The following is a 72,089-nucleotide window of genomic DNA, read 5'->3' as shown; positions in this document are numbered from 1 at the left end:
TGTTTCAATCTAAGTATAATAAGGTGAGTGAGCTAAAAAAATAGTGAGGGTGCATGAATCATCTTAAGCGGTGTTGGCATTATAAGAAGAGATGGAATCTCAAATTTTCTCAATAAGAAAATGTCCCAGCTGTAGAAATTCACACGAATCATTCTTCTTTCGGATTTTTCAATATTTAGAAAGAAAAAAAAAATGAAATTTTTTTTCCGACTTAAAAAAATTATTCCAGTGGTTATATAACATTGGAATGTTATATAATGAAGTTATTATTTTTTTTATTTTTCGTTTATGAATGCTCCAATAGGGCACTTTTTATTTTTACTTTCTTGTAGGTGAAATATAAAGTTATTATAATCGTCAAACAATTCGAACTCGAGATGTTGACGAATACCCACTTTTCAGATCTTCCGTTCGAAAAACCCTTTTCTGAAAAATATCTGTCAGTTTGTGACAAAGATGACTCCAAAACACTTTGAGCTAGACGGATGAAATGTGGTGTACGGTCTTTACACAAAATTCTTTTAGAGAAAGCTTGACTGTCAGAATGTTCGAATATGAGTGAACACGGCAAGTACAAAAAGAAAAGAGCTAGAGGGATAGAATTCAGTACAAATATTTAACATCTTTGGCATCTGTCAAATGTTGAATCAAATCTAAAAGGGGATGCCTGTCTGTCTGTATTTACTTTCAGAATATAAAGCATATGAATATATAATATCAGTAAATATATAATATCAAAATAAAGCATATAAATATATAGTATCAGCATATAAATGCAAATACTTACATATATCAAATCTGATATGTAATTTTGTGATTGCCATTGTAACATACTAGAGAGTATGTAATTCTGTGTCAGATTTTTATTTCAATAGTTTGGAAAAAATGCGTCTAAAACATAAGTTCGATTTTCGGAACTATTCCTCTCATGCCAGGGATTAATTGCTCATACACACAATAGATGCAGTGAAAATGCTAAATGCGCACAAAAGGTTCGTAACTACTGAACTCCAAAGTAATGCAAGGCGTTCGCTAGGATAACACTTTTATTAGAGAATGTTTTGGTGAGACTGCAGCAGATGCTTCCAGTATAGAAATTGTATTGTAAATTGAATATTTGTATGTAAAATTTCACAATTAATAATGTCTTCGATGGAAAATGGAAAAACTTTTTTTATATTTCGAAATATTAGACAAGCAATGTTAAATTATCATCAATATTTTTAACTATCAAAATAAAATAATGATTGATAGTTCAGATCAAAAGTACCAAATGCATTACAACGGAAGAAAGAAATCTGATTTAATCTGGCATATATATAATTTAAAATCAGATATTTTATTCAAAATGAAATTTTATATGCATAATTATAAATTTACAAACCAAGAAAAATTCGAAAGTTGGTCATATGTCAAAAGAAATAATATATAAACTTGTTTAACTCCCCTACTGATTTGTGAATATCTATTTTAAATGAACGCTCTTTTTAAAAGGAAGTTATTTCCTATAAATAAAAATGACTGATTTGTTTCTCCTCTTAACATTACAAATATATGATAGGTAATATTTCAAAAATATGTTAAATGCGAAATTTTAACTAAAATGCTTCAACTGTCTTATTTATAAATGCATTGTACCTTCTTTAATTAGTTATTATAATAAAAAAAATAGATTTTCATCTTGAAATAAACACTTTTTTTTCTTTACCAAAATTTCTATAAGTGCATTTTCATTGACGGAAATACAACTTTTCCTTCAATACTACTCGGTCTGTTTGGATATTATACCATGCAAAGCTGTAGATAATTATTGAAAAAAATCATTTAAATATTTTCCTGATTGACATGCAATCAAAAAGAATTTGAAATAATCTTTGAAAGGTAAGCACTAAAAACTGCAGAAATATCAAATTTTAGAATAACAAATATCTATAATTGTGATAAATAATAATAATAATAATAAAAAAAAAAAACACCAAAATGTTCATCTCGATAGCTTTCAATGCGTCACTTTAGCAGAGTAAAATTGTCTTAATATTTATTTAAATAAGACAGGAGGAATGCAGAAGGAATTGTGTGTGTGTTTTTTTTAAAATACGTATAGCTGAATTTTTTCGAAAATTAGATTCCGCTGAACATTACTTTTAAATTATTAAAAATTAAATTTTTTCATTACTTTAGAAGAGAGAGAGAAATTGGTGAAGAGGTGGAGGGGCTCCTCAATTATTCAGGAAGTTAGACATTTTGATATTTAAATAAATAGCAGCAATAATAGTAAAAGGCAAAATAAACTCAATTATTGCTGGGTTTTTTTTTCAAAATATGATTCCTTAAGTATGAAGAATCATTATGATTGATATTATATCTATTTGTAGCAGCTAAATAATAGATTTTTAGAATTCTGCATTTTTTAAGTAATGTATTACTTGGACTTAAAAAACACCCACGTAATAAATAGTGCTAATACGCCAAAAAATGTCTTATTATTTCTGATACAAATTTATATTTCAAAAAAGAAAAATCGCAAAGAATTAAAGAAAAAATAGATCTAAAGAGGACATTTTCAAGTATGAAATTTGAATATGTGTTAAATAGAATACCGAACTTTTGAGCTATGATAGGACATACGTTCTGGCTTTAAATCATGGTTTCATTGAAAAAATCATATAATTAATGAAAAAAAATCTAACTAAATTGTCAGTAACTAGAATGATTAGCGCATTCCACATAATGATCGTTCGATAAAGAATCGTTCCCTTCATAATTTTGAATCTTAAGAGGGTTCTGGATACGTTCAAAAGAAAAATAATTTGTTGTTTGAGAAATGCATGATTTAAAAAGTTTATTTTTAAAACAGCAAAAATAAGCGAAGTTTTCCGTATTTAAATCACCCAGGCATTTTGCAATGAATAGAACCACAATGTGCAATGAAGTAGATTAATAATAATAACTTTAGTAACAAAGCAGCAGTATAATTTTTATTAGTTTATCTTTAAAAATTGAATAAACTTTTTGAGAAAGACACTTTTTAGAAGGAAAAACACAACTTATTGAAATTATGTAATCAGTTTAATAAAAAAAAGGGTCAAATTATATCGCCAATTTCTTTTAGCTCAATAAAGCAAGATATTCTTTGGTTTTCATATTCATATAAAGTTTGATATTTTAAGAGCGGCATCATTTTTTAAATGATTCGTTTGTTCCTCACATATGATACAAACAGTCTTAGTTTCTGTTCTGTTCGAACCAGTATTTTGATGCCTTTAACATCTCTTTATTGCTTCTCTTTTCTCTAATTGGCTTCATTTCCAATTTATAATGACTGCTAGTTTTTATAGCTCTTTTTGGACCACATAATAGTCCCCTTGATTTAGTTATGCAACGATTAAGTTCATGCAGTGATCTGAGGTCTGATTGAAGCAACTTATTCATCTAACTTTATTTTATTGAATAAAATTATTATGACGAAGTATAAAAAATGACCACTATCAGGATATAGCTACTTACTTTTGATTGAAAGGTAATTACTTGGAATGATAGTTTAAGGATTATTTTTCTACTTTAAAATGAAATAATGTATTTCAGTCATTTTTAATATTTTCTCATTCAAAAATATTTTTTAGAGAATTAAAATTTTTTTAATAGATAACTAATATGGGTTAATTATTAATACGTCTTATTTTAGTAAGAATGCTTATTATTTTGCGGAAAAATTGAATTTAATTCAATTTGTTTTAACAAAAAATGCCTTCATTAACATGCTTCTAGCATTGATGTTTGAAAAAAAACATTTAATTAACCATTCATCTAAAACTCTTTCAATAGCATGAATCATAGCATCTGTCAATAGCAACTGAATAATTTTTAAGAGCACAATAAAAAAATACTTTACAAGACATAACATAACGCCATCCTGTGCCCCCGGTGCCTATAACACTAAGTTATCTAACCTGTTGGATGAGCACAAGATGGAAGGGGGGGGGGGGAAAAAAAAAGAAAGAAAGAAGATAAAAAGAAAGAGACGACAGACCATCCAGGGTTCTCCAGAGAGAATCACATTGGTGTCAAATCCTACATGACTATATTCAATTTTTTGGTGATGTAATAACTAGATAGAGGGGAAAAGAATACTTAAACAAATGGTGACTTTGAGTTGAACTTACAGGGAAATGAGATTACTAACTGAAAAATTGATAATTTACATTGAGAATATCTGTATGACATATATTAGCATATAAGTAATCACTAAAGAGTCAGAAATCTGTGGCGTCCGTCTGAATCCTGTGGTTTTGATTTCCTTCTCGAAAACTGCACTTTTGAGGGACTTTTGAAGTTATAATTTCGGCTGATTTTGACATGTGGCATTTTGGTCTCAGCTAATGTGTAGTCTTGAATAGGTCTTGGTATTTGTGAATATGGTTTACTATGGAGTGGATCTTGCCACGTGAAAGGGTATTCGATGCAACTCTCCTGTACCATTCTTCTTCGAGACTTGTTTCTGGCTTTCTCATGTGCCATGACAGAGTCAGTAGGCATTCGGTGGCATAGTGAATTGGAGATCCTATCTCCCCACAGCTACAGTAAGGAGAGTTGGCCAGATGGAATCTGTGTAGGTATGTCGGGAATGGACCGTGTCCAGTGAAGAAAAGGACATCCGTTCTGTTCCAGTTGGCAGCGTATAGAGAAACTTTCGGTATTATGTTGAATGTGGAGCGGCCTGTTTCGCCTTCTTCCCATTCCTTTTGCCATATTGTCATCATATCGGTTTGGAGGATGTTCTTCAGGTGACATCTTGGGAGCTTCATTATATTCCGATCTTGATTAGCATTAGCCGCTGTTTTGGCTAGTTTGTCAGCCGCTTCATTCCCTTCATAGCCTACATGTGCCTTGATCCATGAGATTTTAATGTCAGGGTTTGCAAGAAGAAGGGTAAATGTATCTCTTGCTAATTGGCTATTGGATTTTGGAGAACTTGAGGCTTGTATACTTGCTTTATTGTCGACGTAAATAGTAACTGGATCTGATGTAGGAAGAGAGGTTGCGTATTTGACTGCTCTGTTGAGTGCTAGTAATTCAGCTTGGAAGACCGTGTTTTCTTTCAATAGGCTGGTTGACCATTGGTGTATAGTCACTGCATCCTGCATGACACAAAATGCAGCCCCAACTCCTGCTGAGGATTTTGATCCATCTGTATAGATCCCGAGTACTACATTCTGAGACCCACCGTCTTCCAACGAAATCTGATGTGCTTGGAGATGTTTGGAAGGATGTGACGTCCAGCCCGTAGCTCTGTATTCATACTCTTGTGGGCTGATATGTGGCATATCATGTACGATTCCACGGAGTCTGTACAGTTCAGTCATTCTTGCCATCATTTGAAGCTTCAGATGTAGTGGTGGCAAGCCAAGGATAACCTGAAGTGCTGCAGTAGGCGTGGTCTTGTATGCTCCCGTAATTGCTAACAGAAAGCTTCTTTGGATGGAAGAGAGCTTTCTTGCTAATCTAACCGTTGGGTGAAGGCACCAAACTCCAGCTCCGTGTGCAAGCATCCTTTCAATGACTGTCCTGTACAAAATTTTTCTGTGTCGAAGTGTTATCCCCCAAGATTTGCCAGCTATTTTGAGAAAATTGAATTGTTGTTGTTGCGCTTTCAATGCTAAATGCTTGAGGTGGGTATTCCAATTCAATTTATCATCAATATGGACACCTAGGTATTTAATGGCATGCGTCTGCTTTATTCTTTCTCCCTGCCAATAGATTCTGGGTCCTGCTACCCATTTACTAAACAGAATAAAGTTGGATTTCCCCGTGGACACTTCTAGATTGTTTATGTCAGCCCAGGATATAAATTGTGCTATTGATTCTTGGGTATTTTGTCTTAGATTTTCTTTTGTTTTGGCTTTAATGACCAGAACAAAATCATCGGCGAATGCTTGGATAGTTGTATGGGCAGGCCAGATTTTATTAAGCAGATCGTTCGCCACCAAGTTCCACAGAGCTGGACCACTGCACGATCCTTGGGGGCAGCCTTGCTTCTGTTCTCTTATGGCCCAGCCTTCTTGTGTGTTGAGGATTATTTTTCTGGCATGTAGCAAGTTTTCAAAGATGTTTCTTAAATTTTGGGGACATTGGAGTTTATCTAGATATTTAACTATTGAATGGTGTTGGATATTATCAAATGCCCCTTTGATGTCCACTGAAAGAACCAGAATATTGTCTTTTTCCCTTTTTCCATCATAAATTTTTTCTACAAGCTTTTTAAGAGCAGCATCTATGGATTTTCCTTCACGGAATCCAAACTGGTTATTGTTGATGAGTTTATTTGATTCTAGAAAATAAATAAGACGCTGTGTGAGTAATTTTTCTAGAACTTTTCCTATAGTAGGCAAGAGAGCTATTGGTCTGTATGACGTGGCTAGTTTAGGGTCTCTTCCAGTTTTTTGAAATAGGATGATATTGCTTATTTTAAATGGATCCGGGAATTTTTCTAGTGAATACTTTACAAGACAGATGTACATAGAGCATCATGAGCATACAAAACAATAAGTTGCATAACATATGCTTTTATAAAGTAATCAGAATTTTTGATTTTGGTTCATCAAGAAAAAAATATTTAAAATTGAAATTTAAGGGACCCCCTCGTTTGATTTTTGTTTCTTAACAGATTTTTTCCGATGTATTCAAAGGTACATGTATTATTAAAATTTCTGGTGCCAGAAATTTAAACGAAGAAATGTGAGGCACGCGGATTCTTAGCTTATCCGTTTTGATCTCACAAAATTGAAACAGACTTTGAATGATGATGACTATTATTTTACAAGAGCTGTATTGATTTGTCAATAGTTATAAAGAATCAGGCATTTCATTGAAGGGTTTCTCATTTTTTTAAATATTTATAACTGGAAAATGGATAGTTTTGTAGAAGTACAATTGTTTTGTTGTACAGTTTAAATAATGATATACAATAAAATAGTACTTTCATCTTTCAATTCATTCAAATGTTATGAAATCTATGATATTTATTTATATTTAAATGCAAATCTTCAAAATCATCTTGGGTACGAATCCATTGATGAATGTAAAATCCATCCGTTCTGTTTCATTTGTACATCGATATAGCGTTTTCTGGATGAAACGGGCATGAGACGGTCTTTCGTTCAAGCAACTGCTATGCATTTCATAGTTTGAGCACGCGACATGAACTAGAAACAGCTGCACTGTTGAAGAATTATTGAGAATGAAGGAAAGTACTAAATATTATGGATATCATTTGAATGCAAATCAATTTTTGTACATTTTGTTCATTTTATTAAATAAATAAAGCAATTATAAAAGTTAAATTTGCAAGATGTTGAGATTAAATTTAAAAATGATACTTCAATTTATTAGATTAAACTACTATTATGCATACCAAAAGTATAATTTTTTTTAAAAAGTGTTCGGTACGTTAAATTTATAGATATATTCCTTATTAATAAACTTTTAGAAGCACATTTTTTATCATTTTGTTCATTATTTTCAACAGTCTTCTATAACGTGGTATAATCCGTTTCAAAAGAGCAATCATTGTGGTCCGTGGCGTTTTGCCTCTTAAGCTCCATTTCGTTATCAGAAACAGGGAGTGTCATTCTTGCACTGACATGGATGAAGTGTCCTGCGTTATCAATGCGCCAAAACTTATATATAAAGAAAAATCTTTATAGCATGGCAACCATTTTAATGCTTGTACTCAAAGGACACTATTGAATGAGACAAAGCACAAGTGACACATCACTGAATTTTTAACCCTTTATTATTAAAATACCGCTTAAATCCGACTGATATCTTCACAATATGACTATTTTTTCGAACAGCATTTGAAAGAGCACGAAGAACGGACTTCCTTTGGAAATCGTCAGGAGTCGACTAAAAATAACATTAAAAATCTTTTATTAATTATTTAATTAATTAAATTATTAAGAAAGTTTTTTCTTCTTCTTCCTGGCTTTATTCTGTATCAAAACGTAATAAATGTTTCAAAAATATATTTTCAAAATGGATAGTAAAATAATTTATGAAAATAAAGAATGGATTGACATGCTGATATTCGAAAGAATAAAAATATCTCACTAAGTCAAACCAAATCAGGTCGCATAGTTCAGATGAAAACCATTAAAAGCCTTCCAGTAAGCCTCGAAATATATGCATAGAGGTACAGTGATGTAGCCTTTCCCAACAACCCTGTGATGTAACATTTGAAAACTGGTACCCTTTCTTAGTCTTTTTTTTTTTGAACATGTGCAACAAGACATATATGCCCTCTCTAACTGTACCTAAGAATTCGAGCAGTGAAACGGATGGGTGGACAGAATTTCCTATCGATTAAATCGTCTTATTCTGCTTCAAATTCTTTGAGGAGAACTAAGGTGTCTGTTGTGTTTTAACCTTTTCTAGGGCCGTGGGAAGTATGCTTCCCACCAAATTCATCAATCTTTGTATGAAATGATGTAGGTTGGCATAATTTCTGAAACATTTTTTTAGTAAGTCAGAAACTTAGATGCTTCAGTTCTTTATCTCAGACAAAATGATTTGTCTTGACTTGTTACTTAATTATTAATGAACCAAATGAATTAATTAATCAAATTAAATTTATCTAATAAGCTAAACGAATCCCTTTTCTTATTCTAATTTCAAGCCTAAAAATATTTTAACATAATATGACTAGAAAAAAATGGCCCTTTAAAGGGTTAAAGTAATTGTTTATTTTTAAGCTGAGCACATACATAAGCTTCATTCGAAAATTTGTAGCTTCACTTTGTATCTACTATAGGAAAGACGCTGTTGTTCTATGAAACCTATAACTCTTCGTTACAGCCGGTTTATTGATATATAAATTATAGCTATTTTTATACATTTAGATTTTGTGGTTTTATTTGAAGCCAATTGGTAATATTATTATTCTGTACATCTATATATTTTCTCCTGTTTTCTGTATACCTTTTAATTTTTTTTAATCATATAATTACATAGAAGTAAATATACACTTTGCAACAATCTAGCCTTACAAATGGAGGTAAAACGCATGTCAACAATATAATGCCTTTTTTTAGAAGGTTGTTGCGGAATGTAGATTCTATAATTTTCAAATATTTCCCCAAAAATTTCATTCACTTCTCCACTAATTATGCATTTGGCAGTGGAATTAATTAATGATCACCAGAGGGAAGTCAAGTGAGTTGATTAAATTTAGTTTTAGAATTTATTAAAGATCTTGAGGAGAGAAAATAGTATAACATCACAAAAATAAAAGATACGTGCAGTTAGATGAGATGGGCAATTGCGTTTCACATGTCATTTAAACTTCCTTATACGTATAATGCTGCAGCAATAACACTTTTCAGCTTTATTTGATATTCGAATCCATTAAATAGCTTGAGAAGAGGAAATGTCATAACGTCACACACACACACAAAAAAAATGTACTGTTAGATGACATGGACAGTTGTGCTTCACATGTCATTTAAACTTCCTTATACGTATAAGGAAGTTTAAATGACATCGATAACACTTTTCAGAGCTATTTACATGCGTTTTCGATGGCAGTTTTTCTTAAAGCCAAACCATCATAATTATTTGTGTTATAAAAATAACAAAACAATGTGTAAAAATTTCTGTATAGGAAATACCATTTTTTACTCAATGTAGTATGTTTTTCTGTGCATTTATGACGCTATTTCCTTTGATTGACTGGGAATTGATATGTGACTTACAGTTTATTGCTGCTCCCACAGCATTATCTTGTTTCGACGAATACACACATCCCAACTGGCGTCGTCCTCCATTAGGGTAAAAATCCATATGCCCAATTGGATCACTGATTCCCAACCCTAAAAAGAAATCATTGCAACTGCTTTTATTTAAGAAGTGAGAGAAAAAAGTGTTTACTAATTCCAAATTATTGAAGATAAGATCACTGGTTCCTTCGGGCAGCCTCTCATCTTATCTCATTACAATTCATGCAATGAAATCTATGTGATGATCAAAAATTCAACACATGACTGTTGAGACTCAGCATATGAGGAAGGAAATCCCAGTGGCAAAATAGACAGTGTATATTTAAGTTTGCAAGGAGATGTAAAAATTTACTGGCGCAGTGCATTGCTACTAGAGATGCATAATCCACGATTTTTTTGAATAACAAATAATATTGCTATTGTTATTTTTAAATATGCGTTCCAGATATTTGTTATTTCAATCATATTATTAATTAAAAATTATTACTTAATATTAAATATAAAATTTATTAGTTGTAATTAATACTTAATTTACTAATTTAAGTAACGTGTGATTGAATTAATTTATCTGTTTCAGCTTACTTCTTAAATTTTATTTTTTTCTCAAAACTATTTATTTAATTTATTTATTAGAGTGAACCATTTTCTGGAAAAGGTGAGTTAAAAATATATGTCATTTCTTTAAAACGTTTACTTTAGTCCTATATTCTACCAATAGATCTCGCCAGCAGTAAACAGAATACATATAATCAAAGTCAATCATGTCACGAGCAATTAAAAATGATCTGTATGGAATAGTGCATCATCAAATACGAATATCGGTCACTCCCGTAAAGTGGAGCGGTGACTTCGCACTCTCCAGTGAAGCCTCGCACTTTCACCGCTCCGATAAATTTCAGTGATATGCAATTCAATGATACGATACGATAATTCCAATAACCGGTCCGTTCACTTTTCAATCCAATCACAGATTTCTTTCGAGAGCTTCCATTGGACAGATCGTATCGATTGTAACTTTCCAGTGAAGTCGCCGCTCCGGCAAATTTCAGTGATATTGTATCGATTGTTACTTTCTATCGTGATCCAAAACCTGTAATCGAAATATCACCAGTAAGATGGTATCAAGAATTTGAATCACACCCCTCTTTGAAAAGTATTGATCACTTGTATTTGTGACTTTTTGATATTGGTTACATAATAACCGCTCTTAAAATATTAGTCATCCCTAATTGCTACTAGTACATTACCAATTTCACCGGCGTCCTGGCATAGGGGTAACGCATCTTCCCCGTAATCTGGGCGTTCCGTGTTTGAGCTCCGGTTTGGGCATGGTTGTTATTCCTGTTCAATTTGTGAAATGTGTGAACGTGCCCTCCTGTAAAAAGGGGTTGTGCAAGCGAATGACTGATGCTGAGTAGTTAAGTCTTACTCTTGGCCCAAGATGGCTCTATGATATATCCAAGAGGCGCTCTCCTTTAGGCTTAAATCGGCTGTTTTTGAACAGCGGGCTTGTCCATGGCGAGTGCCATAAGAAACAACAACAACGTTACCAATTTCAAATCTGCTGAAGGCTAGATCACTGGTTTCTTTAGGCAACCTCTCATCTTATCTCATTATTAACTAAGTTATTTAAAGCACATTGACGAATCTATATGGTGATCAGAAACGCAACAGATGAGTGCTGCGCATGGAAGGAAATCCTAATTTTGAAGTGGACAGCTAACTTTCTAGTCCATAGAGAGAAGTAAAAATCTACTAGTACAATAAATGTATTGTTCTTAAGGGATACACCTTAATTCTTCGTTACGAGAGATGATATAAGATTCTCTGGGAGTATTTTACGTTCTTCCTTGAAATCTACTGGCTTTCCGGCCCCTTGAACTTAGACCTTCAAGGAATGGAGCGCTGCATTTTCTTATTGGTTATGGTTTGGTCATGAATTGTTTAAATATGTTTCACTGTGTCCATTTTAATTTTCTCATGTTAATGTCTATTTCTATATAGTTTTTACATTATGATTCCTCGTAAGGGGAATGGGTTATATTTCCCATGGGTTCCAGCATGGGTTATATTTTATGAACTCAATGTATCTATTTTTAATTTGGTTATAAATTATCTGCACCTTATTCTCACCCATATCCTGAGGTTAATTGACATTTAAATTTTGAATTTTGTAAATTTGATAAATAGTGCAAATGAGCCGATTCCAGGTCTTGTGAAGAAGGCGACTCTTCCCGGCGCACTTTTATATCACCTATAGGCCCAGAGCCGGCCTTCTTTATGAAGGGGACCGGATGCAAGAAACCATTTGGGACCCTAAATTTTTTTAAAAGTAAATAAAAAAATTAGAAACAAGAACAAATATTACTATTGCATGATTGTTTAATGCATGATTTTGTTTTTGCTATTAATTACTTCAGGAAAATTACAATTTTTTGCAATTTCGTTTTGGGTGCATAATATAGGAAGTGCATTTAAGCGTTATGTACACATGTTTGACAGAGAGTAATTCTTTATTAATTTTAATTTGCTTATAAAAAAACTCATCATTTATTATTGTAACTGTCGATATAAAGAAAAGTTTTAACACAGTTAATACCATTAAAAATAACTCATTATAATTATTATTTAGTATGTATTGCAATATGTGTTGTACGTTATTTATATCCCTTTCATTCAAAATCGAATCTCGTAGCAAAACAGTTTCTTTGATTAGGTTTTCATCTGCATCTCTGTTGTAAAACGTTACAAAGTTTTTGAAAATTTTTCTAATTCATGTTTTTGTAAGATTTTTATGTCAATGATTATTTTGAAATACTTTTAAATCTCTCTTCTTTTTTTTACAACAGTATTCGTTACCGAGTTAAAAAAACAACATCTGAATTCCTCAACCGGGTTTCGCATAATTTCCTCTTCTGCTGCATCGGAAAATGCTCTGAAATATTCAAATCACGTACTATCACTTTTGCTTCGTCTAAAATTAGTTAAATTTTGGATTTCAGTTTTAATTTTATTGACTAAATCAAAAACATAAGCGAATTTGTTTTTGCTTGAAATAGTTTATTGATAGTACTAATGTTGGACAATATTACAAACCGTACTATTAAATATAAAATAACTGTCATTTCTTGTATTGAATCCAATAGACTTTTAGCCTTGGATACCGCTGTATTATTGTTATTTGCATCAATAAATTAATCTGGAGCATTACAAGTTTCTTCAAACTGTATATACACTGCTTTAACCAAATCTATTTTGGCTGCTCAACGATTGCCGCATAATGAGTTAAAAGTAATGTTTAAAACAATTTGTAAAATTTCTCAATTTTTTTTTGTAGATACAGAAAATAAGCAATATAAACAATGTAATGCCCCCCCCCCCAAATTACAATACACACTTCTGGAAGCGGAAAAAAAAATAATAAATTAAAAGAGTGTGATAGGCAAGGCACATAAATTGATGAGGGTTTAGAGAAAGTATTGTAGATTGCACTCTTTTATATTTCCCTTTCATGTAGCTGCCGTTGTCGTCCACTACAATCCATAACATCTAAATCAAGCTCACTTCATATTTTCTATAAAGCTTTTGATAGTCCTTCTCCAATCACATCCGTTATTTCAATAAGCCCTATAAATGATTCATTTACAGTTTATCTTTTGTCTTCAAAATTTACAAGCCTAATAAGGACTAAAGTTTGTTTTTTACGGGAATTATCAGAAGCAGAATCGATTTGGATATTGTAATACGTGGCTGCCTTTATATCGTCTTTAAATTTCTTCCTCTCTTCTTTCCACCCCGCTATTATCGTCCAGAACCGGTTCTTGCTCATGCCGGGGACTCTCAATCGCGTTGCCCCGGCGCATAACCCTCAGATGTCCGGCCTTGTGTCGTCATGGGTTCAGTCAAAATCAAATCTTTAAGAACAGGTATGAACTACACTTTGATCTTAACCAAAAGGCCGAGAAGAAGCTTTTCTGTATTTTACTAAATGAGCCCATGCAGGCGGACTGTCATTCTTTTAAAAAATATCCTGGCTTTACAGAATAACGAGTGGAAGCTGTGGAAAATCTTAAGAAAAAATAAATAAATGATTACTTGTAATACATTTTAGATGTAAATAAATAGCAACATTAAAAATTTGTTTCCATATAGTGTAATCTTCTGTTCATAATTTTCGCATATCAAAACTCATCAATAAAATTATTTAAACACAAAATAATAAAAATGGAAGATTACGTGGCCAGAGCGGACGTGGTCAGAGCGGACAGTGGCTACAGCGGACACGTGAGAGGAGCTGGGTGGGAAGAGCGGACATTTTTGCACCTATTGTGTTGTTTTCCTAATCAGTCATATGTCATCTATTGTGTAGTTTCGAGCTTTGCACCTGCTGTAGAGATAAGCCGATATTTTTGAGAGAGAAGGCCTTTCTCCAAATATGCCCATTAAAGTATGGAATGTATATGGACAGCGTCATAGGACAAATAATGCTGTTGAAGGGTGGAATTCCAAATTAAATGCAATCACTAGCAGAAACCAGCCTAATGTCCACTTATTAGTTAAAATACTAAAAGAAGAAACACAAGAAGTGTCTTTTAATTTGAAATCCAGAGAGTTAGGCAACCCTGGAATAAAAAGGAAAAACGCATATGTAAAATTGGATGAAAGAATTGAAAACATCCCAAAAGAATTCGAAACATCAAATAATTTAGAAAAATGTCTAAGATCTTTAAGTTTTGTAACTAGGTTGGACTAAATTCTATGGTAAATGATATTTATGCCTTTATAATAAAGGTTAGTTAATATTTATTTACTTGTGTTTCTTTTTCTTTTATTTACTTGTATCTGTTTTATATATTTTACTTTTAGTATTTATTTTTACTTACATTAATGAAACTAATTAATTTTATGGCAATTGCACCTGTTCTAATATTTATTTGACTCTAAAATACAGTTTTCCACAAAATCTCTGAAATTCGTTCATACTCTTCATTATACTGTTACTTACTATTAATTTTTAAATATTTCTCTGAAAGTTTTTATTTTTATTACATTTCGCTATTTTTAAAATGCATTCGCACTATAATATAATATAAATAATTAAATTTGATTGGCAAAAATGTATTTATCCTTGTAATTCGATAATCGAGTGCAAAAACAGAAAACTTCGGTTAAAAAACAAAAAAACGTTATCACACGGTAAAGAGATTTGCCACTTAAAGCACTGTTTTAAATTATATTTGTGATTTTTAAAAGTATTTATTTACTTATTTATCTGCACCCTTTATCTGTTCTAAGATGGGGGGAAATATGTCCGCTCTAACCACGATGAGTTTCGGAGTGTCCGCTCTGACCACGAAATCTTATGTGTCCGCTATAGCCACGTCCGCTGTAGCCACACCACCAAAATGGAAGACCTCCACTCATAACTTTTGAAGCAATCCAATATAAAAGAGATGCAAACAAAATGTGCTGTTTATGATCCAGTTACTCATTTTTATTCATGCAGATTTTATTCGCAGATCGATTCATCAGTCTATTGAATATCTATCTATATATTGATCACAGACATCATTTTTCCTTTTTTTTTTTTATAAATAAATTGGATAAGAAATATAGTTTTTCCCCCTTCTACCATTTTTTTATGCTTGCTATATTCCTCGACCCTGTTGAACATTATTATTAAAATGAACAAACAAAATCATTTTAAACATTTTTTTTTATTCACATGTATTATGACACGTTTTAAGAATTTCATTTAATCCTTTATTTATCTGTTTATACATTTATTTATTCATTGCGATTTTATTCATTTTATGTAAATCTTATTTTTATGCTCTTCATCATTTCGGTTTCTATTTTGTTTCTAAATTTATTGTTTATATCAACCGATTTATTTTTAAATTCTCGTTTGCTATGTCAAGCTTTACACCGTTGGGAGGGCTGAAACGTTGGGGGGAAAAACGCTCCGTTGGGAGGAAAAAGAACGCCATCCAAAGGCAAATAATAAAATAGCGGTCTTCCTGAGATCTTGGAAGACTCACAAAACTCCCGCTTCAATCACAAAGGGGAAAGAAATGCCCGATTTGGATGCTTTAGGCGCTTCTTCACTAACACACTTCACGTTGTGTGCAATCGTAAACATTTAATGCAGAACGGATTTTACAGAATGCACGAATTTCTCTTGAGAGCGGCGAGAGACAAATATTTTTTCCAGCACAGATTTATCCGTTTAAAATTAACGTTAAGAGAAAAAGAAATAGAGGAACGAAAGATTTTTTTCAATGTTTATAAAAGTAGAAAAAGGATAATAATAGTTTCGATAGTGCGCTCAATGTTAAAATGGGCCAATCGACAAGTACTCGAAGGTTGGACCATTGTTATGAGCTACTTCACTGAGCTAGAATGAAGGTGAATGAGTTCTTTCGTAGGAAGATATCCATTTTGAAGGATTTGGTGGTGAAGCTATCTTATTTTTTCATAAATTTATTTTTTGCTTCTTCGTATGATTTTTTTTCCCTCACATAAATTTAAAGAATAAAAATTCGTTATAAGAAAGTTATGCATTCAGAATGAAAATCATGAATGCATTTCAAATTCTCTTCACTACTGATAAGCAAAAAAAAAAAAAAAAAAAAAAAAAACAGACGTGAAACAAAGCTAGCACGAAAATAGATTTAACCTCTACTAGATGGGTAATCACATTCATTTACTTATGGAAATGGATGACTCTATTTACCATAACTACTATCTCACAAAAATGTGTTTCAAATTATCTTAAAATCAAAAAATGACCTTTTCAACAATATCGATTTCATTTCTGTTCATAGTTTTAATGAACATTTTAAATTCAATATACAATTTGAAAAAATAATGTTTTTATGTTATGAATTTAAATTCATCCGTGAAAATATTGAACTGCCATTCAGTTTCCATTGTTACGATAAAAAAAAAAAATGCTTTCTTTGAACATTCATTTCGAAATAGGAATTTTACTTCCGGTATTATTTTGCAGTATATATACTTTTAAAATGGCATGCGTTATAATTTGTTTTAACTTATTCAATTAAATTCGTGTCTTTTGTTTTTCGATCTTAATCAAATAGCAAGATTAATTTAAAAAAAGAATAAGCATTTTGCATTATTTTTAACAGCCTACAAAGTCGATAATTTTGGCGAAAAAGGGGTCACCAAAGGCGGCTAGTTTTTTTATATATTTGATGAAATTTAAACTATTGGCAGAGAGGAAACAACCCGTGACCGTAATATAAGATATGTAATTGCCACGAATAATGAAAGGTTGGAAGTCCAAGAAGATGCTGATTGACAAGTCATGTATAAATGGTTCTGCATATCCAAATTCTCGATCTTACCTCCCAAAAGGTTTTCTGCCCCGTCCGTATGTATGACATCTACTAAAAGAGCGTCTGTTTTGTCAAGTCGAACTTCAGGTTCAGCATCTTGGAAATATGGACCGGCTGGATCTAAACCTATTAGAGAAAAATTTATCATAACAAGATCCAGTTACAATGATAAAATTTGTGGTAATTGTGTAAATCTTGGATAAACTTATCTATTACTCATTTTCCCCTATCATATAATTTATCGATATATTATGCTTAGAAATATTAAGCAGCTCTGATTCATTTGAGAGAGCAGAAAGCACTCGAAATATTTATTTATTTCACATAAATTATACACCTTATTACAACTTTTGTGGATGACTTAGTTTTATTTTTTGCTTTTATGTTCAACTAGCATAATTCCATGAGTCATTGAATAAATAGTTAAAATTGCGATTTCAATCTTAGATATATTATTTTGAACACCAGGTAGATGGTGAAAATGACACGAGAGATAAAAACCATTCTCTGAGAGTAATACCATAAAATAAAACTCAATAATTGAACAATTGAACCAATATATTTAATACTATTATGAAAACCCAATAACCAGATTCTTAAACTGATACATTGCTCCGATTTCACAGACTTCTATCTCATATAACAGTTCTTGACACAGAGATATGACAACAACGGTCTGCCCTCCAGTTTCAAAAAGCACTGCAAAAAAAAAAAAAAAAAAAAAGATAGAATCTCAAGTGTCAAAAACTGGAACGATTCCGAAAATCAGTTTCATAACTACTACGCAAGCAAAACTCTAATCAGAATATTCCATGTTTATTACGCGAGTAAAGTTTAAATTGGTACCTAAGATGTAGCACATACAAAATTACATGACCTGACTAAATTAATACCATCAGTATATGACAGGCGGACATCTCTTCACCGAAGGCGGATGTTCTCTTTTAATAGTTTATATATGCGTTTTCAACATACGAGTGATGCACCATGTAAAAATACCTCATTCCTTTTCATACATTGCTTCCTCTCACGTTAATTTTATGATACATCACTTCAATATCAAGCAAACTTTTGAAAATGCAATCATATCATACCGGTTATTCTTCCTAAATTTGGTATCTCGGCACCAGTATATCCTGCAGTGTGAGCACCCAAGCTATGGCCAATGATGTGGACGCTCTGAGGAGTGATTCCGGTTTCATTCTGGAACACAATTGTAATAAATTTAGAAAATTATAAAAGTGCGAGAATTTTCATATCCTCTTTACTTCATTGAGGCCGAATATCGATAGAGAAGGGCAAAGATAGGCAGAATGTAAATTCAAGTTCATGCTTCATGAGTAACAATCTATGTATACGTAAAACACTAAAGTACTTGGCACAGAAATCGTTATTATGACTTATGGCCGAATGACACAGTCAAATGTAAACAAACCATCCTCATCTAACAAATTTCACACTGCTTCTTTGAACTTTTTTATAGTTCTACTGAATTGGGCGCTTCGCTTAACTAATTAATGGAGCTGTGAAGTGTTATTAGAAATGTTCTGATGAGGGCTCGCCGTGTCAACAAAGAGTGCATTCAGTCAAAAGGATGGAGATATGAAAGAAAGCAAGAAACGGACTATAAATAGAAAGTTTAAAAGCGCAAAAATAGAATTCACTGTCGTCTAATGAATAATCGTTATCACGTGACGATAGAAATTGCTTTTCATATCTTCTAAAGCAATTATCTCACAAAAATTATCTTTTTATTGCCTTTAGATTTAAAGCATTTTTTAAAAAATAATATCAGCTTCATTTCAGTATAATTTCTCTCTAAATATTAATATTATTTTTAATTCGATTTAAACAATGTCTTTAAATATTATGATGGAATTCAAATTTATTCATCAAAACATTCATCTGCGTGTTTTTAACTACATAGTAGGACTTTTGCATCTGTTCTTCTTTCGCAGTATATGTACTTTTTAATTTGCAGTAAATAGATTTATCTGAATTTATATTTCTCAGTCGTATCGCAAAACTAGGTGAAATTTAAAAAAAAATAAATATATGCATTCTATATTGATCCATTAATAGCCTAAAAAGTAAATAAATCTGACTAATCTGACCAAAGGCCATATAAATAAGGAAATAATTCTGATGTTTAGAGAAACTCTCACAGAATTTAAAATGATGATTCTGTTTCATTTAAGAGCATGGTATTCAACATCTGACGTTAAGGTGATTTCTTTTCGTTTATGTATATGTTTGCAAGTGTCATTTTAAATAGTCACATAATGAATTAGAAATGCACACATAAAGAAAACCTACCGTGAGTAAATGTATCAGCTTTGCCACCAATGCACCAACAACTCTTGTGTTGGCAACAGCCTGAGCGTATGGAAAACCGTTGTGTTCTGTCCAGTCCACTATAAATACGTTGAAACGGCCAATCCGTAAAAACGCATCTTTTATTTCCTAAGCGAATAGATATTGTCTATTAACATTCATTTACATGTAGATTAAATAAATAATATAAATTTTATACGTTTTTAGGTGTGCAAAGGATATTAAAGATGAGACTGACTCGCTGAAAATAATACAGACAATAACAAAAAAAAAAGAAAGAATATTTTTAGTTTAGAAAGATGTGTGATATACGCAATTAAAAGTACATTTTTCAAAAAAAAATAATCAAAATAAGGTTAAAAATTGCTATACATAAATTGCAAGCTATCGGACGCAAACTTGAAAAGGCAAATTTCAAAGCTATTTTGAAACCTAATATTAAGTGAATACAAATAAAAGGATCAAACCAACATAATAAAATTTCTCCCTACAGTTTAGCCACCCATACAGAGATGAATATTTCTTTCTAACTGATTGTTGCTTCAAAACAAAATGCCAGTCTCCCGATTCTTCTACATGACCAGCCGGAGTGCTCTCTCATAAATGCGTTATCCCTCAAAAACGTTTTGCAGGCCGCTGATGTGCAATAGTTACCTTTGGAGTGAATTGAGCATTTTTACTGAAGCTGTGGCGTGCTGATTATTCTCTTGCATGCGATTCATAGCATTCGAAAATCGAATATGTGTTTAAAACGCGTTTTCCCCAGCCGATTGAAACAAAAACGGGACACAGAACTAATTTTGTAGTTACAAAATCACACACCAGATTTGATGTGTTTAAGTGCTTGCATAATTTCCTCTACAATTTCATTCATTAAGTTCTTGCATAATTTCCCTTTTCCAGTTTTATCTAGGGTCATGAAGAGATGCCATTCTCATATTTCATCTAGTATCATCTGCAAAATCCTTTTTATATTAAACATTTCCTATATATATTAAACATCAGATTTGGGAATAAATATCATCCCATTGTTCTTATGAATGCTCCTGACCTCTTTTTCTCCGCATACAGCATGAAAAGGAGTGAAGACTCGCTACAGGTTCAATATTTCATATATCGCGCAAACGAAAAAAAAAAAAAAAAAAACAGTAAGCAAAAAATACAATGAGAAACATCAACACATTTATTGTTGTTTCCGTAAGATTTATTACTAACTTGTCATTGCCGTAGAAAAATTTCATGTTTATACAGGAAAACAATGGAATGTGGATTCCTTTATCAATATATCGACAAGACAAGTTTTACTTAAAAATATATCTTATTGTTCATTTTCTGAATAAGCGCGATAAAAGCACGTTTCATAAATTACGAAAACATCGATGTGTGTTTCACTTTGCAGATAGATAGATAACACTTTTATCTATCTATCTATACTTATATAAAGCTCAATGTGTGTGCGTGTGTGTTGGCGCTCTACAGGCCAGACCGTTTGACCTACAACTACCAAATTTGGTACATATATACCTTGGAGGTCGAGAATGTGCAACTGGGGTCCGTTTTTTAAAATTTTTAATTAGAATTTTAATTATTAATTAAAAACTAACTTTCCCGCCAAAAAAATCTTTATTTTCCCCCACCGCCAAATGAGTAAGGCTTCAGTTTTTTCCCCACGCCAATAAGGCTAGGTTTAAGATTTTTCGGCTGATTATTTCAATCGATTCTGTTTATTTTCTTAATGTTTGATGTATTTAAAGTCAAACATTGTTAATGAATTGATCTTTCAGATTCATTCTGAAGTACTTTTGGATTGAAATAAAACAGAATAAAGGAAATTAAAAATTTCTAATCTGCATAGCGTTATCCCAACTGGCGTAGAAAAATTCACGCATTTGCGTTACCGTAACTGGCGTTGAAAATTCACGCATGCGCACTGTGTTCTGATTATTGACAACCATTATCAACGGATGCGGACTTGATTTAAATTATTTTTTGGTTAGTTTCATGTTTTTGTAATAAAATTATATTTATGTTAGTTATATATTTTTTTGTATATGCTTATAGTTTACATCGTTTTTAAGTAGTTTTTTTAACCTGTTTTCAACCGATTATTTTAAACGATTTGTTTTATTTTCTTAGTGTTTGATGCATTTAAAATTAAACATTGTTAATTAATCGATCTGGTCATGATGAATCTGAGAAAATTTTGTTGACAAATTCTTGAAATATTGCATAAATTAAGAAAGATATTCTTTAGTGCCCATAAAGTTTAAACTCTCAGTGACTGTTTTCAGTAATCATATTACAAAAAAATACTTTGTTTCAGTAAAAAATATTATTATATTAATTGCAGATTAATCCTTTCCACTTTAATTTAAAGAATAAATTCTACGGGAGCTAACAGAAAATTACAGAGATACATATTACGTTATGACTGAAGGCCTTTATAATATTATGAGTAAATTATATGGCTATGAAAATTTGAAGTTTTAAAATATTTTGATGAAGAAGCTATTAAAGTAGAAATTGCATATTTAATTATTAAAATTTTAGCGAACATTAAGATTGGCGAACCGGTTGGTCGCCAAAGGCCGCTAGTTTAGAATAAAACAGCAGATGAACAGATTAAAAAAATTTAGATAGGAGAGATAGATTAAAAAAAGTTGTATAATTATTATGTAAGTACGTGTTGAAACTTTGAATCCAAATGTTCCTTAAATTATATATATATAATTCGATAAGAAATTTTATCCCATACTATTTAGTAAGTTCCGTAATCTTTGATAATAAAATATAAAACATTGTAAAATGGCAATTAATATTAAGATAAATTATGCTTCTATTAATTACTTATAGTATGTGATAATGCAATATCTGTGTTTTATATTTCGAGAATTTCAAACTCTTATAATTACCAACAAATCTTTGATTCTTATTTCTAATTACTTAAAACTCACGCATTGGAATGTTCCATTTTTGCTATAAGTGTTTTACGTTGATTCCGTTACTTTATGTCAAGTTCTTTACTTAAATCCTTTTCACTATTTTTTATTATAAACAATTTATTATTCTAAACAAATATATAGTAATATAATGTATCGCAATGAAAGTTTTTTATTTATAAGAAAGTTGTCTAAAGTGATTGTAAAGTTGTCTTTGGCTGCGATTCAAAACTTATCAAAATTGGGACGTGGCATTATCGCTAAATGAATTTGTAGCGAGCATAGTTACTACCTCAATAGGGTGACGCTTCTCAACGTACGATGCAATATTTTCCCAGGCTCCCTTATTTTACTGGAAGGTTGTTGTGTCTATTATTTCTTCCCCACCAAATATTCTCAATATTTCACTATGATACAAAACACAACTCCACAGGTTCATCGATGCCACTATGATCCACCTCTTGCCCTACAATCTTGGACATATCCACTTGCTCAAACACTTCGGAGTGATCCGCACAAAACTTTATTTCTATTCTAAATGGATAACACGCATGTAGTTGCAAAAAGAATTTATTTAAAAATCTCGGACAAAACTTCGCTCATTTAAATCTCTATTCGCAGCATTCGGAGGATATTTTATAACAAGATTCATCAGAAATAAAAAAGAATGGGTAAAAATAAAAATATGATTTACATTTCCATTTGTAAAATTTTTTGTTTACAACTTCATTCCATTTCTGTTAAATAGATCCAAAATTTATAACTTTGTTGTGTTAATTCAAGGAAGTTAAATTAATATTATAATTTATGACATTATTGCTGAAGTAAAATAAAAATCTTTCTAATTTAGATATTATTTGTCTTCAACAAAATAGAACCAGTCATCATTACTTAACTGATTGTTTTTTTGCCGGAAACCTTCATTTTCGACCCATTTATTTAATCAAAAATTTATACTATTGTTACAACGTTAAATGTGTTCAATCCGTAGATTGTGAGTAATTACACATGGCATCATTACCTTACGCATTTATTACCTTTTGTACCCGTAACACACACACACGTGGTTCTGTAAGGCATGTGTTTTTGCTTTCATAAATAGCAATTAAACTTAATAATGCACAAAATAAAATGAATAATACATACGAATCTAACATCATCAAAGTCGAGGTCTGACAGAAATCCATGGATCAAGAACTTGGTCTCAAGTCTGGGATCAAATGTGGAATTTTTCAGAGATTCTAGGTTGACCTCCTGTTCATATGGCTCGTCTGGATTCGAAGGTGTAAATAAATGAAATCTCACTTTGGGATTGCTGGTGGGCGGTAAACTGATGGGGCGGTTCACAATATGATGGAACGGAGGTCCAGTATAAAAACATCCCAGGTCTTCGACACATTTATTGACATACAACACTGGAAATTATTAAAATATTTCCTTACTGCAATGTACAGATAAAATATTTATCAATTTATAGACAACATTTTATTTTTGATGATAATTATAAATTTATTGAAAAGGATAATGGTTCATCTACTAGACATTGCAAATATAAGGTTGATTTTTATTGCATTCTTCTTAAAAGACAGAAATGAATATATAGACTATCTACAAACTTTGTTTTATTTAACATTTTATTTATTTAACTTTGTTTCATTTAACATTTTAGAGTTGCCAACATTAACATTTTTATTATAGAATTTTATCGAATAATTAACACTGCGATGTATCACATTTTAACTGCTTTTTAATGGTATATATGTAAATATCAGTATATAAATGTGCAAACTGAATGAACAATAAGCAGATGTTTATAATTTTCCAGCCATTCATCCGTTAAAAGTACACCGGCTGTCACACAAGGATTTATAGAAAATGTTGGTGATGATCAAATCCCACAAGTATTCCCTCATCCACAAAGTATTCCCTCTTTTAAAACTAAATAACTCAGTAATGGAAGTTGAGAAATCAATGAAAGCCCTGTTATTTTGAAAAACCTTAAAAAAATCTAATAAGGAAGTTTCAGATTTAGTTTCGAATATTATCAATAGGGAGTGTTGAACGCTATAGTTGCACACGAATCTTTTAAAGATGTATAATAATATTTAAATAATATACAAGGTGATCAAATTTAAAACACCCCAACTCTAAGCCCTCTATGCAGCGAACTACCATGTATAAAGGCTTCAAAATTGTTGAACATACTATTCAAGACATGGGGAAACGGATTACGCGAAAAAAAATAGTTCCAGGAACTCCGATAGACCTCCAAAAGACACAAATAATCACAAAAAACAAGCACATACAGTATGGAATTTTTCTTTTTAATTTCAATATTATCAATAGGGAGAAAAAGAAAGAAGATAAAAGAAAGATATAATGATGAAAGAAGACATAAAAAAAAAGATGACGACGAAGAAGAAGATAAAAAAAGTGAAAAACTGAAACTGTCATTGTAACTGCAATTTCGCACAGTAAACACAAAAATTTTAATAAATTCTTGGTTTGCTGCTATTATTCTAGGCATAAAAGGGGTAAAAATGGGAGAAAGTCCTTCTTATCAGCGAAGGCTTCGCGCTTTGCTTGTGATGTTATGAAACAAAGGGAATGCTGCAGCAGCACTTCGAGAGTTTTGTCGACTTGAAAATTTACTCAAAAAGTAGGAAGTACCAAAACATGCTCGAAAATTTTGTTGTACCCCAAATGCAACAACGCTAATATCTCGCTGCAATTACTTTTATTCAGGATGAATTTACCGCCACACATTTGTACAGCAGTTTCTTCTGCAACGTTTTATTAATGATAGCCGTGCGTTTCCATCTCGTTCTACCATTTTAATCCCTGTGTGGTTACTTAAAAAATTCTTGTTTATCGAGGACGTCTGTTAATCTTTCTAGATTTGAAAGACAGTATCACTCTGTATGGGAGAAGCATCTCAATCGGCCAATTACGATCCACAGTTGAACAAGCTGTCTACAGAATGCAGATTTTACATCTGGAAGAAGGGAACCATATTGAGCAATTTCCCTTGCACCGATAAGGTCTTCGTGATTGAATGTTTGATATGTTCGAATAAAATGTGTTACAAATGAGTATTTTGAGCCTTTTCAGCATATGTACAGCTCCATCTATCGGTGTTTCTGGAACTAATTGTTTTTCTCGTAATCTGTTCCCCATGTCTTGAAAAGCATGTTCAATAATTTTGGAGCCTTTACACTGAGTAGTTCGCTGTATAGAAAGATCAGAGTAGGGGTGTTTTAGTTTTGAATCACCTTGTATAATAACAAATATTAAGCAATATATGATAAAAGAGTGTCATAAGCAATCAGTTTCTTTCTGGACAATCCCGTTTTTAAAATACGAAGAGTTTAATATATTTAAAAGACCGATAAGGTATTTTTAGGTTTATTCAAAATAAAGTATGATCACGTCATATCCTAAATGGTTTGAAAAGAGAACAATTATTTTAACTATTCAAAATTTAGTGAAATGGCATATTCGGAATCTATTTCGCATCCTGCGACTACTTCTTGTGAAACGCAATGAAGAACATTGCTTTTCAGAATAGTCTTGGTATTGATCAATGGGGCGCTCGGATGGGAAGGGAAACTTCATTCTTCGTATGCGCCATTCTTGTGTGATTGCAACGAACAAAGCTTATAAAGAACAATTCATATCACTCGGATACCAGAGCACACAGCACTATTTATTTAAAAAAAAAATTACAATTAATTTTGAAATTTCTGAATAGATTTTTCAAAATAACCTGTTTCATTCTTTTGTTGATCTGAATTATTTTATTCTAAAATAAGGAAAACACCCTTCATCATCCTTTAATCAGAACTGATAAAAATTTTTTTTATGAAAAAAATTTAAATAATCTCTTTTACATAAAGATATTATAATATTTTGCAAATAATTGTGCTATTTTCCCTCATTAAATATTAATTTAATTTTCATTTTTAAAATGACTTTATTTATTTTGCAGTTTGAGGGCTAAATTTTTTTTAATGAAAGAAAAGCACTTACGTTCAATTGATTGCGAAATTTTCGTTCTTAGGGGAAAATATACAACTTTTTCAATGATTGTCAAGTTGTTGTTTTTATTCCATTTCTAAAAATAACACTCCTTTAGACAAGGACGATGACCCGCATCGCTTAATTACTTTCTTTTTTGAAATAACTTGTGAATGGTTTCTTGCCCATCCTTAGAAGGAGGCGAGCATTAACGAAAGTTTGTCTGTCACAGAGGTCGAAAACCAAAATTCTGATTTCTTAAATCAGTGCATTCAACGTAACAAGATCTCTCATCTTTATTCTTTTGTATTTTATTTGCGTTTGTGATAATTTAATTCAAAATGATTTCGACGTGATGAAAGAATTTCCTTGATGACTAAATCGGTGCAACTAATTTCAGTAACATTCTGAGAGAGACGATGAGTAAGATTTTTCAGATGAGTAAGAATAAGATCTGCTGATCGCTTTTTGCGTCGTTGCGGCTGTAAAATATCACATTTAAAAGCAAATGTATTTTATTTATTGAATTATAAAAATTGAAGATAAAGATATAGAAGATGTGTGGCATTTCAGTGAAGTGACATCATCTTCTGATGGCAATACTAATTTCTCGTTTAGCTATTCTTTTAACGACTTTTCGTACACTTTATAACCGCACTCCTCTAAATTGTAGATACTTCTAAAAATGTCCTTAAATATGCTGTAAATATAAGATTAATTTTAAAATTTAGCTGTATTATATTTATAGGATTTTACCAAACATACAATAGCTTCCAACATGTTCCAATAATAGCAAACTAATGGTTCAATTACTTGCTACTACTTCATTGTTACTTCCAACTACCTCAGCACTGACAATCGATGGAAGATGAATAAAATAAAACCTGTGATTTTTTGAGATCGCCACACCTACTATAAACAAACAAAAAGGCTGAATCGAAACGAATCAAGTCGTCACAAAATACGAAACGTGTTCGAAGAGACATACGCCAAGATCAATTCTCTGTCAGTCGTAACAGTTGTTAGAAATAATGTACCGTACAGTTTTGCTCAGAATTCGCCACCTGCTTAAATCCAACACCAAATAATTGTCGTCTTTAATAATGGGAGAGGGGGAGAAATTCTGCTTCATAAGCATTTAATATTCGTTTTATAAAGATGAGACTGAAATTTTTGAATTGCCATATTTAGTGAATTATTACTGTAGAAAATTGAACCGCACCATATCGGATATCTATTAGATGTTATAATGAATGAGAATTAATACTTCATTCAATTCTGCTATTGATTTGCTCTTTTTTTATAACATTTGAAGAATTCTCCCTCATCTAAACAAAAAATGCCTAATCCACAAAAATAGAAAATGAAAGAAATAAATAATCGACTAGAACTTCAATTGACTGCTCTTTTGGCATGCCAATAGTTCTAAAAATAAAATGTTAAATTTCTGTGTTATATTTTCTGTTTACCACGTATAAGCTGTAACATGCACGTTACGAAGCTTTTTTGTTTTTAATTTTAAATCAGAATTTCTGCTAAATATGATTCTTATAACAGGCTTTGTTACATTGCATAGTGCCCAGCCGAAAAGAATCGAAAGAGGTTGTGAGCACGTGTTCCGTTTTAACTTGCAGATGGAGACGCGCGTGTCTGTGTGTGTGGCGGGGGGGGGGGATAGACTTGATTCATATAGTTAGAGTTTCTGCTTTTAGTATTAATGTGCACCCTCAAAGGTCAGATTTTTTGCCGATGTTCATTCCCACTTCTAAAAAGTTTGACAAAGTCTCAATTAATGCAGTAAAATTCTAATTCACTCATCCGATATAGACACAACGGAAAAAAAGTGGTGACATAACTAATAAGAAATATAAACTAGAAAGAATGTGTAAAAGAAAGGGAAAAAGAAAAAGAGATGAAATAGGGCGAAGAAGAGCTAAAACACAGATTCAGAAAAACAGCGGGAGAAGTTTCCCTAAATTTTTCTCGCATACTCTCAAAGGCGTTATACCAGAGAACGCTTTGCATGGTATTGGTGCCCAATAGCTAAGAAATAATAATTTTTGGCTTGAATTTAGCAATTTTACTTAATCCATCGTGTAATATTCTGACGATTAATCTGTAGCATGCAATTAATAGCAACCGAAAATCGGATTTGCTGTTTCCCAATCGATTTAAACAAAACTTTGACACAGAACTGCATTTATAGATACAAATTCCTTTAAGGAATTTTGTTTATTTAAATCACTTCGTATTTGAATGAGCGAGTTTATATGCTTCTTAAAGTACAGACCTACAGATGTTCAACCCCTCTTTGGATTTGGCTCAAAATTTGATGTCTGTAATATAGACGTTAAATTTATGTACCGAATTATTTATAATTCTGCATATAATTAATTATTGACCGAATTTTTTCTATCTAGTTCGCATCATTTTGTAGTTATCCTGTAAGCTTATTTTCGAACAATCGGACTGACAGACTTCCTTTGAGGGAACTTTGCTCAAAATTTGATAGAAGTCTATGATGTAAAATAGAAAAACATCTTCAGAATAATAGAAGTCTATGATGTAAAAACCGTGCACCCAATTTTATCCATCTCACTCAAAGAGTCTTTGAAAAGGGCTGTGCGATTTTCGATTTATTGATAAAAATCGATATTTTTTTTCGATTTATCGGTATCTTGATCATAAATGAGGGTTCACGATGAATCGCGATACAGAAATTCACAATTCATTTGCGTTTTCGATTTCGTTTTGGTTATCAGTTAGTGTTTATTTTTGATGCTCTTTATTCTTTTTTATCTTACACCATACATAATATACTTTTTATCTTACACCATACATACTTTTTTACTTTACACCATACATAATTTTTGCTAATATTTCTATAAATAGTGTCATATTCTAACACATAACAATACTTATTTTAAGGTATATCATTTTGGAATGAACCATTTTCTGTTCCCTAACTGAATGACACCATTATGAAATAATTGCAGTGACGAGAAGATTGCTGATTGCCCTTTGTTTAATCACTAAATAGTCATCTTCAGAAATAAAAGCAAAAGAAAGATTAATTCAGATTAAATCCACAATTTCAGTCGCAGCTCACATTTTCACACTTAAGCGCACTCGTGTAAAAAGAGAAATTCCTTCTCTTGGCAGCTCACGATGAATCGCGATACAATAAACCAATATTCACAATTTATTTGCGTTTTCAATTTCGTTTTGATTATCGGTGAATGTTTATTTTTGTTCATTCTTTTTCACATTTATACATAAGTTTTGATAATATTTTATTAAACATTGTCAGGTTCTAATATATAAAAATACTTAAGTATGCCATTTGGGAATAAACAGTTTTCTGTTCCCTTACTGAATGATACCATTATGGAAAAATAAGTTATCAGAATGTTGTTGATTGTTCTTTATTTAAACGCTAAATATTCATCTTCAGAAATAAAAACAAGAAGGATTCATTCAGATTAAATCCACAAGTTTTTTCGCAGCTCGCATTTTTACATTCAAACGTATTCGCATAATATCGAATTTCCGGTACTTATCGAATTTGCCGTTACATATCGGATTCTTGATAATTATCGAATATTCGATACTTATATTCGATATATGTTGTATGATCGATACTTACCGGATTTTCGGCAATTTCGAGATTTCGGTAATGATAGAATTTGCATTACTATTGAGAATCAGTCCTGGCAATATTTTACAAATACAATGCTCAAAACAATGAAAGGATATGGAGGCTGTGGGTTGATCTTGCACCTGGATAATTAAATTATATGGACATTAAAAAATAGAAACATTTTTCGAAAATAAATCACGTCGAGCCCCACATTCAATAATTAAATCGATAGTTATTTCCAAACACGCACCATTATTATCATTTGTTATTTATAGTGTGGTCTGCTTAACTGAGAGCTGAAATCCCAATTCATAGTTCATTCATTCAATATTTAATTTAGGAATGCTTTTATTACTTTACTAAGTATAAACCTCGTTGGGAAAATTTCTTAAAACCATTAATACAAGGTGTCCATCATTTCATTATTTACCAGAAATTTCAAATAATTATCTACTGTAATTGTTGTAGTCTAGGCCTACAGAAACAAATCTTCTTTATAGAATATGGGGTCACAAACCCAAAGGGGGCCCGTTCAGGGAGGGGCGGGGATCTTTGTCAATGAATTAAGTGAAAGGAAAGGATACACCAAATAAATATTCGACATAGATTCAATGGAATACAAATTCGTAGTAGCATAGCAATTCAGTTGTTTGAATAAGAAGTCTTGCGAAGTATGACCAATGTTATAAAGGAATATTAAACTCAGTATCACTAGTGAATGTTTAGAATATTTCTAAAGAGCTTACAGTCCGAAGCTATACATATTACGCATGATGTTATTCGACCAACTGTATTGTGCTTCTATAAACTTTCATTCCGTTAAGTCTGTGATATATATTTTATGAAGTGTATCTTTTTCATTACGCTAAATTCGCTGACAAAGAGCCTTCAATAATAGGTTTTAATTTGCATTTTGGACCCCATGTCTTATTATAATAACTTGTTTTTGTATTAAGTTGAATTGTTTTGCACTTAATTTACCAACGAAGTTTGTAAACGACTTTCTGAAACACTTGTATTATATTTAAGCGAAATCCAAAAGCTATTGCGAATAAGGTCTTTAACAGAGAGACATCTATTCGATTCAGCTGAGGACTTGACTTGTAATCTTCTTGTACACTTTTGATGCTTTTCGTCATCTAGCATTAGTATAAAGCGATTGCATCACTGGCACGAGGAATCAACAGAATTAGAGGATAAAGGTATCAAGGGGATAATTAGAGTCACATCATATTAGCACCATAGTAACTGCCTTATTAACTCACAAAGGAAAGATTAAAAACCATTGAGAGTAAATCTATGAACTTGCAATAATTTTTTCGTATTATCCCATATATATATATATATATATATATATATATATATATATAAAGTACATAAATCGTTGTTATTACTTTTTGACGAATGGCAACAGTCAAACGTAAGTATTAATGGAGGTAAAAAATATTATAAAAATTTTCTGGAGATGGTTGCTGTGTCACATAAAAGTGCATTCAAACTCAGTAAAGCAGAGAGAAAAGGAATCAAGAAAATAGAAAGTTTAATCTATAAAAGCTTAACCGTCGCCAGATAGGTAATAGATTTGACTTGCCGACGGAAATTGATGTTCATATCTTCGAAAGCAATTATCTTACAAAAATAATCTTTTATATTATCTTAAAGCTTTAAAAATTTTTTTAATCATATGATTTTTATTTTTATAGAGTTTCCCTCTTAATTTCAATAATATTTTTAATGCACTTAGGTACATTGAATGCAGCAATGCAAAGATAGAATTTAAACTCGCAACATAAAACATTCGATTGCGTCCATTAACACTGGAATAAGATTTTCACTTCCGCTTTTATTTTGTAATACGCACACTTTTTAATTTGCGCATGCTGATACAGTTGAATGAATGCTCTTCAGTAGCCTCAAATAACACGACGAAATGCTTTTTTAATAGTATTTTATAAATCTTTTAACCACCTAAAAAGCCAATCTAGGCCAACAAACTGCTCACCTAAGATGGACAGTATAATACTAAAATTTCAGCTGATTTTTAAAAATTCGATTTTATAATTTGACTTACGTTCCAGAGGGTTCAAAGTATCGCCCACCTCCTTTGCACCGTCGGTCACCTTGTCCTTGGCCTCTTTAAAAGCGTCTCCAACCCCCTTTACGACGTCAGGGACCAGGTTTTTAGCCTCCTTCCAGAAGCAGTCGGCGATTGCTACCAAAAGGCAGAGCAGAAGAGCCGATCTTTTCATTCTCAGTACGGGACGATGAATGGAAAGATCTCGTATTTGATTAAGCAGCAAGCGTGACTTTCTCTTTATTCATTCCGAAAATATTAAAAACGAGGAAAAACAACAAGTTGCATTTTAAGAAATATGGTGCATTTTTTTATTGTTGATTTATTTCCATTGTTCATTCTACCGGTAAAAACACATGCGCTTTTGTTATGGCTGATTTCAGTTAATGGTCTTGACAGGCATTAACTGTTTTTTGAAATGAGAGATTATGTGACCTTTCTTATCATTTTTGTTTTGTTTTACCGTGAGTATTTTTTGATTGAAGCCCATTAAGCTCGGATTTGAGTGATGTGTCAAAAATGAATGTAATCATTTTGTCGCATGTTTCCATGATCGGTTCTGAACAATTTCAGCCTTCACGCTAAACGACATTTCTCTCCATTTCGGTATCGCACGATGCAAATTTCTTTCCGCAATTAAAAATGCGTCAGCTGTTGGCATCTGTTAATGTAATCGATTATGCGATATACAATCAGTAATAAATGATATGTGCGTCAGTTTGTTGCATTTCCAAGAAGATTTCATTTTACGAAATTAAAATGCAAGTAAGCGCATAAAAATGTTTTTGATTTAGTACATTTCCCTCCCACGCTAATATCGCGTGGCTGGTCAGCGTGAATTTCTAATTATGCGGCGGATATTTTAGTGAAACATTAATGACATGAAAACGTATTTTATTGTTGCCAAGAATTATTATCTTTGTAAAGTTGTGCAGGAGCGCAACTGCTTAAATTATACATTAAGATTTCATAATGTGATACTTCGATGTTTAAAAGTTTCGATAAAGTTTCATCCAATAATAAATCGATAAAGTTTTCATCCAATCACAGTTATAATCGTTTAAAATATAACTAATTTTCTTGAACAAGAATTTTCTTTTCTGCTATCTGTAACGCAAAACAATTCGTTTTTAAACGATTTTAATGTTTCAATAGTTCCACTTTTCGCTTTAAAAATTTCTCTGTATAAAAGTGGATATAATTTGAATCTCAATTTAAACGCAGCACTTTCAATTAAATTCAACACGAAGGCTGACGCTACGCAAATGCAATGCTATAACGAGGTTGCCCTCTGAACACTAGGGCGAAACGTTACTTCTAAATTACCGAAGTTAGGAGAAATTTAAACATGACTGGTGAAGGTTTTTAACAAGTTTAAAAATTTTGTATGAGCTTGGGAAATAGTTTGAAAATGAGCAAAAAACATTCATTCAAATATATTTTTCTTGTACTTCAATTTCTTTTTCTAAAATAAAATTTTATTCATTTGGAGAAATAGGCCTCTTTAATCTTTGTCTTTCTCAGTCATCTTTGATATCTTTTTACTTTATGAGTGAATTTGACATGCCATTTTCTAATACTTCTGTTTAATAAAATCAAGATTCATTCTTTTGTAAATGTACATGGTCTATTACTATGATAACTGAAATATCGAACCAAATCCGATCTGGAGAATCGAATATTTTGAAAACTAAATAAGAAGTCATTGCTTCTAAGAAACAGAATTTGCTTAAAACGTATTGATTTAATGCCTAAACCAATGTCAATTACTTTATACATATCTTCATATTCTTTTGAGATACCTTATCGCTGCTTGATGATGTGAATCAAAGTCAGTTATTCTCCGATTGCATGTTAGCACGAAGAGTTTGCTTCCGGACTTCATCCCCCTCACTCCCAAATCAATAGAGATAGGAGTGGAGTTGTGTCATTCGATAATTCTGAAAGCGATGGTTGGAAACTTTTGAAATTATCACGTTTTCTGATTCATTCTTCAATTTGTGTCCCCCCCCCCATCTTTAGATCGAAACCTTTAACAGAGTGTTCAGTTTCTAATACTGCTTTACTCAACAGACGGTCAGCAGAGACATATTCAACTTTTTCTTTAAGAGCCATTCCAACAGTTTCCCTCAACACGTGGACTTTTAATGCCCTGATCATTTAGTTCACTTCTTGCCTAAAGCATGCATGGTGATTCAATTTATTGCGAGTGAGCAATGAAACAAATTGATATCACAATTTTTATAATGATTTTCAAAAGTGGGAACTATTTTCCTGGTTCGTTGTCCCCATTTTAAGAGGGTAAGTGAGATTTTGGAGGACTGATGAGGAATACGGTTAATAAATGCCGCGTTTTCATTATTTTCAGATTTCTCAAATATTCATTTTTGCCCTTCAGAGACTTGGAAAAAAAAAGACTCCTCATCTAGGCAATGGGGAAAAAGAGATGGAAGTAAAACATCTTTTACAATAGAGATATTTAAAAAATTAATTTCTTCTGTCGCACTCATTTGCTAATAGCCATAAATTTCTAACAGATGATATGCTCTATATCTTATTGAAAAAAATCCGTGAAAAAAGAACGAAACAATCATTCGTATTTCTAGGAAAGGAAAAAAATCATGAAACACCTAAAATGATTTAATCTAAAGAATCATATAAATTTCGGTTTGACCCAGCTTGTAATCATTTTATTGGTCTGTGACATTTCTTCATATTATAATATGACATCATGGTTCCCTCCTCTCTTAGAAAAAACAAGTGGTGACCTCGTCAGCTGTTTATCCACAAAATTTCTAGCAAAGCATTCACTTTCTAATCATTCTCGAGTTTCTAAGAGAATACCATTTGCCAACATCTGGGTCAATTGTGTTTCATTGCACAAAACAGCATGCATGGATATATGACGAATGAGTGATTGTTCAAAACAAAAATGTTTTCAAAACATGCGCTTAAATGAAGAAAGTCATAATGTCAATTTTGAAAGAAAAACTATTTGCTATTCAATTAAATTATTATAAAATGCGTAATAGTATACATCATTTAAACATTAATATAATTAAATAATATATAATAGTCATTTTATGAATTTCTTTTGACTTCAAATCATAGATTCTCACACAAAGTGAAAGGTCTTAAAGAAATATTTTAACATTTCTTTCTCTTATGACAGAAATGCTAATCATTTAAAAAGGATTAATATCTTTAAATATTAGGATGAATATAAACAACAGGGAACATTCTTCCCTTGATTTCCTCCCTTTCACTTGCAACCACCTAAAATAGGATTGAAAAAGCATTTTGGAGCACTTCTTGACATATTTGGTTGAAATTGGCTTCATATTAAGACTATGCACTAAAATTCATTCATATAGCCAATCCATTTTGAGTAATTTTGTTCACGGACCGAGAGAGGGATATAATTCTGATTATTTTTTCGATTAGACTCTTGAAATCGAAAAGCCGGAGATTGATTGCAATCTCCAAGTCAAATATTTTGATGATCAAAAAATATTTTGTAATCGTCAAAGTAATGTAATATGAGAAAGTAAAAATAAATACAATTTGAAGGAGCAAGAGCCAGCATGAATTTTGAAGAAATTCATGAAGAAGTTTAGCTGTATATTCGTTCTAACAATTTTCAGAATGGTAGATGATTTCAAATTTCAAATCAAGCGAAAAATAAATTTATAAAAGAATGAAAACCTCTATCGAAATATTTCTAAAGACAAATCTGTCCCTGCAAGTCTCAACTCTCCGTGCTCTGCAACTGAAGCGTGAGTCGTGAAAGATGACATCGACTGCAATTGAATCGAGTAAATATACAATTATTTGAATGCCATATGCTTAAGATCGGAAATATTAACTTTTAAAATGAAGAATCAAACGTTTTTATGTATTGAATCAAATTTCTGAAATCTTAAACATATCTTATACTCGCTATTTTATGAAAATATAAATGTAGACATGAATTATGTACAGCTGTATCCAACAAGAGAAATGTAACCCCCCCCCACCACCATCACCAGTTCAGCTGATTAAAGCATAAAAAGAACATTAATAAATGTCTTATTATTAACTAATGGAATATTATGTTAATAATGTAAAGGAAAATGTAAAATGAAATCAATTAAAAATAATTTCCGATGTACCTATCTTGAAAATGTGGCGAATAAGTTTTTGTTGTCCATACGTTATAGATTCCGCTGGATTCTATCCGAAAAATATTACAAAAGGATACAATTCTGAAATGAAGGAGGAAAAAAATGAAAAAAAAATTAATGATTGGTTCTTCCTGCCATAGATTTGACTATTATATGATCATCACGAAATATACGAGCGTTTCTTTTCACGATTTCACAAACACGGCCTGATGAGCACGCAATGTGATTTGTAAAGAGCGCGCACTCATCAGTACAAGCGAAATTGAAATGCTTACATCAGTGTGTAAGCCTTTTTAAGCTTGTATTGATGATTGCTTGTGTAGTGCTTGTAAGTGTTAAGCTTGTATTGATGAGTGCGTAAATGCACGCGCATTGAGCGAAATAACAACATTTTTAGATGTAATAATGCAAGAAAGATAGATCTGATCTCGAATCCTTAAATTTCGGTGACAATAAAAATATTTAATCACAGTTAAATAACAATAAAAGAAAGTAAAAAAAAATACGAAACAATAAATAATAATAAATTAGGAATTATTTATATTTACTAAGAATAATGGCTGTAACTGGTTTTATGAAGCACGGCATAACCGGCTTGAATGTTTCAAATTTTTTTCAGGGGGGGGGGGATAAGAGAGGAAGCTCTCCTCTCTCAGAAATTGGAAGTTTTCTTTCTCTGTTCCTCAAGTTCAAGAAAATATTTACCCCAAAAAATGCGCCTAAATTTTTTTTCTTTTTTTCTGTCTAATTGCAAAGGACACGAGCTCTTAAATTTGCAGTTGCATCCATTAGACCTATTACATGAATGATTCGTTGCCAGAGCAATCAACAAATATTCCTGTCGGACGAGATATTTTCTCGCCCTATTGCTTTTATCCAAATAATTGATAATCTGAGGACAAAAAGTGATTCAAGGCAAGGTTGCTGAAAGCTGGCGTTTCTTTAATCCTTTGTCATTTGATTGTATCGAGATGGGTGAGATAAATTTCATTCAGCGGACCATGACGGTACAGATTTCTTAACTGAAGAAAGGAAAGGAACAAGAGATTTTCTAGTGAATAAAATGAGTTGCAAAAAGATGTTTTTAGAAGTCCTCGCTTCAATAATTCAGAAAATGGAAATATTATACGTTAAAAGATTATTTATTATCATTTTGAGGTCCGAAATTAAGTTGTGTCGGTTTATGTAACTAATCTAATATTAATTAGATTCCGTTTAAGAAGTCTCCCTATTGCATTGCTTGCCATGACACAATTTTCTGGTAAATTCTGCATATCTTTTCAGATCATTATGGCGAATAATTTTTGAAATAACATTTTTCTTAATACTTACTGTTCTTTAGAAACGCTTATAACCCTACTGTTAAAAACATTTCAATATATGTTAATCGATATAAAAAAGATCAAGATAGCTTAATTAGACGAGAAGTAAATTTGGAAGACATTGATTTTAATTATTAATTTAAACAAAAATTTTGAATTCTACTCTAGTGAGTTTTTATACAATATAAGTCCCCATCAATATCTGTATTATTTTTCGAAAAATTACTTCACCGGGAAAAACATAGGGGCGCCAAAAATGCCTATAAGTGTTTTCCTATCTCTTCGAATTCACGGATCTTTAAAAAAAATTTCATTCTGAAGATGTTTTCTACTATTTCAGATTGTTGCATAGTGAGTAAATTTAGAAAAAGTGAGGAAATTAAATTTGACAAAAAGTCTAGCCTGTGGCAACTTATTTCGATAAATTTGATAAAATGCCTACTCTGATAAATGCCTACTCTGATAAATGCCTACTAATTTCGATAAGTTTGATAAACAGCCTACTCTGTGGTGGCTAATTTCTATAAATTTGATAAATAGCCTACTCTGTGGTGACTAATTTCTAAAACCATTAAATAGGTTACGCGAGAGTAACTGTGTGATTTGGGCCATCGAAAAATAAGTTGGGACAAAATAATCGAGGAAAATATAAACGTAAAATAATTTTTTTTTTTTTCGATTTTTATTTGGAAATCGATTTTTTCAATACAATATGAAATTGCAAAACAACACCCTTGAAACAGGAGGATTCCAGCAGATAGAAAAGTACTTGTGTTTTTCGTAGATCCTGTTTCTTCCTGATAAATTTGAAAACTTCGAAAAATAATGTAAATATCGATTTGAAAATTTTACAACGGGTTTTCTTCTCTGTAATATGTACTGAAGTGAAAACAATTCTTTTAAATTAAATTCCATAAATAAAAATTCTTTTGAATTCAAAAAAGTATTGAAAATAATCTTCCATTTCTTTTTAAATTCTTTCTTGGCTTAATGACATTCCTTAACATTTTTCGGCTCATTTTATTAATCAATTTAAGTTCTGAATTTTCGTTTTTATTTCAGATTAATAGGTTTTTTTTTATTTTGATTCGAACAGGAGATATTAAAACTTTCCTATTATTGTGCGAGAAAATGTAGAGGCATGTTTGGAATGCCAACCCAACATCTTAAAGAAATAAAACTGATATTGTATATTTTTTCATATTAATATTTTTCATGAGAATAAGTTTTAGACTGGAATATATAGCCAATTTTCTTCTTCCGGGCCTTTCCCAGGCTTTGACACAGCTTTCAAATCTTCTACGAGTTATCTTTTTGACAGCAGGAAGAGGCGGGCTGTTTTGTATTCAAGACGACGCCGTTTTTCATTGCGTGTCACGCTACAAATAAAAATTTTCCTTCACCGCGTCTCCTATTGGGTAGAATAAAAAAATCAAATATATTAATCCGATATTTTTTAAAACCAGCTCCCCCCCCACACTCCTTTAGCAACCAGCTTGTACGCTCAAATTATTAACTTTTTTGACAATTAAATATTAATGCAGCCTGCATATTTCAAATAAGACTTCACCATGACAGAAATCATGAATTTAATTGAATAAATTAATTGCATATTATATTAAAAAATCTATTAAAAATAAAAAATAATATTAAACAGAAATATAATTAATATTTTGAAAAATTAAAAAGGTATTTTTAAAAATAATTTAAGATAACGCGAAAGATATTTATGTGAGCTGATTGTTTTGGACGATATAGTCATCTATTTCTATAATTTTGTTTGAAGCCTATATTCTTGATTTTTTTTTACATCTTCTTTTCTTTCAGCGAATCGATTTTTCGTGAGCCCAAACCGGGGCATTTCTAATAATATTTTTCATCTCCATTCATTAACGAAGCCTTTAATCAAGTGTAGCTGTGAAAAAAAGTTAAACGAAGGTTTTGTGCAGTGATTTCTTTACATTTCACTGCTGCCATTCGACAGCACGTAATGAGAAAGATTTCTCTGCCGCATGCTATCGTTGTGCATATTCTCTCTTTATTTTAACGTTACTTTGAGAAAAAAAATTACAACTTCCTAAGAAGAAAGAATTGGATATTTCGGGAATAATTTTAATTTATAAAAAATATTTTATAAACAACAGAGATCGTAAATTTTACCAAATTTGTATTTTACAATGACCACAAAAGTCATGAACTTAATTGGTCATAAGAGTTCGAAATCGGAAGTTTCGGCCAATTGATATTTGATAAGGTCTGCGGAAGTACAATCAGAACCGAGAAGATTATTTTCAGGAACATTTTCTTTATTAATTGGCGGACTTCTCTTAATGTTCTCATTTCAAAGGTAGGATTTTTTTGGAATATTCACTGATCTTTAATTTTTTATATAAATTCCATTCATTTATTATCTGTTTTAATTCGGAATCAGTAGCTTTAAGAAAATTCTTCCAAAAGTTTCATGTCCATTTTGACTCATTTCATTTCAATACTTTTGCAGATGTTTTTGGCAAGCATTCCAGCTATAACACCCCGCTTCTTTTACACCAAACTCATTTTATTATCAGGCATCTTCAAACTCTAATAAAATTTCTCCATTTTTGTGAACAGAATCCTAGCTAAAGGTATTATATAATGACGGTAATCAATATCATAATATTCAGAAAATAGTAAGTCATCAAAACCTTACCCCCCATTTCTTCCAACTTTAACATGATACTATGGGTTTGTTACATGCGATGACAAGGATGAGATGATTTGAGGCGTATTCATTTGTTTACATTTTTGCACTTCGATTTTACATCTCAATATCCAGCGAAAAATCTTCACCTGCCGGATCGTGAAATGACAACAATGTTGTCATCCAAATAATTGTTATAATGATAAATTTTCTAGAATTATATATGAACATAATTGTTCATTGCTAATGACAATCGCAGATCATCTGCATGACTCATGTGAGTTGATAGTTACAGTGAAAAAAGATCGCAAAATAGGCAGGTTCAGTGAATCACACCAGTTTAAAGGATTATTTACACGCATTTAAATGGCAGGTTTGGTTTAGTTCTGCGAACAGTTGCAGATCATCGAAGCTCAAATGCAAAACAAATTTCGGCTGCCGGAAAAGATATAACGATGCTGGTCTGACTACCGACACGGACCAAAGGTTGGAATTTTTACTTATTTTCTCGTCGGACGAAGTACAGAGGAAGTATTGTCATTGTCAAAGAATTCGAACTGATGAATCTCCGAGTTTTCAGGGCCCTAGAGTCCAAAAAACGCATTTTTGGCGTTATATCGTTCTGTCTGTGACAAAGCTAGATGGATGAATTTTGGTATACGGTGTTTACACTGAATTTATAGCTTCCTATTAAATTTTGAGCTTTTGTGATGGATGTGAAAATCCTCGATAAAAATATCCCAGTTCTTCGACGGAATGACTCTTCTGACTCGGAACTTCTCGGCTGCTCTTGAAATGTCCCGGACTTCATTGAGTCGAACTCACCGACGCGTTTTTGTCTGTCATAAGCGCGGCTGACATGAAGCATCTTCTCTCTGTTTCGGCGAGTCGTCGAACGCTGTGATGGGTGGACCTGTGTTTCGCAAAGAACACATTGTTTCATAACCTCAGCTTGAACCCAGTCGTGCCAAGGCTTTCAGAGTGATGAGACATCGTTCTAGTGGAAATTATCGTCGAATCCTATTGGCTATTAGTGGCCACAGCCGGAACTTCCCATAATTGGTATGGATGCAGCCAGTACTTCATAAAATAACCGAATTTTTTTTAAAAAAATGTTATATAACATCAGAAAAATGGGTATTTTTTAAAAAAATTTCCATAAATATAAAGGCATTTTTTGCAAGTATATTTATATTAAAATATGACAGTTGTTTATCTAAATGATAAGTTTTTGATTCGAGTTAATAATAATTGTTCTAATAAAAGGAATAATTCAAAATTATGTGTGGAAGCACAATAAGGACAATTAAGTGAGGTTATTGTGCGAAGCTTCTGTAATGGGCACATCCTTACCATTATAATTATCGTTAATCTTACACAGAGTGGAGGATGAATTTTTGTTTAATATAATTGAGATGTAAAGGGATTTTCAAGACAATTTGTGCGTCAAAACAGCTAATTATTTTTCAGCAGTCAAAAATTAACTTTCAAGACTTCTTTTTAAGGTAAAATATTTCTTGATCTATAATTTAAATACTTTTAGATGTCTCATAAAAAACATTATCTAAAAACTTCATTGCAGATATAATGGTACATTTAAAGACAATCACACTGTCAGATAACATGTAGAAAGAGTCCTATAGAAAATAGTTAAAACAAACAATGCTTCCCATATTTCACAAACGAATGCTGTCTTCCAGGCAATGTGGTTCTTCAGACTTAGTGCGGAGGTAGAATTTCAGAGGGGGCGATCCTCCAGGGGGTCTCTTCAGGTGGAATCCCATATCGACAACTGTTGAGTTCTCCGGCGGGCACAGGCCTCGTTCGTAATCGCCGTAGCTCGAGCACTGAACGGATAGGAAGCGGCAGGCCGTTCTGCCGATGGACTCCAGAAAGTACAGATTGGCTCGGCCATGATCACATCCGTTTTGGATCCATTTTGTCGTGACTGGAACAAAAACGAAGGACGAGAAAATTATTTTAACAATACAATTAGGAAACACTTTTTGTAAAGAAAATATGAACATTGAAACAAAATCGTTTAAATGTGATTTTCTTATAGAAATATTTTGAGCACTCGGATGGTGCCTCTCTATCTCTATTCAAAATGATGCATCATTTTGGTTTATTTATCTTTCAAATTTTGATTTTTTTTAAAATACCTAAAGAGTGGTAAGATGATGTAGATTAATTTTTCAGTAAAATCCAATTTAAAACTATAATAAATATTTTTTTCATAGAAATAACCTTTGTGTTAGCTTTGCATCAAATTACTTTTCCGAGGGCAAAGGGTTATTTGCATCCATACTAATAATATTTTGTGATGCTCCATAGACCAGACCGTTTGGCCTAAAGCTACCAGATTTGGCACATGTATAGTTTAAAAGCTGGAAATGTGCACCTCAGAGAGATTTTTTTTGAAATTTTTAATTAATTAAAAATTATCCTGGACTTTTGACTTTTTCTCATTATAATTCTGAAAATATTATTGCATAAGAAGGAATTTTAACCGCTTTAAAATATAAAATTTTTATAAATCTTGTCTTTTTATCTTTTATTAATCTTATTCTCTTTAATGATACCAATTTTATAGTAGTCAAACATTTAACATTTTGATTTTTTTTCCATTGTTGAAAGCTAAGGAAGAAGATTTCTGTTTTGCATCTGAGTCTGTGTAGTTTAAAAGACAAATAAAATAGCAATACTGCGAAATTTAGAAGATGGATATTTACGTTTTTTAAATGCTCTATAATTATATGGGACTGGTCTCAATTATATATTTCATGTACACAATAAATATAACTAAAGTAAGACAATTGAGATAACTTTAATGTCAAACAATTTGGCGGAATCATGGACATCTAAACTATTTATCTGGAAACAAATATAACCAAGAATCCTTCCAAACCAGCTGGTAGCCTGAGACGACTGGTTTATAATATACTAGACGTCTTTGAGTACCAGCTGGTTCCTCAATATTAATGCTCACTAAAATTTTCAATTAAATATTTTCTGCAGTTTAGTCTCTTAATAGTTTCTTCAGCTAAATATTTTTAGCTTCAAATTTTGATAGTCATAGAATTTATATATTGTCAAGTAGATGCTATAGTATAGAACTGAATGGCACGCACAAGAGGAAGAGCTAAACCAATTTATTAACTGAACTCTGAACTGAGAATACAGTGACTGACAAATCTTCTGCTTTTATATTAGCAGGGAAATTTCCAGAATACTTTTCTGGAGACAGTAAGAAAAGTCCAGAAAACTTGTCTGGTAAACTAAAGAAATGTCTAGTATCTTCTGGAACATGAAATAAAGGAAAACATAAAAGAAAGGAACTAAATATTTACATATACTATGAATCGCATTGTCTCTAGTGGGATTAGAAACCACGGTCTCTTGATTATGAGACCAGTGCCATGACCATTTGGCCATGGAGATTCGACTGTCTTTCTTCAATTCGGCAGTATTATTATGAAAGCCTTAAGCTATTCTGTTTATTGTACTATGCATCTCTCTCTTATTTTCTATCAGTTTCCGTAAAATGTCAGCTTTAAATTAAAGTGAAAATAATTAAATTACAATTAATATTAAAACATTTTATATTGAAATCCCGCATGTTTGAGAACAAAGTCGTTGGACATTGAATTCTATGCATTGCAAAATAATTTTCATAATTTATGTCATATTTCATGGAATTATTCAACAAAAATTTCTCTGATTCATCATAAAATTCAGTTTTACTTTCAAAAGGATTTAAATAGCGTCAATAACAATATTTTATTTGATTTCAGTCAATAAATATACTTCAAAGTATTAGGTATAAATTTTATACAATTTTTGGTCCCAAGAAATCATATTCTGAGAAATATTATTGACACTCCAACTTATAATTAAATCAATAAATGTTTCCATTTTCTGCGATCAAATCTGACCAATTAATAAATTTTTAAAAATTACAATTTTAGAATAATCAACATTTTTATAATCTTTGGCTTATTAATCTTAAAAAACCCTGAGCAATAAATATCATAGAAAATTGAAATAACTAAACATTGAACTGCGGAACATTTTCAAGAGAAATTGGGTTCAACATTTTGTAAATATAAAATTTTAAAACTTCAAAAATAAAAAAAAATAGTTAAAGATATAAAATTATTTTAACGCATTTAAATACTCAAATACAAAACAACCCAAGCTGTGAATCAGCCAGCCAATTGCAAAACACGGTGTTACGTTGATCTGAAAAGAGATTTTGAAAAAAAAAAAAAAAAGTCACACGAAAGATGCTCAGAAATTTGAACGTTACTTGGTTTCAATTTAAATATATTCGATTTAGATATAGGACCCTTCAGAACCAAAAGAAAGTGCAAAATTAGAAAAAAAAAAAATCTCTAAGTATCGAGATTCTATGCAGTTGCCGTTTTATTTATCCGAATCTCTGATAAGAATTGAAGACCGCAAAATTTTTCTTCATAAAAATCTGGATTAGAGTAAATTTTACAAAAGATGTATTATCTTTTTTCAAATTTCATTCTAATATACATTATAAATCCCCATATTCAACGTAACGAAAGCATTGCGAAATGTTCAAATTAACAGAAAAGGACATAATTGTCAGTTCAATCGTGTCTATATTTTTGCCGATTGCTTTAACAATGGAATTAAAAATGCAGTATTGCATTTTAAAACACTTCTAATTTATTTACACTAAAATACAAAATTAAAAACGAAATTGAAATTTGTAATAAATGAGATAAGAAAACGAAAGAATTAATATTGAAAATAAATTATTTTCCACTTACAATTTATCGCTGCCCCAACAGCCGTATCTCCCGTCGAGGAATAAACACATCCTAGCTGGCGACGCCCGCCATTGGGATAGAAATCGATGTGTCCAATTGGATCGCTGATTCCCAAACCTGCAAAGAGACAAACCAATCACATCAACGACACGAAATATCTAGAGTCCACTCGGAGTAAAAAAAATGAAAGTGAATAAAAAGGCGAATCAATGCCGCGCATTTTAAAGAAACGACGGGGGAACCGCAGGAATCCGTTTGCAACCGAAACTCAGTGGGAAGGAACTGGTGAAAAGCATTGCAAACGACGGGAAAGACTGCAACACAAAAATGGGATGATTTTTTGCCCTTCTCCGAGACTTTCAAAACTGCATGGCAAGAGTATGAAAAAATTTCTCTCTTCCGTCGGATTTCACTTAGGAGATGGCGCCATCTAAGTATAATGACGAATCGCAAAGGGGAATCAAAGAGGCATTCGATCTCTTTTCATATTTGTTCTCTAAATATATTGATATGGTGTAAAAAGGCCTTAACACGTTCATTGCTTTGAAGTCACCGATGACCGGCGCGCTCAGATTTCTAGAAATGCTTAACTTGAGCAATTGTCAATACTTATAAATATTTAATTATTACAATAGTTTCTGTAATAGTGTGAAGAAAGTAATCCAATATAAAACATTTTAAAATAGTTTTGTTTTTACATAGAATATAAACCTATTGTTCTTACACAACGCGATGTGTCGTATTAAAGCGCTCCAAACAAAGAAAGTGTGAGCCAACACAATCATTACAATATGTCAAGATTTCTTAATGCATTCTTTTTTTGCAGTCGTCCTTAGTAGCTTAGAACATTTCCAATAACACAGTTTTCAAAAATCTTCTTTTGATTCGTGACTTGTTTCCTTCGCAAGCTTTTACGCGGAGAAATAAAAATTTTAATTTCATTGCCATCACATTTTGTTAACACAATCAATGCTGTGAGGATCAATAGTGACAGGCACTCGACTTGCCTGTGGCGGCGTGGGGGGTCACCGGAAATCCCCATCAAATAAATTCATTAAAACAGGATTATATACCTTAACGTATCTGTTGCGGACAATATTTCACCACCATATGCATCGTATAACAAAAAAATAAATAAATAAACCACTTATCTTGGTGTCAAGAACAAAACCTATAAAACTCACAAGCTTCAATTCGAGGCGGCATTCAATATGTTAAAAAACAAAATCTAATATAAAAATACAAATTTATAATAATTTGCTGAAATTCCAGAATTTAATGGAATACAGTACCATTAAAAATATTATGCTAGGAAGAGTTCTAAATAGTTTGAAAATTGCAGAATCACATCATATTTCATTTTTGTTAAATTTTGCATAAACTGCAAGAACATGCCTGCGCGGAGGGGGCAATATCGTACCTAGATTAGAAAAAATCTACCAGGAGATCAAAATGTTTTTATATCTCTTGATTATTCCCCACTTCTAAATATTTAGGAAATTGCATTAAGAATAAAATGGTAAAATTTTCAGAAAAGAAAAAATAAACTAGATTGTTTTGATATTTATATTTAGCATGATTTATGCCTTTTCATAAAACGGATACTTTCAGATTTATTCGAATTTCAAAGGCAGGTTTGGAAAAACTGCTCTTGAAATTCGAGCAAAAAAATGAGCTTCAGCATATAAAGAATCCCTTTTAATTGAGTCACCGGATAGTGAAGTAGAAGTTGATTTGTAACTTTCATCGATGATTTATTTGTTCTTTAACATGCAATATTATCAAGCGTATGAGGAATGACATCTCCAGAAAGGATTCTTTTTCCTTATAACACGAGGATACTTTAGTTTTCAACCAAATGACACGACACTTATGCAATATATGGCGATTCGGTACAAAATAATTGTATTAAAATTCAAACAAAATATTTTGAATATTCCAGAAAATATGAACAACTAAAAAAAACTGCTATTTGTCATACCTAATTTATTAATACCTAATTTATTTGTCATACCTAATTTATAAATAATGAAAATCCATAAGCATGCATTGGTATTTGGAATATCAAAATTTTTAATACAATTCAATATAACTATTAAACGATTCAGATTTAAAAAAAAACATCCATTTGTGAAAATATTTTACTGTTTATCTCTATTAAAAAGAAACATAAATTTATCTAGGATATCTTTCTGAATCTTAACGGCACTCAAGACCTAATTAAAAAAAAAAAAAAAAAAACCAAGCTTCCACAGTTAAAAATAATTTATTATAAATTCTTCGATTCATTCGAATATCAAAGTGTTCACTCCGAAATTTATTTCAATGGATCGCGAGCCTATTGTCTCGTATCTTATGAATTTGGTTGAAACTCTTTATGTTGCAAATAAAAGGAGATTTTTTAAAAATAAAGTATTTTCACATCCTTAATATTCATGTTATTTTTGCACGTAAGTAGTGTGCATAGCAAATGAAACAATTAGGGATGGCGAATATTTTCGAGCGGTTATTACGTAACCAATATCAAGAAGCCACAAATATCAGTGATCAATACTTTTCAAAGAGAGGTGTGATTCAAATCCTTGATACGATCTTACTGGTGATATTTCGATTACAGGTTTTGGATCACGATAGAAAGTAATAATCGATACGATATCACTGAAATTTACCGGAGCGGTGACTTCACTGGAAAGTAACAATCTATACGATCTGTCCAATGGAAGCTCTCGAACAAAACAGAAAAGGAGATATCTGCGAATGGATTGAAAAGTGAACGGACCGGTTATTAGAATCATTGAATTGCATATCACTGAAATTTATCGGCGCGGTGACTTTACGGGAAAGTGTGAAGTCGCCGCTCCATTTCATGAGAGTAACCTTGACTTTCTGATATTCGCATTTGATGATGCTCTATTCTATACAAATCCTTTTTAATTGCTTGTGACTTGACTTTGTATATATTCCGTTTACTGCTGGCGCCATCTATTGGTAGAATATAGAATTAAAGTAAACAATTTAAAGAAATGACATATGTATATATTTAATTCAAATTTTCCAGGAAACGATTTACTCCAATAAAGAAATTAAATAAAAAGTTTTGAAAAAAAATCAAATTTAAGAAGTAAGCTGAAATAGATAAATTAATTCAATCACACTTCACTTAAATAAGTAAATTAAGTATTAATTACAATTAATAAATTTTATATTTAATATTAAGTAATAATTTTTAATTAATAATGTGATTGAAATAACAGATATTTGGAAAAAATATTTAAAAATAACAAGAGCAAAATTATTTGTTATTAAAAAAATCGTGGATTATGCATCTCTAGAAACAATTGATGAAAGTTCTAAATAATTGTCACTTTTTTGTAAAAGAGGGTTCCAGATCTTTTTTAATTCGTCGTTTGATAATTCATCTCATTAATGCTCTCCTGTTTGAATCTCCGGAGTAAAATGAGATTGCAAGCATATTCTTCGGATGCTCATCTGCCCACTTTTTCATCAGAAATTGAAGCGTCCATACATTTTTGATCTTATATTACATCTTAACAGTTGAAACCATAGAAAAAGCCTTGAGAACTGGAGATATTAGCTTGCCATTGCAGATTGTTCGTGTGCTCAAATGGAATGCGCATTAAACAAGTACGGGAGCAAGATTAGACAATATATTCTATAAATGTTCTATATCAAATTCTTTTGCAAAATATACATTTAAAGAAATACTCGAATTAAAATAGTATATTTTATACCTCCTAAAACATTTTCTGCTCCATCTGTATGTATGACATCTACAAAAAGAGCGTCCGTCCTATCCAATCGAACTTCACGATCAGCATCTTGGAAATATGGACCAGCTGGATCTAAGCCTAGAAGAAAAATATTTTTAAAAAAATTTCTTGTGCAAAAATTTCATTTTTTTTAATTATTATTTCAAAGTGTCAACTAAAAATATTCAACAAAATTAAACCAAGTAGAAACCGGATTTTGAAAAAAAGACACATTTTTAACCTGTTCCATAAAGACCAATATGGAAGAGATTTCAACGATCATAATAATCAATAGTATTTTGAAAAATTCACGAAGTAAATTTTAATATACTATGGCTTTCGGAAACTGAGAACAAATTAGAAAAGCAGCTGCAAGTCAGTGAAATAAATTTAAATAACATTCTAATAATAGTTTCTGAACAAATCTGTAATACGTATAATAATTTTGCTGTAAATATAATGATAAAACTGATAATAAATGCATGTTCAAATATACGAGTTAAAGTTTTGTTCCGATGGTGTTATAAAATGTTTAAAGATGCCAATTCTTTGCAGTATCTTTCAGCTATCAGTAACCTGAAGAATACAGTTGGAAACGCGCATGTAAATTAATATATAATTTTGAGTATTACACACATTCGCGAATCTCTCATGACCCATTCGAAGAAGTTACTTTAACCGCGAATCAACCGCAAGTCATTGGAAAGGGTCAACTCACTGCGAACAGTCAGATAGGAGAAAAAACGCCAAGCTTTATCCCATCCTTTATTACAAATCTAAATTATCCCAGAAAAACAAACTCGTAATCTAAATATCCATGTTCATCTCTTACACATCACCTATCTGGGCGATTGCACTAGAGAAATGACAAACTGCGGCAGTTCGACAAATTGGGAACATGCCGTTGTTTGTCAGAAATAAGGACATTCACAAAGATCTCAGCTTTTCTACATGAAAAGATTTCTGCTAAAAATTATTACCAAGATTTTTTAATAAATTGGAGAAAAGTGACTATTAAATAAATTGAACCATACGATCCCAAACTTGTGAAGAACCTCGTCACCTTATCCATGCATAAAGTCTAATTTTTGTTTTGTGACTCCGACATGACTCTAGACTGATTTTACTGAAAATATTTCATGTAAAATAATGAAATTTTCTTTTTTTTCTCTCTCTCTGTTTCTCAAAACATTATGAATATTTATTTCATTGTTCAAAGTAATTGCCAATCACCTTCATAATGCACACCCATTTACTAAGTAATTTCAATGCCTATATCACTTGTTATGTCCTAAGATTAAGAACTTCGAGTTCAAGAGCTCCGCGATCTTTCCCTGAAATCGGCGAAAAATAATCATAATTTGTCAATCAAAAATGCAATGACATTTATATGTAAGAAAAGTAATCATTTCTGCAAGAACATAACTGAAGCGGAATGATTGTTTGGACCAGCGATTCTCAACCTGTGTGTCGCGCCCTTTTAGGGGGGAGCGAGCACACTAGAGGGGGGCGTGAGAATATCCAAGAGAAAATATTATTAAAAAAAATAGATTAACTGACTGAAAGGAAAGCACACATACACATAGAAAACAAAACACATTTCGACATATTTAATAACTTATTAAAGTAAAAGAATCTACTAAATCAAAACATACTAAATTAAAACAAATTTAATAATTATTAGTGACTTCCTGGGGCCTGCCTTGCAGAGCAACGTTTTTCGAAGGAAGGATTAATATTAGAAATAGCCACTCTCAGTTATGCCGAGATCTATATTTTGTCTTCAAAGTACCCACAGCAGAAAATCCAGTTTCACAAAGGTAGGATGTTGAAAATGGTAATAGAATGCGAAATGCCCTTGTTTTTAGTGCAATTAAAATCATCCTCTACTCCTGCCCAAAATTCAAATAGTGATTTATTACTAAATTGTCTTTTAGTTTTGCCACTTGAAGTCTATGAATTTTTCTTCCTCATCAATTGAGAGTCCTTCAGGAGTCCTATGAAACGGATCCCTAACTCACTCGTAACTTCCTATCAGTTTGTCGTCAGCAAGACAATACTTTTTAAAATTCTTTGCCAGCATGGCTAAATGATTTTCAATGGTTAGAAAAACAACTTTTACATGTTCTTCTTCAACCTTATAAGTTTTAGTACAATCATCCACATTTACAAACATTGTTGGGTTTTTTTGCTTTAAATTTCTGCTCCGCAATTCCAATTTTCTACAAAAAGCATTAACTTTATCACTCGCATCCAATATATGTGTATTTGGTCCTTGGAGTTGAAGATTCAAGTTATTTAATTTCTCGAATATGTTGAACAACTAGCTCAATTTCATCAGAAATAAACCATTACGAAAATTCTCGGTCTCCGGTCTGTTTTCTTCTCTTAATTCATAAACACGTTGCAAAAATGTCCCATGTGATAACCATTTTGCCTCGCAATAAAATAGTGCTGAATGTACTGAATCCATGTCTTTAGAAAGTGCGGAAAAGATTCTCGATTTCAGGGGGTCTCATTTTTATATAATTTACTACGTTTACAACCGTATTTAACACAATATTCAGACCAAGACTCATTTCTCTCGAAGCCAAAGCTTCTCTGTGGATCATGCAATGTGTCCAGACGCACTGAGGCGATTTTTGTTTTACAAGTGCTTGTATATCTTGAAATCTTCCGGACATTGAACGAGCATCATTGGTGCATATTTCGACGCAATTTTTCCATTCTATGTTTGCCACGTTCATAAAATCATTTAAAATAGAAATAATGCGAGGGCTGTTGTTTTGAGTTCTATTGGTTTGCAGAAAAGTAGTTCTACTACTAACATATTATCACAAAATCGAACACAGGCAATTAAAGGAGCATCTTTATTACTATCTGTTGCTTCATCAAGCTGTATTGACAACCATTTGTCCCGCAACTTCGAGAAAAGCTACACTGTACATCTTCATCAATATCACCAATTCGACGCTCACTATGAAGCGTTTCCGATTCTCGTTTAAGTTTATTGTGTTTCATGCTGTCTGCGGCCAACATTTTTGAGCAAATGATACACAGGGGCCTTTCTTCTTCATTTACTGCAGTACTGGTAAACCCAAAATTTAAGTATTCTTGAGAATATTTTCTTGATTTTATTTTCGGAACCACGCTCGTTTCTGTACTTGTTGATACTTCACTGTCATCTAATGCTCGTTTACTTCTGCTTAAAAATTTATTCATGAGACTGCATAAATTTGCTGCCGTAAATATTTAATATGGTGAATTGCAATTAACACGAAAACATGTATAACATACACATTCACGATATATTCGATAGCGATAGAAGGATCGACTCGAATGAGACTGGCTGGAATTGAAACTTGCGTTATCGATTATTTTCCTTCTTTCTATGAGAAAACATTTGCTCCACGCATGCTCGAGACGGCATCGGTCGTGTGGATTCTCTTCCACAAACATTACTTATTTTTTTCTCTTTTGTTTAGTCATGCTTCTGTTTTATTTCTTTTATTTTTCGAAAAATGAATTCCCTGTTTCTAAATTTTGCTCACCCCATCTAGGTTAACTTTCATGAACGAATTTTCTACTTTCATATTCTTTTAACATTATCTCCCTGTTTGGCTTTCATTTCAAATATATTTAAATTTTTCCCGCTTTCATTCGCTTCATCTGTTTACTGCCCGCTTTGCAAAAGGCCAGATGTGGTTTCTCGCGAACGTTGGCTCGCTTTTACTCTTTTTTTGGCGGTTAGTTAAAAATAATTTAAAAATAGAATACAAAATACTCATTATACATGCTTGCTGTATACTTTTTATTGTAAGCAGGGGGGGGGGGAGATGAAAATTATGATTGAAAATTGGGCCGCAAATACTGAAAGGTTGAGAAACGCTGGTTTGGACTATTAAAATGATCATGTTGCCAGTTTGGAAAATATTTTCCTAGACCAGGGGGCAGTAATTGAATAGAATTCTGATGAAACTTGGCTCATCGCACTAGTAAAGAAGATATTTTTGTTGTACATGATTTTTTAAATATTACACACGAACATATCGAAATTTGAATCTCGAATCTCATCGTGCTCATAAAAATCCTCGGCTAGAATTGACTAAAAAATACCAGTCAGCACTTGCAAACTTCTGCTCGCGATCAATTTCGAAATGGTTTAGGTCTCAAGTGAGTAAGCGCCATTAATAGCAATTCAAAATCGGTGAAAGTTTATGATACCAGTATGCACGTCGAATATCTTCATGAAGCTTGCCTTTAGATGTGAATCGTATAAGAATTGGCGGAGCTGCTTTTAATGATCAAACAGCAAAAGAAACTGAAAGGAAAATTTTGCATAGTGCCTTAGAAACAGTTTCCTATCGCAAAATCAATATCCAGAAGATTTAGCTAAGAATCTCCAAACGGTATGTCGAGTATTAATGAATGGTTTTGTATTTTTTTGCCAGAAAAGATAAAATCTGAATTAAAATGCGGCTGTTTTTGGATGCAGCAGTGGAAGGATGACATTAAAGTCTTCTGTCCGAAGAAAGAGTCATAAAAGTTGTTCGTAAGAAATTTGGTCTGCGCCCATCATAGGAAGGATTGTTGAAACTGTTCATTTTATTACAAGGTGGTCCAGAATTCCACAAACGTACTTTTTACGAAAAACAATATTGCAACAAAATGTGAGGTTGCAAATATAGTGAGCGGCTACAAAGGAGTCCGATTACCGGTAAATTAAGTAAAATGAATGGGATGAATTCATGTGCAATGGGAGACGACAGCACTTTTATGAATAACTGAATGAGAAATGCGTATGCCATCGAATAGCGATTCCTTTAAATAATTATCTTAAAGTATTCCATAGGTTAGCAGTTGATACAGTGTTCTACTTGCCGTTATTTCGTCACTTAGCATTCGACTTTCAATGCTGTCTTTCATGCAGCTATGATGCTGTACTTGTCCAAAATTTATATTACATTAAATCTGTTTTGTAAGGGAGATTGGGGCAAGTTGATACATTAGAGTTTTAAATTAACAGCCAGTTTGAACTCACTTTTCTTCCCCAGAATGGTAGTTCTCATTCATGTAGACTTGTTTTTTGGAATGTCTGAAGTTAGTAGCAAAAAAAAAAAAAAAAAAAAAAAAAAAAACTTTCGAAAACAAGAATTATGTGAAGTTATTATTAATTTTTCTTCCTAACGTGAATTTTTTATTTGCGTCGGACTCTTAGACATATTTGTGCAAGATCAGTACAATGAGAAAATCTGTGTTTCAGAGAAAAATTCTGTTCAACTATTTTATACCACTCACTCTTACTAAGATGCAAAATGGCGCAACAAGGGGCAATGTATTGCCCCGAATAAATTTTAATTTTAAGGTATATGTTTTCTTTTTATAGTTAGTATGAGAAATTATAAAAGGAAAGTGGATACAGTTGTAAAAGAAATATTTCTGAAGACACAGGAAAAGGTTTAGTTGTAAAAGCGGACTGGCTGATGTCGGTTTAATTTAATGACATTCCAGGGACTGCGCTGTAAAATGAGCAATGGCAGTAATGCTAAATTGTAATTCAAATCAATATCATTGTCTGATTTAACTACTTTAAGGGTAATTGAATTGACTGGATTAAAAATGTATAGATGAATTGTATTAATGTTTAAAGATATTGCTCTGAAATGCTGATTATATGAATGAAACAGTTTTATTTCCGGATTTTCATTGATAAAAGGAGTATCAGTGGCACACATCATTACACTCCGAAAACACACGATTGTCACAGAGCAAAGCATTTCCGTACACAGTCAAACAAAAGGGGAAATGTCAGCTCTCCATATCGAACAAAATATCCATTGTGAACAAAAGTTGTGAAAGAGCTTGACGATCTTTGAGGATTTTGATGACAGTTCATTACTGCCCTGCAATTAATACACAAGTGCCAGAAAACCGATGATGTATGTTGGACGCCGTTTTTCCCACCAATCCCAAAAACACTTAACACAGTTAAACTATTATTTCAGCTCAAATGATGTTAAAGTCACAGTTAAACTATTACTAAAGTCACCAGATCGCATATCCAATATTATATATTTACGTCATTCCTTTGCATGCTTTTACATGCTTATGAAAGTAGAAATCAATATATGGTCCATCTTTTAACAGATATGATCCAAAAAATGTTATTTATACTTTAAATGTTAAAGCAGTGAGTGAAATTTCATTTACCTAAGTTGTTTTATGTTTTTGAAGGAACTCATTTACATGCGTACAAAAGAATAGATCGACAGACGGTCAACTTTTTGATAGATTTGATTCCAAATTTGATACATATCTACACTTTAGATGTATAACTGAATATCAATTTTATCTATCTAGCTCTCTTTGCTTTGTACTTACCGTGTTAACATATATTCGGACTTATTTGTACTTCTATTCGGATAGAAAGAAAGACGGACTTTCTCTTATTGGGTTTCGTTCAAACTTTTCTAGAAAGCTACAAACAGGGTGTAAAAAATCTCCTCCTTCCAGCTCAATACATTTTTGAGTTCTCATGCAGACAAACAGAATTCCAAAAAGCTTTCTTTCTTCGGGATCTGAAACTTTTGGAAATTGTCAAAGAAAGCTACAAACAGGGTGTAAAAAATCTCCTCCTTCCAGCTCAATACATTTTTGAGTTCTCATGCAGACAAACAGAATTCCAAAAAGCTTTCTTTCTTCGGGATCTGAAACTTTTGGAAATTGTCAAAGAAAGCTACAAACAGGGTGTAAAAAATCTCCTCCTTCCAGCTCAATACATTTTTGAGTTCTCATGCAGACAAACAGAATTCCAAAAAGCTTTCTTTCTTCGGGATTGTCAAAGCGTTGAGTTACGAGCGATTCATCCTTGTACATTTCTTATACAAAAAAGTAAAAAAAAAAAAAAAAACAAGAATAGGGGCCATGTTAAATGATTTCTTCATGGTGCAGGGCACATCTTCTCTACCATTATCTTTCCAGCTAATAAATAATTTTTAAAAAGGATCAGGGTCAGTGTTGGTGATTCCGGATCCGACCAGTGACTTGTTTCCTTCCATAAGCGAAAGTAATTGCACGCTTCTAAATGGCTCCGTTGCATTTCCAGGCAAAGTGGCGTTCCGCAGCAGCAGAAAAATACAAATGACCAGATAAACAACTTTTTTCCGAAAATATTTGCTGCTATCGGTGGGTGAGTCAATGTAACAGACATAAATGAATCGTCCTAAAATAATATGGTTCATTAGTTACGATAATGTACAACGAGGAATCTTAGAAATGTAGCCCCGATTTTTTTAATTAAATATTTTGATTGTCTTATTATGTTTCTTAAACCGCAAACTCGTATTTGTTGCAGGATACGAGTTTGAACTCTTGCCTATCCTTTTGGGCTGAAACATGTAGTGGAAGGACCCTTCCCACGACGATACTGCCTTCTTTACCGCTGGGCCTATGATCCGTTCATCTTACTCACAAGATGTTTACCGAATGAGTTTCAAAATCTTATAATGATTTTGATCAGGAAAATTTAGGTGTATTTATTAGTATAAAGCATTTTTTTTACATCGTATTTTATAGTATCAGTCATCAGTGACTGTCGCAATCGGTAGGGAAAATTTAACGCCAGTGGCACACGCGGCCCGAACGGAAAATTCAGTGTTAGTGACCGACATGATAGTGACATAGTGCTTAACGTTTTAAAGCCAATTCTCTTCTCTTATCACAATATACAAATAATAATGCAGAATCAAGCTGAAATGGCTCAAGTCTGTTCTGTTCACGAGAGAGCCGTTATTTATCTCCATGAATGATGTTTAGATTAAAGTCGTAGTAAAGTTAATACCTGTTATTCTTCCCAGACCTGGAACTCTTTTCCCTGCATATCCAGAGGTGTGCGCCCCGAGACTGTGCCCGATGAGGTGGACGCTCTGCGGAGTTATGCCGGTCTCATTCTGCCGCAGAAAGAAAAGTGTGTTAACTTTAATTCATTGGATTTTTTAAAATTATTATTACCTTTTCGTCTCATCATCTACAGTTTTATTGTTGTTGTCGGTGAATTGAAAAATGATATTTTAATTAAATGAATTTAGTTAAAAATTCATAAACTTAGTAAAAATTGCTTTTAAGCTCTTTCTAGAAACTTTTATTAGTGTACTAACAATAATGAAATGTAGTAATGTACTAATAGATTTTTAGTACACATTTATCAGCACACTAATAAAGTAGAATTTAAAAAAGCAGAAATTTCATAATTCAATGCTTTTATACTTTTTTTTTATCTTTATTTCCTGTAATTCATTATTAAAAATATAATTAAGTTTTTAAATCAATTTTTTCTGAAATTCGCTATTGAGTATTGTCTCATGGTAAAACTTACATCTAATTAAAATAATAGATTGACTGGAAATTAACTGCCAAAAATGTTTCAAAAGAGCATATGCATACTGTTTGTTTTACAATTAGTTAACTGAATGGAGCCTTTATAATAACTATAACCGAGCATTTTATGCAATATTCATTTGCACATTATTTTTCTGTAGTATGCCGCATATATTTTAAGTTATTTTTCATTGGATTAAGTAAGTGATGCGATTAGTCCATTCAAAGCCTGTTTGTGTCATACTAAATTTTTAAGGATTATTGTCCTCTTTGCGCGTGAAGCGTGTGAGATGCCTCTCTACAAAATAATGCGTAAAGCTCACCGTAAGGAAGTGGATCATTCTAGCCACCAAAGCTCCCACGACTCTCGTGTTGGCGACTGCCTGGGCGTACGGGAGTCCGTTGTGCTCCGTCCAGTCCACAATGAAGACGTTGTAATTTCCAACACGCAGCAAAGCATCCTTGATTTCCTGCCGTTGGAGGTGATTTGTATTGATTGGGGCAGAATTAGATAATGTAGCATGAATTCTGTAATGAATTCATTTAACTAAAGCCAATTTATTTTGAAATTACAACTATACGAGTTTTATCTGGTAAACAGCGAACATTCTTCTAATAAAGAAAGCGCCACTAGAGGCCGCTAGGAGGGAGCGCTTGCCAATGGCATTATCAAAATGGCGTCAACGATGTAGATTCAAAATGGAGTCAACGATTTTGTTTGTTTTTCTGTGTGCATTCTGTGTTTGGGAATATGCGAAAACGTTCATTGCCGTTCAGAGAGGATTTCGCACGACTTTTGGTACAGAACCATTGTTTCATTGGAATACTAAGCGGCGACAGTTTGAGGATACGAGCTGCTTAGGCAAGAAAAATAGCCAAGAACGAACACCCGCTCAAACCATTGAAAAAATTCGTGAAACATTTTCCCGAAAAATCAACGCGATGTGCGAGTGCAAAACTGGATGTACTTCAAACAACGGTGTAGAGTGTGTTGGACTTATTAACAGGTGATATTCTATCACAAATGTGGTAGAAACTGGAGTACCGCATAGATATTTGTGGAGGGGCACATATAGACTAACTATAGAAACTTGGATAATTGTAATTTCATAGAAAAATGGATCCATCAAAATAAATGAATTGCAGTGTTTATAGGAATGCCTTATTTTTCACCCATTCAGTATTAATCCCCCTGTATTGATTGCACAGCTTTAAATAAATACAAAGCAGAATCTTTCATGAAAGTAATGGTAAAATAGTAACAGTTCAATATTTCTGCTGATGCATTAATATAATTGAATTAAATAAAAAAGCTGAAAGAACGAATTCGTCATATTTGTGGAGGTCTTTTCGTCTTTTAATTTAAAAATAGATCTTTATTACATTTTGCTATTTTGTGTTAATTTTTTTAGTAGAAAAGTATTTTAACATCATTTCCATGGCGTTCTTCCCCTGGTGTGGATTGGAAGGCTGCAGAAGAATTGACTCACTCAAGTGTCAACCATTCTTCAAAATTAAGGTCCCAAAATAGTCCTCATATTTTTCAAAAACGGTGTATTAACAAAATACAAAGTGAATTCCAAACTAAAAGCCAGAAAAATTTGATCTAGTTATTTGGAATCTTAAGGCGAAGTTTAGAAAGATTAAAATATTAATCACGAGAAATATACATACCTCAAGACAGGATTATGTACAATAAGTAGTACAGCTATAGTTTTATTAATAGCCACGAAGGCTATACAGAATTAGAGAAATGAAATTAATGTTTGTTTCAGTATTCTGAGACGACCACACTTCACCGATTTTATCTCTCTAAGGGGCGAGACGCGGAAAGATCTGCACATTCCCGGAATTAACTTTATTGCTAAATGTGATTATCTCCTCCTTTTATTTTTTCTCTCATCCCTATTTTATCGAATTAAACCCATTCTAACGCATGCTCGAAAGATTTAGAATCCGTTGGCAAACAATACATGGTTTGTCTTGCTTGTATTTGCATTGCCCTATTGGTAATTATCTTTATGATCTTCTCACAAATAATCACTCACCTTAAAAGTATTTCACTTTTAAAGTTGTGCTATCCGCGTAGTAGCAATTTGTTTGTTATGAAATACAGAGTGGTCACAGTCTTTCCTTGATTAAAAATTTAATCATAAACACTATTATAATTTGGCGTAATGTTGTTTCTATATGTTGTAAAGACGTTTCTAAAGTTTTTCTTAAAACCGCTTACGCCATTAAATTTATATTTTCTAGTACTCTTGGTAGTTCTAAGAAAGTCAAGGTCATATTTCAAATATTAGTAAGTACTGACCAATATTTCGGTTGTCGCATTAGACACAACACTTTCAGATTTAAAATTTCCAGTCACTATCTATGGCTAGATTGCGAAGATACAGTGTTCTCACCCTTCCCCAACCAGAAATAGGGAATGCTACAGAAGAATATCGGCAACTTCAGAGATATCATTTAAAATGTCACAAATAAGGTTTCTGTGAACAAAATCCGTGTTTCCGAAGAAAAACGATAAAGTTAGTGGATTATCATTTTTCAAGTATTAATATGTATTTATTAGCTATTACTATAAGTATTAAGTAAGTAAGTAAGCATTTTTAAGAATCAAATATCAGTAAGCTTTTCCAATTCAAATGTTCTGAAAAATTCATACATATTTTAACGGACATTTTTTCCGAATCTCTCAGAAATGATACCCTTATGGCGGGAAAACTCGTTGATTCGAAGAGGAAAGCAACTGCGAAAGTGGACAGTTGCCTTCTGTCACGAAACTACTCATGTACTCTCTAAACGGAATGTAATGGAATTAAAAGAAAACGTATTTCAGATCTGAAACATCTGTTTCTAGTCCCTCGGCATTCAGGTTAGGGATGTACTGGAGAGGGTATCAGCATTTACGAAGCTGGATTTCGAAACTGTATCATATTGCCTGAAGATTTTTTTTCCGAATCTCTCAGAAATGATGCCCTTATGGCGCGAAAACTCGTTGATTCCAAGAGGAAAGCAACTGCAAAAGTGGACAGTTGCCTTCTGTCATGAAACTACTCATGTACTCTCTAAACGGATTCAGATCTGAAACATTTGTTTCTAGTCCCTCAGCATTCAGGTGAGGGATGTACTGGAGAGGGTATCAGCATTTACGATGCTGGATTTCGAAATTGTATCATTTTACGGGAAGATTTTTTTTTTGGAATACTTCGTGGTCCAGATTACAAGATTTGACAGGTGGGCACAGAGCATAGTTAAACTACTTTTCATGTCGGTAGATGGGAGACTTGAGGGGAACGAATAGAGGGGCTACAGAGTGACCTAAGAGAGAAGATAGAGGTTGAATGCAATAAAAAAAGAAATGTTTTTTTTTGTGTGCTCATTGCGGTACTTGTGAAACATTCGATCTTCACGAAGAAAAATCGAACTATTGGCATTTAGTTTAATGAAGGGATCAGTCATTGGAGACTTTCTTGCCAAATAAAGGAAATCTACTTAAAATTCATAATTTTCTTTCTGTAAGTGGACCCTTAAACCTTACTGTTTTCATGCAGCAAGCTATTTAAACTGCAAGTTCCTTAAAATTCAAAAGCTGTTCCAAAAGCTGTTTAAGTAATGATGGGAGTGTTCTATAGAATTTAGAATGGCTATTAATAACTCCTATGTTACACACTAATTTATTTCATGTTTACCCAAGTTCTTGCTGAAGTAAATTGTGACTTGTTCCTCTTTTACAATTTTCAGGAAAGTCGTGTCTCTTATTCTTCAATTACATGCATTTGTTTAGATTGTTATTCTTTCTTTTTAGAAATACCTCAAAAATAACAAATAAACAGTTTCACAGATTCATAACTGTATAAAGACATAATTTTGTAATATTAAATGACGAATTAAGATCTTCATCTGTAACTTAGTCAAACCAATTCCACGACGAGTCTCAGCCACCAAACGTTCATAAGACGAAGCAAAACCTTACCTAATGGAAATATATTAGGGCACATTGAAGGAGAAGCACTTGTTATATTTCCTTTTAAATTTGATTCAAAAATATAGACTTGAGACAAAACATATTCGCGCTGTGCTTTATTATATAAAGTAACAAGAGAATAACATTTCAGATGTAAATTGAAACACCTCTTTCATTCCTTTTCACCTGGCTTATTTTATATTTCAGAAAAGAATATCGTGATCGATTTTGCTTTTATTTCGTGATATAACTAGATTCAGAAATTTTACATAGTTTTGTGTTCCCGAAGACAGTACATTGTATAAGTACTTTCAAAGCATAATTACGAGTTGATTCATATAAATTAAGTTATATGTGAGTGGTGACGCAAGACAGTTTGAGAAAACATCTTTTTTTGTGATTCCATCATACTTATAATAGTGAAGCATGAAACACTAGCACAAATATATATATGTACAAAGTCAACCATCTAACTCTCCGACCCGCCCTAAGGCACACGGATTTAAACCATAGAACTGAATGACCGGACCGCCGCAACAGCAATTGGCGGGAACTGTGGTTGAGTCCTAAGGGCCGTCACCGGCCACGGTACAACCCTCCCCGAAGGAAGTACGTCCCGTCATCGATGGGAGGAGCCAGATCCCCCACCTATTAGTGTACCTTCCAGGGTGGCGAGATCCAACCACCATGCCGGAAGCATCTCATCCTCATTTCGAGGTGCCCCCCCCCGAGGGCCATATATATGTACAAAGGAAAATAATAAAAATAAAATAAAAATGTTTCAAAAACATGCTTTTATCAATGTATTAAAAATACCAGCGGGAAAAAACTTTTTCGCAATGAAGATGTTATCCCGAGAATGCTTTGCATGGCATTAGCGTACAATAGTTACGAAATGTTAGCCTTTAGCCTAGCCATGATAGATTTTTGCTAAATCTTGGTGAGCTATTTGGCGATCATTCCCTGTTTGAAAGTCGAATTTGTGTTCAGACGTTCATTTGTATTTTCCTACCCATTTCAAACAAAACTACGTCACAAAATCCCACGCAATGCATTTAAATAATCCCCTTTTAGAATCATCGCATTGACATGTTTCGAAAAGTACAGACAATCAACCGCCCGTTGCATTGGACAAACTACAAATATTAATCCTGCATGCTGGATTTTATCTATCCAGATCTCTTCGTTCTACAGTTAACTTACATTCGAAGGGCCGGATAAACAGACTTCCTCCGAATGGAATTCGCTCAAAATTTGATAGAAATCGATACATTCGGTATAAAGACCACATAGCAAATTTCATTTACCGAGAGACAGATGGACAGTTTCAAAAATGTATTTTTCGAACTCAGGAAGATTTGAAACGCGGAGATTCGTCCAATTCTGAATTCGAATTATTTGACGATTACTATACTTTTTTTCATATCACGTATACTAGAAAGTAATGATTCCTCCATCAAACGCACGGGGACAGGAAGAATCTGAGAAGTGTGGCGGATGAAAAGAACACAAGAGGAAAATGACGCCATCACGAAAAAGAAAATCCTTCAACACCCTTCAGCCTCTTAGGAATTCGAGGTTTTAGTTTGATTTCCGTATAATGGATGATTTTTTTTTTTTTGCTTTTGAATAGATTAATGAAATAGCATTTTAAAAATACTCTTTGTTTTTAGAAGGTAAGTTCTTTTAAAGCAATTGGCCGATATTTCACGCAATCGATTGATAGAGAAAGGATGTTGAAAGCTAATCAAAGACTGTTTTGGATTCGAAAATTAGAATCTTATAGATTTGTCAAACACTTTTCATACTTAGAGTTTCCTGCTGAAGATGCATAAAAAAATTTTTGAATCTGAAAAATTAATTTAAAATGTTAGAATTCATAAACAAAAAATAAAAATGCTGTCGAGTTCATAAGATCAACCTAGAGAAATCGTAAGTTGTTCTAAAACTGACTTTCATATATCTCGAATTTTGTTTCCAAGATATATTGGCTAAAAATTTTGAAAAATCTGAAACCAAACATTTTTTCATTTACCTGCATACTTTCGAGCTATAGTCAAGAGAAACGGTTATATCATAGCAAGAAACCTCAGAAAAACTGCTGGCGTTTTCTCATATGAAAATAATTCTACTGATCGCTCTCAGAACTGAGCGGTAGCTGAGATAAAAGAAGAGATTATTTCACACTTACGAATCTGTCGTCGTCGTAATCAAGATCTGACATGAACCCATGGACTAGAAATGTGGTTCCAAATTTTGAATCAAACGTGGAATTGCTAAGAGATTCTTGGGTGATCTCCAGTTCGTAAGCCTCGTCGGGATTAGAAGGAGTGAAAAGGTAGAATTTCACTTTGGGGCTGCTCGTGGGAGGTAGACTGATGGGGCGGTTGATGGCATGGTAGAAAGGTGGACCCGTATAGAAATAACCTAGGTCTTCAATGCTTTTATTGACATAAAATACTGAAAAAAAAAGTAGATTCAATTTCATTAAAGGAACATTCATAAAACTAGCAGCCATTGGCAACTAGCTTGTTTACCAAGATTATTAACTTTTTGGCCTATTAAATATCAATGTGAAATATATATTTTTAAAATTTCACCTTATTTATCAAGACAGAAAAACATGAATTGAACCGAGTAAATCAGAACGTATTATAAACATGCAAATTAAAAAGTGTATATTAAAAAAACGTGTATATAAAAGTGCAAATCAAAAGTGTATACGAAAGGAAATGGAAATCCTACTTTGGAATGAATATGCAAAGAAAGCTTTTCTTTAGCCCGTTTTAACGCTGAGATTGAATGTTATGATGGATGAATTTAATTTGCACAACATTAAATGTTTGTACTAATTATGCATTACATTAAAATAGTTAATATAATTGAAGAAACCATTGTATAAAAATGAAATGGGTATCATTAAAAAAGTAATGTTTTGAATTTTAAGATGATGCAAAAACTATTTTTATGAAATAACATTTTTGATTCATTGATTTCCATTGCTAAAACACAGCGATTACCCATTTAGAAATAGTTAAGAGTGTTTTCAAGCTCAGTGATACTTGATTTGATTCTTATTTCTTGATTTCTTTTACATCTCAGTGAATAGAGATTTTGGTGAGTCTCATACAGAGTATTTCTAGAAGGATATTTCAGCTTCATTAATTAGTACACACACACACACACACACACACACACACACACACACACACACACACACACACACACACACACACACACACACACACACACACACACACACACACACACACAAAGAGAGAGAGAGATGATCATTATGAACTCCTTAGTTGTTCGAACAAATATTATTTTATTAGTGCAACCCTTTTTCGAACATAATATTAGACACGTTTGTAAAACAATAGAGACAGATTTTGCAATAAAAAAATTACTTTTATTAACATAAAAAACAAAAAATTCTAAGTTAAAATGCAGAATATAATTTTTTTTAAATAATTATTAGCGAATTTCTAGAAGCATTTATAAGCTAACCTCACGTTCTGCATGAAGTGAACGATAACGCTTCCCCTCCACTATTTAAAAACATAGGCATATCCCTGGTCCAAGGCAATTTAAGCCATTTTCTTAAATTCCAAAGGAGTGGAAATAATTTTCTGGTTAGCAACCGGTGACAAATGCTAAGTAAAGAAGTCAAGGGTAGTTAGAAAATTTAAAAAATAAGACTATCTACACGTTGCAATTATTATCGCAATGAATTCTCCCCAGGAAGCACCTCAGGCACGGGAAAATTCTGGAATGACGGTTGGTTCTTTTGGTACCTTGAAAGCATTGATTGCTTGTTAATGACAATAAAAAATCTTTTTAAAAAATTGCCTATTCATTACAAAACAATTCCCACAAAAATATGCCATGAAACTGAACTTAGTTCTTAACCAAGAAATGAGAACAACTGGCTACGTGAAAATGACATACATTAAAAAAAAACACCCACTAATACGAATAAGAGTTGCAAAATTATACGCATCACTTTTTTGCCTACAGAAATTTAAAATATTAATATCTTGAAATAGACTTACTTTACAACTTATCAAGCAAGAAAATTATTTTCTTTGAAATTAAAAATAATTTTTTTTCTTAATTTGTCAGGGGCATTCAGTTAATATTTTATCTCCAGATACTCCGTTAGAAACAATGTTGCAGTTCATTGATATATTATCTTCCCTTTTTAAGAAGACCCGAGGGTGTTCAGTTATTAATAGTCTTTGAAAAATGACTTTCACTTTTCGAACGTCTCTATTAAAAATCTCGGTTCATTATTTTGTTTTAAGAAAAGCCAGTTTGAATTCGTTCTCAGGTTGTAAAAAAATATTAAAAAAAGAAACACCTCTATTCTACACATTCTCTCACACTTCCAATGAATTTTTACGAGTCCGAAGGATCAATGCCATTTTCTCCTCACTGGTTCCTTATTTTACACTCCTAATACTATGGCTCTCATAGAATCGGACTCATCGCAGATAGAAAGGTTTTACATTAGAAACTGTTCTGCACCCTATTTCAAAAAAGAGTTATTTAAAATATTTAAAACACTGCTTTTTGTGTACATTCTAAAACAATCACAGAGACATTGTATCGAAATAGAGTCGAAATGATGCAGCGAATTCATTAAAAATGTTATTTTACAAATAGAGGTGTAAGATTCAAATCGAACAATGTCAGATTATTTGGGAGATGAAGGGCAGATTGCAATGGAGGGTGAGTAGAGGAAAATTCTACATCCATTCAAAGGTGTCGAAAAATTATTTTTTAACGATACAGAAAGCATAATAAAGTGCCAACAATATATGTTATAAAGTCCTTATTTGATATTGTATCAAATATTTAAAAAAAATGCGTACAAAATGTATATATTTTAAAACTGAATGTTAAAATTTACTGAAATGAAGTGATTTAAAAGTAAAATCAGGAAATGGGTTTTGAAACTCCACTCGCGGTCTCTCTTTATGTTTATTACCTTCTTTCGTCTTATTAATTTGAAATCTATATAATACTAGATTGAAGTAGAGGGTTTGAATGAAGATCGCACTGTTTTAAGCACGGATCATCCAATTCCTTTCATTTGATTCAAAATAGAAAAGAGAGTGCCAGAGACACTACATTTCATCTCGACACCACTACTATTTGCGTGCGTCATTGTTACTAAAAGTTTACAATAGATGGCAGCATATGTTAGCGACAAAAATGAACAGGCACACAACCATCTGAAGTAACAATTGCTCCGTTCATTTAACCCTTTGCACTCACGATTCAAGACGGTGCATCAGTTTTCCCAATTTTAATTGTTAAAAGCTCCTACAAAATGGTAAAAAGCGGTAAAAATTCGACTCATTTCCGAGCAATAAACAAATCTTTGTATTAGAATGCATCGAATTACTTTTCCGCGTGCAAAGGGTTCATTCTACGACCACGTTGCTTGAATGCGAATTCTCAGCACTTTTTATTATAATTTTTTTCCTTCAAGTTTATTGAAATTATTTTTTATGATGACAGAATGTTTTTTAGTTGCTGTATATCTGTATATCTAATGGGCAATATAAAACTGATTTTAGTTTTTAACTTCCCTAAACTGATTTTCGCTTCTGTCCATTCAACGAATCCAGTAAAATAGGCAAACTATTTTATCATTTTTATACATATTTTCATTGATTGTCAAATACTCGCTTTATGATTTATATATTTAGTAAGAATAAGGTTACCATGTTTTTATTTTTCTCAGAAGTGAGAAACAAGATTTCTAAATAGGTCTTGTGTTTTACAGAATCATGTGCAAGTAAGTCGAATCATTTATGGATATTTTGCTATTTGTTTGTTGACATTTTGAAATAATTTTTTGTTGTATATGCTTTTTACTATATACATTTTTATTCTACATATTTTCACCATTACCAAATTTGAAATGTTAATATGAAATTAAGTATATATTTGCGCTGACAAATAATATGTTCGAGTGCACTATTGTTCATAAGTCTCCTTTTTTTTTTTTATCGGAACAGTAATAGCAAAAGTAAACTTCAATTATTATTTTGAATATGCAGATGTTGTAATAGGTCTCTGTGTTATTACAGTTTAAAGATAAAAATTTGATCAATAATTATGAAAATCATCTTTATTTTATTAGGCCACCTGCTAAAATTCGAAGGATCGCTCCATATAAGATATTTCACTTAAGCCCTGTTAAAGTTTGCATTTAGTGCAATTATGAAATCAGTGATAATTAGAATGAAAATTACTTTAATATTGCAGGTATGTGAGCTGCATTTTGCAGAAAAGAATTTTATGAAAGAAGCTGTGGATCAGTGCAAAAGTTAGCATTCAAGAGTTAGAAGGATGGATTCCCAGACTGTTATCAAATTTTTGAGATTCAAGAGATTGTACCAAACAGAAAAGAAGAAAGAAAGAAATGTTCTCTATCTCATGATATTAAGGGCAGCATTAAAGAAAAATAAATTTATGAAAATTTTATTTTATTCTATGAAAAAAGCCGAGTTGAAGAGTGTTTTTACTGGCTTTGCTACAAGATAAAACAAGATTTGCCAGTGATCTTTTGAATGGAAGAGCTTAATTTCAGTGCAAGCAAGTTACCTGGTTTGTGGATAATTATTTGAAAGGATTCTTATTTGCACTTTGCAAAATTGATTCTTTCTTTTCCGAAATGAAATATTCTATACAAATAAATGAAACATTAGAAGTAAATGTGTTTTTCATGAATATCAAATGATTAAAAATTCTTTCCTGTGGAATCGCAGGGAATTTATTTACTTTGTAATATACTTTCAATTTATAAAATCAGTTTATCATTATTATATTAAAATTATTATAAAATCAATTTATATTATTATAAAATCAAATAATATTATTATAAATTAAATTATTATATTATTATTATTATTATAAATATTATTATAAATTAAAATAAAATCAATCATATTATTATAAAATCAATTTATAAATTCAGTTCTTTTTAAAGAACTGAAAGATGACAGGTAAAACAGGAGAATAAGGTACAAGTTCTTAATATGGTAGAAAAAATTCTAGCCAAACCTACAAAAATTCGTTAAACTAATACAGTAAGAAGTTTTAAAAAATGATTAATATATTTGGGGACTTATTATTTAAAAAAAGATATTACCTGGACCATGTACCCAGATCTCGTGCTTGACTAAATGATGTTCTGTTTAAAATATTCTTCAAAACATAATGCAGGGTGCTATTTTTTTTTCTTTTTTTTGGATTCATGTGAGAGCTTTTATCTTTAAAAGCAATGTAAAGGATATATTCTGCAATGATATGGTATTTTGCACAGTTTTATACAGTTTGGTTCCTATTGTTTATCCTCTCATTAGAAAAAGTGATAAGCTTGTTTTATCCCATTCCACTACAATCCCACCGGCTCCTCACAGCCTCCATTGAAGCAAAATAAAGAATACTTTTAAAAGTTTGTATGTTGGAACCATTTATTTTTAGAATCCATTAGTAAAACGTCACATTCCAGTTGGATGAGATTCATGTTTTCTTTAATATTAGTAGACATTTTTTTTTTTTTTTGTTTCTCCTATGACGGGAAGTTACGGAAGTTTTGAGAAACCACTTGAAAACGCAATTTTACAGAAATGCGATGCAGCTTTTTAAAGGCATGCGTCCTTTAGTTTATTTGGATTGCTTGGTTTCTTACATTTCAATTTTTTTCTTTTTTATAGAGTAGACGAATAAAGTTTAAAAAAAATCATTTCATAGAACTCAGAAATACGTAAATGTAGGCAAGATTCTCGATCATTCAATGCTGTCAACTCAAAAAAAAAATGTAGTTTTGGCGATAGATTTGACTCATTTGAGATTAAACAAAAAGAAACAAACGATTATAAATAAATTTAAATCGGAAGGAGTTTCACAGAATCATTTCTATATCTATGTCAACATTTTTTTGTATTTCTTATCTTACCGATCTATTTGTTTATTAAATTTGCAAAAGTAACGAATACATGAGCTTCTGAGTCACGAATTTTCAACTATTTGAGAAGTTATAAAACATTTTTTTTCCTTGGAGAACAAATAATCTCTTGATATATTTTAGATATTGAGGCTTTAAAATTTTCCCCAAAAAATTCGTTATTGTGTTAAAAATATTCTCAAAAAGTTCTTACTTTTTCGCCTGTGTGCCAACTTTTTATTTCTTGCCATAAAAAGAGCGGAACTTCGCTCCCGAATCTCACTCGCACTTGTGAAGTGAAAAAATTTTCCAAGAAATCCAAGTAAAATCGCACAATGCATTTCATTGAGAAGACATAATTAAAAAAGTTTATCATAATCAAATACTTTGTTTCTAATGTGTGATTTCTTTTTACAAAAATGTTCTCTAAATAGAGACGTGTTTGGCTACGCTTCAAGATTTGCCGAAAACACGACATAGCATAATCGTTCCATGAATCTCAAGCACACACATTAATTGTTTTATCAGGGCGATGTGTCTCAACATAAAATTCAGAGATTTGTTTCTAATGCACGATTATTTTTTTTACAAAAATGTTATCTAAAGTTTATATCTGTTTAACAAAGCTTAAGATTTGTCGAAAACAAGACACAGCGTTAACGCTAGGCATAGCACTTTTAGTTTTCTTCTTTAAGTGAGGTTTGACTGAACATTTAAATATGAAATGGCTTAATAAATTTTACTTTTGACACTATAAAGACAATATATTCAAGAAGACCAGCGTCTCATGTACTTAAACGGGGATGCGCGTCGGGTTCCACAGGGATGGATAATATTTTTCTTAACGAAGAAAATGACGTTTATGCTATAAAAAAAAACCGTCAGTTACATTATAGTAGAATGATTAAAATACGGAAAAAAGCGTTTATATAAATGGCACTTTTACGATTCACCATTTAAAAACATTTTAAGCAAAAAGTCTATAAAAGAATTTTGAGGATTAGCGCTCTTTAAAAATTCCGAAATGCAACTAGTGCCGAAACTATATTTTATATTTAAAAATAAAATGACATTACAAAATTCAAAATAAATCTGCTTTGCGACTGTGAACTAACTCTAAAATGCCATCGCGCCTCAGGGGTCTGACATCAGCATCTATTAGTTGTGATACATTTTTCAGACCCTCACGCCTTGGTGACCGATCCTTTTGGAGGATATATTTGGCTCTAAACTGCCAGCGCGTTCACAAATGCTCTCCAGATTGTGCTGAAACGAGTAAAAGTGCCAGGAGTATGAATTCAAACTGCAATGGTCAGGAATAACAACTATAATTTGCAATAGAAAAATTAAAGCTAATTAACTCATTAAACTAAGCTGCTTATTAATAAAAAAATACAAATTCAAAAAAATTCTAAACATATTTAATTGAAATATAAAACGAAAATTTGATATGTTATCTTGAATATCTTAAAATGTTTCTTTGTATTTTACTTCGAAAATTAAAAAGAATATTTTATGAAATTTATTTTATAGACAAATAGTAAAAATAAACTAAATTCATTAACCTGTTGAGTGCCACTGACGACCAATGAAGCCAAGATTACTAAATACATAATTCAAGCAAAATTTCAATGTTATCACCATTATTAAAACGGTGTGAAGAAGGTAATCCAATATGGAACATTCAAAAATAATTTCAAATATATATATATATGTGCGTATTTTGCATCATTAAAATAATTCCATTACAAATTATTACACAAATTAACTTGTTTGATGTCATTAACATTTAACCTAAATATTCAACACATAATGAGGAATTCGTATTGGCGCGACAGCAAGCCATATGAAATTAGCTTGACAATTAAGGCATAAAAACATATAACAATATTTAAATGTTACAGAATTCCTACAACATTGTAACAACATTAACCGTTCATTTTCAAAAAAACTCTAATGGGTATTTTAATTTTTAACCAAAACTTCTTCTTAAAAATCGAAGAATCTTGTAGACATGAATTATGAGGACTCTGTTAAAATATACCATTCTATATAAATAATTTAAACTAAATTCTTTGCATATATTATAGTAAAATATGTAACTTTGTTACTAAAAATACAATGCTCCAGCAGGGCTCTGAAATTTGGTTAAAATCTTGCTATTTTATCTTGAAAAAATATTAAAAATAGATGTAAAATGTCTTACTCTTTATATATAGCTGATACATATATATATAATTTGCTCTCTCCCGTTTAATGCATTTTTTTATTTTAAATCAAAACGATCTCTTAATAAGCAGTAGCATCAATAAGCAATAAAAAAAAATGCCAGATGGCTCTTTAGAAATGAATTTCGCTTAACCGGCACACTTACGTTGGATGGGATTTAAAGCTTCGCTGACATTCTTCACGACACCAGGCACTAGATTGCTCACCTGTTCCAAAAAACACTCACCGACGGCAACGAAGAGAAGGAGCAGAAGGATTGACCGAGCCATTTGAGCTCTGAAACGTGAATGAAAATGTCCGGCTGAAACGGCGAACGTGTTTAGCCTTGTGCAAAAGGAGAGTCTTTTCATGACTTCGTAGAAATGCAAAATAAAAGAAGAGGTGAGCTTGGAATGAGGAAAGTAGTAGATTGTCTTTTTTTTTATTTTGCATTTTTTTCAGCTTTATAATTATGGATGGCTTTTTCTCTACTCTTTTTTCAATTTTAAGATAGTTTTACGTTGTAGTTTTCCACAATTTGAAAGTGTTTTGAAATAAGGGATTGCAATTTTTAATATCAAAGGATTCATCAAAAAATATAAAATAGTCTTTACAATACTGTATTTTGGAATCCTGATTATGATTTTTAGAAACATTTTTAAAGACTAGACCACCTCAAGAATAAGTACGG

General features: G+C 32.0%; 2 protein-coding genes across 5 annotated transcripts in view; both read right to left on the bottom strand.

Annotated features, from left to right (window-relative positions):
* LOC129972775 (pancreatic lipase-related protein 2-like) overlaps positions 1-33,184 on the bottom strand; it is a 36,243-nt gene extending 3,059 nt beyond the window's left edge. Inside the window, exons 1-7 of one of the 4 annotated variants that reach the window (XM_056087031.1) lie at positions 32,136-33,184; positions 23,554-23,822; positions 19,451-19,597; positions 18,229-18,337; positions 17,144-17,260; positions 9,750-9,866; positions 3,768-6,328 (exon numbers count right to left, since the gene is read on the bottom strand). In XM_056087031.1, coding sequence (XP_055943006.1) covers positions 6,327-6,328; positions 9,750-9,866; positions 17,144-17,260; positions 18,229-18,337; positions 19,451-19,597; positions 23,554-23,822; positions 32,136-32,313 — 939 coding nt within the window. In that variant the 5' untranslated portion in view covers positions 32,314-33,184 and the 3' untranslated portion in view covers positions 3,768-6,326. Of the gene's footprint in view, positions 1-3,767; positions 6,329-9,749; positions 9,867-17,143; positions 17,261-18,228; positions 18,338-19,450; positions 19,598-23,553; positions 23,823-30,070; positions 31,339-32,135 lie in introns of those variants that run through there. The other 3 variants (XM_056087028.1, XM_056087030.1, XM_056087029.1) reach the window with 3 other exon arrangements.
* Positions 33,185-41,859: 8,675 nt separating this feature from the next.
* On the bottom strand, positions 41,860-71,771 carry LOC129972774 (inactive pancreatic lipase-related protein 1-like). The gene is made up of 7 exons (XM_056087027.1): positions 71,565-71,771; positions 63,416-63,684; positions 57,578-57,724; positions 56,719-56,827; positions 48,861-48,977; positions 45,109-45,225; positions 41,860-42,251 (listed from the first exon to the last, which is right to left on the bottom strand). The coding sequence occupies exons 1-7, from the start codon at positions 71,767-71,769 to the stop codon at positions 41,980-41,982; spliced, it is 1,236 nt and encodes a 411-aa protein (XP_055943002.1). The 5' UTR covers positions 71,770-71,771; the 3' UTR covers positions 41,860-41,979.
* Positions 71,772-72,089: the final 318 nt, after the last annotated feature.

Source organism: Argiope bruennichi, chromosome 6 (genome assembly GCF_947563725.1).
Source record: "Argiope bruennichi chromosome 6, qqArgBrue1.1, whole genome shotgun sequence".
Lineage (NCBI taxonomy): Eukaryota > Metazoa > Arthropoda > Arachnida > Araneae > Araneidae > Argiope > Argiope bruennichi.
This window is presented reverse-complemented; position numbering and strand designations above follow the sequence as displayed.

Coding starts and splice junctions, on each gene's coding strand:
- LOC129972774 (XM_056087027.1), bottom strand. CDS start 71,769: ATGAAAAGACTCTCCTTTTGCACAAGGCTAAACACGTTCGCCGTTTCA. Junction 57,725..63,415: donor ATTACGACGACGACAGATTC/GTAAGTGTGAAA, acceptor CTCCAACGGCAG/GAAATCAAGGATGCTTTGCT. Junction 48,978..56,718: donor AGGTCTGGGAAGAATAACAG/GTATTAACTTTA, acceptor TTTTTCTTCTAG/GCTTAGATCCAGCTGGTCCA.